General features: G+C 42.0%; 1 pseudogene; it reads right to left on the minus strand.

Annotated features, from left to right (window-relative positions):
- Nucleotides 1-13,994: 13,994 nt before the first annotated feature.
- On the minus strand, nucleotides 13,995-34,516 carry LOC122945406 (annotated as a pseudogene).
- Nucleotides 34,517-72,089: the final 37,573 nt, after the last annotated feature.

The following is a 72,089-nucleotide window of genomic DNA, read 5'->3' on the forward strand; positions in this document are numbered from 1 at the left end:
TTTTTTGTCAGCTTACATATCAAAAATAGCAACACCAAGCAATAGAAAAGACGTCTGCTCCCAAAAATAGTACCAATCAAACAGTCAACTCATCCCACTAAAAAAAATTAATAAAATACTCTATTGAAATATTCCTAAGTAAAGAAATTTATAACTGATTGCGATTTTAATGGCCAGCTACTTTATACACTAATCAATAAAAGTTATTTAATCTGATTGTCAATAATTATTTTTTTTTGGACAGTACTAAAAGAAATGAGAAAAAAAATTATTAGGCTGCAGCGGGAGCACTCCAGGCGGATGAGGGCTGTCAGGCTGAAGTTTGCGCAAGAAATGAAGGCCATGGAGGCGTGGCATCAGAAGGCCATAGCGAAGCTGCTCAACCAGCATGATGTCCTGAAAGCCTTGCCTTAGTTTTATTTATTATTTATTTTCTGTTTGTTAAAACAATTTTTTTTATATTTTATTTATAAAGTGTGGTTTTGTTTTAAATCATTTTTGGTTTTCTGTTTTATTTTTTCCAGCCGAAACTCATCAGTATCATGACATACAGCAGCCACAGGTACATGGAAATTGGGTAGTATTAGGGCTACACGAGCGAGTCCATTGCGGGAATCACGCTCCGTGTGTGAGTGATCCTCTGCTCTGGACTTGCAGGAGCGCACAGCGTTATCATGATTTATAATGCTATGTGTCTCTGCATGGCCTTTTTTCCACAGATTCATAGTGACATAAAGCTGTCAATATGATTCTGTAGAAACAAGGTCAAGCAGAGGCACATAGCATTATAAATCATGATAATGCCGTGCGCTCCTGCAAGTCCAGAGCAGAGGATCACTCACACACGGAGCGTGATTCCCGCAATGGACTCACTCGTGTGAAACAGCCCTAAGGCCTACACAGAACTCATAGTGGTGAGGATAATAGCAGCAGTATTTGTTAACGGTGGAGTATAAGGTCTATGCAGAACTCTCAAAAATCAGGACAACAGCAGCAGCAGGCAGATAGTAAGTTTCCATTGTAGTTCAAGGCCTACGCATAGCTTTGCCTCACTGGACTAAAGGGGCCTTACAATAAAGTTATCAGTAACAATGACACCATAACATAACATAAAAAAAAAAAATTAATCACGCGTTATAACTCAGAAAAAACGATTCATTAACAAAATAAAAAAATGGCCTCTATGGTAACATTGTGAGTTGGAAAAGTAGCTCCTCCATTTTTTGCATCCCTTTACGGTGCTTTTTGTCCATCTCCTAGCTGATGACCCGACGTTGCTCGGGTATTTATTTATGGTAGTTTTATTTTAAAATAACAGTGACTTTCACTATGGCCGCCGCTTTAACGGTGACCGCCGTTTTAAAAGTGACTTTGACCACCCTTGGGTAAAGAAAAATACCATAAAAACATTAAACCTGCGTTTATACTCCAGTCACATCCAGATCTCCATTTTCAGCTCTGTAGGCTGACACTATGCTAGAAAAAAAAAAGAATCAGTAAATCTGCTATTATGCTCCAGTCACTGCCAAAGCTGCTTTTTCAGTTCTGTAGGCTGACACAGGAACATTATAGCTTGGCTATGCCCTAAATATCTGGTGGTGATCAGATCCTCAGAGTATGGAGGGGCCCGCTGAGTGGCTGTTCCTATTTCATTGCCGGAGCGCTGGGTTCCAATCCCTAAAGAGAGCAGCAGCTGTCAGATGGAGCTGGTGTATGAATTCTGTGTGAGGGAGGAGGTTCTATATAGAGGAGGAGAGGTGGAGTGTCCCTTTTCGGTGTATGTAAAGTTGAAATCACAATGCCATTAATTCCAGTTCTATAAATTGCATTGCGATTTCAACTTAGAGCTTCTGCCGACTTCCGTGCTCATGGAGCGTCCCAATCACCATGGGAACGACTCCATGCTAGAATGTACTGTCAGATTTGAGAAAGTTGTAATCGCAATGCGATTAATGCAGGTTATATTAATCGCATTGCGAATTCAACTTAGAGCTGAGTTCCTAATGGTTGTATTGCTAGAATTGACAACGAATATAGCACTATATTCTCAATCTTCGTTATATTCTATCAATATATCCATTAGGAACCCAGCTCTAAGTTGTAATCGCAATGCGATTAATATAACCTGTATTAATCGCATTGCGATTACAACTTTGTGACACTGCAGCTTCAGAATTAATCTAAGATGGCTGCTGTCCTTGCTTTTTGATAGGCGGTGGGAGGGTCTGGGAGGGAGGGTATGCTGATTGGCTGGAATGTGTCTGCTGACTGTGAGGTACAGGGTCAATGTTTGCTCAATGATGACGTATAGGAGGCGGACCGAACATCACATATGTTCGCCCGCCGTGGCGAACGCGAACATGCGATATTCGCCGGGAACTGTTCGCCGGCAAATAGTTCGGGACATCTTTTTTTATACAATGGCAAAAGAAGAAATGTCTCAATCAAAATTCAAACCTCTAATGACATTAATAAAATAATTAGAACATAATGATATCAAGGAAAAGCATATTAATCTGCATCATAATACTCTTACAGAGATGGAGTTGGTCAGGTCAGATGCACTTGCATCTGACATAGATGATTAAGTAAAAAAAAGTCCATGTGTTTCTTTATTAATTGATGAATCTACTGATATTGCAGTGCATCATAAAATGATAGAAAAGAAGAAGGCAGCTCTCACCTGTGACCTCTTGCAACGAGCACGGACGTAGGACCTGGTTTGCACTCTAGATGAACCGCTAAAAAGCTTGTCAAGTCCAGCTCAGGTGTACAAGATGAAAACTTTATTCCAAAGGCAAATAAAAACTTGCGGTACACACAGATATGTTACGCGTTTCAGACCAAGCATGACATGATGGACCTAGATTGTTAATGGTCTGAAACGCGTAACATATCTGTAGGTACCGCAATTTTTTAATTGCCATTGGAATAAAGTTTTCATCTTGTACACCTGAGCTGGACTTGACAAGCTTTTTTGAGGATCATAAAATGATATTTTATGTCAGAATGATAAATAATGGTGCGCCACAAACACATTTTTGGGCCAATTTAGAACTAAATGGAGAGTGTTCATCAGATTCAATTGTTAACATCTTAAAATTGTTTTTTGAGACAAAATGTGTCTCTATTTCTAAAATCATAGGCCTTAGCACTGATGGGGCAGCAGTGATGGTAGGCATGCACAATGGTGTAGGAAAAAAACTACAGACCATGCTTGTTATAATGTTGCATTTTCATTGTATAGCTCATCATTGAGCAACATCTCATTGCTGCGCTTTATGGTTATTTTAATAGTTCTACAATAGGTCATGAAAAACGACACAAAATGCAGGAAATGTTAAAGGAGAATCAAATTTTACTTAAAGAAATTTGCTCAATAAGATGGCTTTCTCTAGGAAGAGCAGTTGATGCTCTACATGACAGCTGTCATTTTAGTTCTGACTGATTTGGTGGCTACCAAAAAACAGTGTATTAGCTGACCGAGCACCTGGATTTCTTAAAGGATGTTCAGAATATGGTTTTATTGCCATTCTTTGTCTACTTAGAGATGTTCTGGAGGTAATCAATTGAGCCAGCAAAATGTTTCAGTTAGAGGACATCAACTATTCTGTTTTACTTACTGAACTTAGGACTGTAACAGTTGTACTAGAAAATATGAAAAGGATGCCAGGAAAGCATCTTGCAGTGTTCATGTCCCAGATGTCTGCAAAGGAAAGCTATTACAGAGAGATTAAAATTAGCATTCACAGTACATCCGTAGTGGAAATTTAAAAATTGTTAAGGAAAATTAATTTGAGTGAGCGATTTAATTTAACAGATTTATCTTTTTGATCTGATCTGGATCAAGTTTTAAACCCGATGTCTACTCCCCATGTCATTTCAAAAGATGACTCATTGAACAATATTGTTCAAAAGTTTTGTGTACCAGAAGCTGAAGCGTTCACCTATCAGTGCAAACTTCCAGATGAGGAAAGTTTACGAAACAAATGGGTAGAAGTGTCAGACCTTCTTAAAAGGTACAAGGGCATGAAAATGGCTGACTTTTAGATAATAAGTAGATAATGTGCTAGTGTATCCAGAATTTTGCGCTCAGGCTTCAATAGCTCTTACTCTACCATTATCCACTGCAAGCTGTAAACATGGATTTTCCACACAAAACAGGATAAAGTCAAGCAAACTAAGTAGATTAACATATAGACATCTTGAAGCTCTCTCAAGAATCTCTGAAGACACACCTTCAATTGCCTTAACACAGGATACTGTTGAGTGCAATTTTGACTTTCAGGCAGCAGTAGCACTCTGGAAGAAAAAAAATATGGAGGGCAAACCTGGAATTTTTGCTGACTGAGACTTTAACAACTTGTTCAAGTTCAAGTTTAACCTTAAGTTATAGTTCCACAATACAAGATTTGTACCGAACTTTAGGATTTTTTGGCCCTGGACCTGAACTCGAACATTTCAGTAAAAGTTTGGGTTCGAGTTTGGTGTTCGGCGATTTAATGGCGCTTTTTGAAAGGCTGCAGGGCCAATCAACAAGTGTTTAATTTGTGTGCCCTTAGAAGCCATCACAGCCATGCCTACTAATGGCATGGCTTTGATTGGCCAGTGCAGCATGTGACCCAGCCTCTATATAAGCACGGAGTCACGTAGCGCCGCACGTCACTCAGCTCTTACTTTCAGACCTTTTCCTATGAACCAGGCACCCTCCCCTCATCCGAGCAGGGGGTGCCTGGTCGCCTCCCATTGACTTCCATTATACTCGGGTGCTTGGCTGAGTGCACGAATATCGCAATGTGTTTGGACCGAACACCCGAACACACAAACACGTTGGTACTCGATCATCACTAATCAACGCCTCTTCCTCCGAACTACACAGGTCATTCGCATGACCTTGATTCCATGTGGCGTTGAGGGCCTCATCGTCCTCCACATCATATACCACCCAGTCTTCACCACTGCCCTCCTTGTCGGTCTGCACACTTTCGAATGCCCCAGCAGCTGGCACCTGTGTTTTGTCATCCTCCAAGACATGCTGCGATGGTCCTCCCATGTAATCATCCTGAAACACAAGTGGTTGGGCATCAGTGCACTCAATCTATTCCACTTCTGGGGCAGGGCTAGGAGGATGACCTGGGAAACCCTGCTAACAGAGTCATCAAAAAGCAGAAGAGACTGCTGCATGACTTGGGGCTCAGACTGCTTGGCAGGTTCTATCGCCTACATGCACCTGAGGAAGGTGTTTCACTTGTGCGTGTAGCTAGCACAGATCGACCACGTCCGATCCCTGTGACAGGAGCTCCACCAGCAGCACCACGATCAGGATCTTGCCCTAAATGGGTGTTTTTTTAATAGCAGAATATAACAACAGTATCTAACTGGTGTATCTCACACATACAGATGTAGACTAGGCACAATTTAAGATTTTTGCCAAAATGGATGTTTTTCTAATAGCAGAATAGAACAACAGTATCTAAAGGGTGTATCTCACAATGACAGATGCAGCAAAGGCTGCAAAAATTTAAATTTTTGCCCTATATGGGTGTTTTTTTAATATCAGAATAAAACAAAACTATCTAAAGGGTGTATCTCACACGTACAGATGCAGACTAGGCCTCAAATTAAGATTTTTGTCCAAAATGAGTGTTTTTTTTAATAGCAGAATAGAACAACAGTATCTAAAGGGTGTATCTCACAATGACAGATGCAGCAAAGGCTGCAAAAATTTAAATTTTTGCCCTATATGGGTGTTTTTTTAATATCAGAATAAAACAAAACTATCTAAAGGGTGTATCTCACACGTACAGATGCAGACTAGGCCTCAAATTAAGATTTTTGTCCAAAATGAGTGTTTTTTTAAAAAGCAGAATAGAACAACAGTATCTAAATGGTGTATCTCACAATGACATATGCTGCAAATTACATTTTGTTGCCCTAAATGGGTATTTTTTTAATAGCAGAATAGAACAACAGTATCTAAATGGTGTATCTCACAGGTACAAATGCAGACTAGGCTGCAATTTAAAATTTTTGCCCAAAATGGGTGTTTTTCTATTAGAATAGAACAACAGTATCTAAATGGTGTATCTCACAATGACATATGTAGCAAAGGCTGGAAAATTATGTTTTTTGCCCTAAATGGGTTTTTTTTAATAGCAGAATAGAACAACACTATCTAAAGCGTGTATTTCACAAGTACAGATGTAGACTAGGCCGCAATTTAAGATTTTTGCCCAAAATGTTTTTTTTTCTAATAGCAGAATAGAACAACAGTATCTAAATTGTGTATTTCACAGGTACAGATGCAGACTAGGCCGCAATTTAGGATTTTTACCCAAAATGGGTGTTTTTCTATTAGCAGAATAGAACAACAGTATCTAAAGCAGGCATGTCCAAACTGCGGCCCTCCAGCTGTTGCAAAACTACAACTCCAGGCATGCTGGGAGTTGTAGTTTTGGAACAGCTGGAGGGCCGCAGTTTGGACATGCCTGATCTAAAGGGATCACTATGACATATGCAGCAAAGGCTGGAAAATTAATTTTTTTGCCCTAAATGTTTTTTTTTTATAGCAGAATAGAACAACACTATCTAAAGGGTGTATCTCACAAGTACAGATGTAGACTAGGTCTCAATTTAAGAATTTTGCCCAAAATTCTCATTTTATGCTTGTCACTGTGTGTTTTTGCTAGGATTATATTGACACTCTTTACATCTTTGATGCCGGCCTTTGTGCATATACCTTTTTGGCATGCTGATGTGTACTTGATTGGAGGGCTTTTTTCCGGCATATATATGTTCCCCTTTCTGGTGCAGCACACACACCGCAGTGACTTTATGCAGCATTATCATTGTTATATCATATGGTTTGGAGGTTTTCGATCCATACTCCTCTGCATCTCTTGATTGTATTTTATTATGTATGTCAGCATATTTGTTTAATAAAGAATTGTATACGTTCATTATAAGCGGGTTTGTTGTATTTTGTATAGGCGTTTTATGGTTGTCTCACCACGCGGGAGATATTTGCTGGTTTCAGCTATTGTTGGTATTTAACTATTTTTCCTGTTTGATTACAGAAGAATCTAATATGGATTATAGATCACGTGATTAAACCTGGATTTCCCAGGTGGAAGCGGTATTTTCGGGAGATGCAGGCTGCGTGGAGGATTCGGGTCAGCGGAGCACGAGGGAACTCAAGACGCGGTTCAAAAATTTGCTTCATAAGCGGATTAGAACATGGTGGACTAAGGCCACATTAGAACAATACATTCCTAAATCCTTAATTCCGAGGGGTCTGAGGGTACAGACATTTCCCTCCTATGGTTGGGACGATAATGATTTCTGTTCATTCAGCCAGATGCAGTGAACAGTCCACCATGTTCTCATGGAGGTGGTTTGCAGCAGCAGAGCTCTCGTGGATCCCCACTACAGATCCAATCGGGTGAGCTTGCAAGTAAAGAGGGCAGGATGGGGCATAAAATGGCGCCTCTAGGTAGCCCTGCGGCGTGACAGTCCCCGAACGCAAGTCTGGCGAAACAAAGACCTAGGCTGCAGGACCCTGGGACAGAAGCCCAGGAAACATGCGGAAGCCATGGCTCGACAGACACCGACACTCTGTCGAAGGTGCTTTGCAATTTCCCTACAAATGACAAACCGGCGTCTAGCATACTATTGAAGGACATGCTCTTGGCTTTTAACCATTCGGTCACCAGCCACTTGTCGCAATTAATTGCCCCGGTTCAAAAATCTGTTACAGATCTGGACAACAGAGTTCAGCATGTGGAGCACAAAATGGGTGATTTTGCTGAATCGCACAATGATCTTATAGACTCCCATGATGCCCAATCGGAAGAAATTGCATATTTAAAAGCAAAAGTGGTGGACCTTGAAGATAGGTCCCGCAGGAATAATCTGAAGCTGTGCGGAGTGCCGGAATCGGTCCTGGCTACAGACCTCCAAGCCTAGATACACCATTTAGATACTGTTTTTCTATTCTAATAGAAAAACACCCATTTTGGGCAAAAATCTTAAATTGCAGCCTAGTCTGCATTTGTACCTGTGAGATACACCATTTAGATACTGTTGTTCTATTCTGCTATTAAAAAAATACCCATTTAGGGCAACAAAATGTAATTTGCAGTAGCGAATATTCGAAAAGCAAATTTTTTGGGCAAATATCGCAACTTCGCGATTTCGCGAATATTTCGAATATAGTGCTAGATATTCGTAAAAACGAATATTCGTTTTTTTTTTGTTTTTTTTTTCACAAAATTACAGTACACATATTATTGATTGTTTCCCAAAGGTCCAAAAGCTCAGATCTTACTCACATTGCCTAGAAAGTGATTGAGGCGCGAATCTTCGTAAGGCGATTATATTAGCGCACAGGCGAATATCGGCACTTGTCCCAGAACAGAGGCAAAGGGCTTTGCATTCATACATTAGTGATTGAATTGAGTTGCGAATCTTCGTAAGGCGATTTTATTAGCGCACATTTGAATATCTACACTTGTCCCCAGAACAGAGAAGGCAAAGGCCTGTGCATTCATATAGTATATCACCATATTCGCGAATACTTTGAACTTCGTAAAATTCGATTTACGAATATTCGTATTTTTATTTTACTTTCCACCTTACAGATTACATTGATCTGTACTCTGTCAACTACTGTCATCACCCCCACTGTGTCTCGATTGATTCCCAAAAGTCTCACATTGCCTAGAAAGTGATTGAGGCGCGAATCTTCGTAAGGAGATTATATTAGCGCACAGGCGAATATCCGCACTTGTCCCAGAACAGAGGCAAAGGGCTTTGCATTCATACATTAGTGATTGAATTGAGTTGCGAATCTTCGTAAGGCGATTTTATTAGCGCACATGCGAATATCTACACTTGTCCCCAGAACAGAGAAGGCAAAGGCCTGTGCATTCATATAGTATAGCACCATATTCGCGAATACTTAGAACTTCGTAAAATTCGATTTACGAATATTCGTATGTTTTATTTTACTTTCCACCTTACAGATTACATTGATCTGTACTCTGTCAACTACTGTCATCACCCCCCACTGTATCTCGATTGATTCCCAAAAGTCCAAAAGCTCAGATCTTACTCACATTGCCTAGAAAGTGATTGAGGCGCGAATCTTCGTAAGGCGATTATATTAGCGCACGTGCGAATATCGGCACTTGTCCCAGAACAGAGGCAAAGGGCTTTGCATTCTTACATTAGTGATTGAATTGAGTTGCGAATCTTCGTAAGGCGATTTTATTAGCGCACATGCGAATATCGGCACTTTGTGAGGACACTAGTCCCTCCCTCATTTTAGATTGTGGGCCAATGAGAAGGAGTCCAACAGGTTAGCAACATCCCTAGCAACCAATCAGAAAGTTGCCCACCCCATTACTATATAAGATTTTGTCACGGCAGCCATTTTGTGCAGTTTCATGTGGTGGTGATTGAGAGAGGATCTTGGAACTGTGCAGTGCTTTGCTTTTTTAAAAGCAACTTGTAAATCGAATTAATCTGATAGTTTTAGATAGGGTAGGTTAGTGTAGCTGATAGGATAAAGATTAGGGTACAGAGTTAGGAGAAAAATAATCATTTATATAGATTAGTGTACCCGATAGTTTCTAGTGCAGGGTGCAGTGTAGGGCCTAGTAAGAGAAAAATAATCATTTATTTAGGTTAGGTAATAGTGTAGCTGATAGGTTAAAGATTAGGGTACAGAGTTAGGAGAAAAATTATCATTTATTTAGGTTAGTGAATAGATTAGCTGATAGTTTCTAGTGCAGGGTGCAGTGTAGGGCATAGTTAGGAGAAATATAATAATTTATTTAGGTTAGTGAATAGATTAGTTAGCTGATAGTTTCTAGTGAAGGGTGTAGGTTAGTTATAGTGTCGGCTTTAGTTGTTTTTTTGTTTTCTAGTTTAGTATAGTGTTTGTAATTAAAAAAAAAAAAGTTTATTAGTTTTCGTTTATTATTGTTTAGTTTGTGTCCTGTCAGTGTCTACGTCCTTTGTTAGTTAAAAAAAAAAAAGACAAAAAAAAGTTCATTAGTTTTAGTGTTTTTCTTTTACTGGTTATTCCGTGTTTTTTGTCCGCGTCAGTGTCTACGTCCTCTGTGAGATAAAAAAAAAGACAAAAAAAAGTTTATTAGTTTTAGTGTTTTTCTTTTTCTGGTTATTCCGTGTTTTTTGTCCGCGTCAGTGTCTACGTCCTTTGTTAAAAAAAAAAAAAAAGACAAAAAAAAGTTTATTAGTTTTAGTTTTTTTCTTTTACTGGTTATTCGGTGTATTGTCAGTGTCTACGTACTTTGTTAGTTTAAAATAAAATATATATTTACGTTGATTTACCATATATAAACTTTTTCCCTAAATCAAATCATATAATTTAATTTTTGTATAAATAAAAAAAAAAAATAATGAGGTCTTCACAATAGAGCAGCAGGGGTAGGAGAGTAGTTGGTCCCAGTGCTGGACAGCTGCCAGCACGGGGCCGCTCCTCTACCCACCGAGGTGCGGACACAGGTGTCAGGGGCGACCGCCTTATTCGTGATTTTTTTGCCACTGGCAGCAGGAGAATTTCCTCTCAGGATGCCGAGGAAGTTGTGTCTCTTGTGGCACAAGCCAGTGCCACAGAGTCCTCTGCCCCGGCTCCGAGCAGCAGCTGCACTTCGTCTCCTGTAGGACCAACCCCCAGCCCCCAAGAATCGTCCCTGCTCCTGTTTGACAGCGACAGTGAGAGGGACACCTTGGGGGAGGTAATGCAGGAGGCAGATTTGCACTTCAGTCCTGAGGGTCAGGACCTTATGGAAGGGATGGAGGAGGAGATGGAGGAGGTACCACCTGTATGTACCCCAGTGACATCCCTTCCAACAGGTGCGGGCGGTTTCAGCCAGCGAAACCCCACACCTAGTCAGACCCAGGCGTCAGCGAGGGGACAGAGGAGCCAGGTCAGGGGCCCCACTTCTGCTGTTCCCCTCAGTCCACCACTGGTTGGCCCTGTGTCTGACATATCGGGGGACGAAGAGGAGGGTGACAGAGAATGGGTGCCACCTCCCTTGTCAGGAATCAGCAGCACTGATGAGGAGGAAGGTAGTTCTACCAGTCTGCGCGACCCAGTAGCAGCAGCAGCAGCAGTCACCACCAGCGGCTGGCCCGCATGGTGGCAGACTACATGGGGTCCGTTGGTGCTTCCGACAGCATGACCACCGACGACCCCATGGAGTACTGGGTTGCCAGGCTGGACACCTGCCGCGAGCTCGCTCAGTATGCGCTGGAGTTACTATCTTGCCCAGCGTACTGTCTGAGCGGACATTTAGCGCGGCAGGTGGGGTGGTCATGGACAAGCGGACCCGTCTGTCCACAGACTCAGTGGACAGACTTACATTCATTAAAATGAACGAGTCCTGGATCGGCAGTGACTTCTTGGCCCCCGCTGTCGGTTCAGGCCGTTGAAGGGTCCCTTGTCCATCCCTCTCCTTGTCTCTCCCTCCAAAACTACGTTGTTTTTTATTATTTTTTTTAATATTTATTTATATATTTACTTATTTATATATTATAAATTTTTATTTATGAAGCAAAATCTTAATATAATCAAAATAATCATTCTAGAATGCCAATTTTTTTTATTATCATGCATGTCATCAAATTTCCTCAACACACTGAATACCTGCTGCTGTCAGAGTTGCATTTTTTTTAAGTTATGGGCCTACCATGGTCTGTTGGTTTCCCATTCAGCAGTACACATTGCTGCTGCCAACTTTGAACGTGCTGCTGACTGACATGTCATATTTCATTTATGGGCTTCCCATGGCCTGTTGGTTTGCCATTCGGCATTACACATTGCTGCTGCCAACTTTGAACGTGCTGCTGACTGACATGTCATATTTCATTTATGGGCTTACCATGGCCTGTTGGTTTCCCATTCAGCAGTACACATTGCTGCTGCCAACTTTGAACGTGCTGCTGACTGTCCTGATATGTTATTCGGAGCTATGTTTAGGCCTTTTAATAGATATTTTTTATCTTCCATCCTGTTGATGCTGCGATTGAATTTGCTGATCAGGCTGATTTTTGTTTAGTCCTTACACTACATCATTATATTTAAATGTTGATTATGCATTTCCTGCTGAGTTGTGCCAAGTTATGTGTAGACCTTATGCTCAACCATTTCAAAATTCCATCTAGTTGATGCTGCATCCATCTGTATTTCCTGAACATGTATTTCTAATTACTCTTTATTCTCCAATTTTAACATTAAATTATGATGCTGCCTATCCTGCAGGGTTAGGCGAACTTGGTGTAGACCTTTTACTATGGTGTTTACATTTACCTGCTTTTGTCTGCCCTGTTCCTGCAGAGTTTAGTTTAGCTATGTGTGGTCTTTAGATAACAGATTTTTCTGTTTTAATGGTAGTTTCAGTAGTTATCCTTAATTGTTTGGCCCTTTGATTTGTATAACTTCTACTGTTGCGTTACTATTTTACTGCTACTGTCTGGCCTAATGCTGCCAAGTAATGTGTCTGAAATATACTAAATTATTAAAATCTAACTGTGGAATTTTTTTTTTCAAGATCATGCAAAGGAGAACCAGCATGGACCACTTATTAGCCCTTGCAATATGACTAGTATTGAGTATTATTATTTTCATAAAATGGTGTTCATGTTTAATATTTGCGAATGTGCACTATTCATCGTATAGTGTCAAGAATTTGATTGGAATATAGATAGAATAAAAATGTTTTCGTTTAATACATTCATGCGGTTTTACGCTTCATTCACCAAAATAATTTATTTTGTTTTATTTTATTTTAAAAAATTTAATTTTGCTTTGATTGGGTTGTTGGCGTCCATGTTGTGGTTCTTACTTTAGCAAGGTGGGGACCGCATGTGGGATTCCATTTTCAAAAGGTTTTGTGCACTTAACATTGTACAAGACTGATTGATAAACCTAATGAAAGTTTTTTGTTTTATTTATTATTTTAATACAGACTTAGGTTCTAACATGGTGTTGTCGGTTGTCCTGGAAAGGATGCCTGGCTTCCGTGTTGACCTCTCTACATGGTTGGGTGTTACTGGCGTTATACTCATCCGTGTGGTAATCCGGTTTTGGTAATGGAGCGTTATTGCCACATGTATATATAGATATATACATTTAAATGTAATCTTACTTCTTGACAATATATAATGATTATTTTCACATGCTAGTGTAATATAATAATAGACTTTAATCTTTCAAAATTACCTGCTGACAGAATAATAATCTTGAAGCCATGTCACCATTTTGGGAGTGATTCTACTCATTGCATCACATGTTGATGTCTTTTTTGAGGAAGCTATGCTCCAACATGTCCAGTTTAACAAACGGACACTATATCAGAATCATGCTAGTTATTTCTTTGCTGACTCATCAATTTTTTTTTTTTTTTTCCAGACACATTTGATGTTTCAAATTTTTTAAAATAATTGAACTAATATAACTGAAGACAATTTTACTATGCAATATTGTATTATTGAGGTTGAAATTTGGATCACAGTATGGATAATTTGATACTTTTTTTAATTTAAAGATACTTTTTCAAAAGTATAAATTTATTTTTTGTTAAAATTTGGTTGATACTCTATATATATTTATTATACATTTTGAATGTAGATTTGTATTTTGTAATCTAAAGTTTTGTTCAATAATACATTTGAAAGGTAATAGTGTGTTCACACAAAGGTTAATTAATGTGCGTTAAACAATAATTTTCTATTATAAATTACGGTCTTTTTTTTTTTTCAAAGTAAAGAAAACTTTAATTTTGTGCTCTAAAGTTTTCAAAGCAGCCATTTACAATGAACCAAAATAAGTAAATTTCCTAACGGCAAATTACTACCTAAAATACTGGAGTGCGATAAACAAAATTCTCATTTTTACAAACATACAACATATTGTTTCATGTAAAACTGAATCTGCAAGAATGTCTCATCTGCTTAACCACGTCCGACTAGCCCAAATCTTTGTCCTCCTCCGCTGCCGCCCGCGCTGCAGGTTGTGAAATGCCAGCATTGCTGTAACCGTTGTCCTCCTGGAAGTCACCTCTCTTCCTGCTATCCACTGAAGCAAATTTGCTTGGCTGTGAACTAAAGGTTGGCATGCCATGGGCACTGAACGCCATCTCTTCAAGCCAAGCAGGTACTGTCACGAACTATGGATCCGATTGCTCCGGATCCCACAGCTGTGACCTAGTGGTCTTTGACGGAGTCTGCGCACACACAGAGACCTCACGTGACCGGGGTATATCTTAAAGGACAGGATGAGCTGGGCCTGGTATAGCCTTTATGACCTTTTATAGCCGGCATCACAGAGTAGTGATAATAAAAGTGTCCATCTATATCATAGGTGACCCAGGCTTCAGGCTTCAGGAAGATGAGAGTTCACTGTTTTTTTACATATGCCAGAAGCATATAAGACGGCTACCCAGAGGAATTATGTATGTATGCCGGCACAAGGTACCTCCTGGTGAGCATCGGTTAAAACTTTCACTAGTCCACGGACAATTTTTTGCTCGTCATCACCAATCTTATTAAAAAAATAAATGGCTTTTCCAGTGTTGCCGCAGCGTCCGGTTCGGCCGATCCTGTGAACATATTCGTCAACATCGCCAGGGATGTCAAAATTTATCACATGATGGACGTTCTCGATATCTAATCCTCTGGCAGCAACAGACGTGGCAACAATCACAGGACACTGTCCAGAGCGGAAGTCGCCCAGAGCTTTCTCCCGCTCTCTTTGCTCTCTGTCCCCGTGAATGCTTGTGCAGGGGATTTTTTCTTGACAAAGAAATGTTGCAATTAAATCCGCCATCTTTTTGGTTTCCACAAAAACCATTGTGCGCTCATGGCCTATGAGTTGTAAAAGTTCCAGCAGTTTAGCCTGTGACGAACTGCGACCGCCGCGGCCACAATACGTCACGAAACCGTAACAGATTCTAGGTCTTTGTTATAAAGGGTCCAAGAATCAAGGCAGGGAATTGAGAGTCCGCCTGCTGGGCAGGCTGTATCCCTGAGAGGAATGCCAGTCCTGAAATATGGTATGTGCCATATCTCGGGATGTCTCCGCTGTACACAAGTAACAAGCACACATTCACATTCCCCACAAAATATGGAGTCCAGGGATACCAAATATGACTATTATAACTGGTTTTCTGATGGGGTAACACCATAACTTTATCTGGGCATCTCCTAGAGTTATATTTGCCATATGTACATGTCCAGTGAATTCTGAGTGACACGATGATGTAATTTTTACGTCCGTAAGATGCATGGTCTCACTTAAAAAGGTAAAAATCATATCTCAGATTCATGTGTCAATCTAGGAACCTTGGTGCCGGCCTGTCTGAATCAAGCTATCTTACCAACCCCTTATGGCAGCAACACCAAATGTTTCCCCCCAGGTGTAGTCTTCACACCTAGCTGTGATATCTCTGCAGAAAGGAAGTTCTTTTGACAACCTAAGAAAACCAGCTGTAATTGCGTTATCTGCTGGGCATCTATTGACTGACTTGAACAAAAGGGCTATGTTGTTCTCTGGGTAAACAGAAGGAGACGCTCTGAGTAGGGATGAGCGAACTCGAACTGTATAGTTCGGGTTCGTACCGAATTTTGGGGTGTCCGTGACACGGACCCGAACCCGGACATTTTCGTAAAAGTCCGGGTTCGGGTTCGGTGTTCGTCGCTTTCTTCGCGCTTTTGTGACGCTTTCTTGGCGCTTTTTGAAAGGCTGCAAAGCAGCCAATCAACAAGCGTCATACTACTTGCCCCAAGAGGCCATCACAGCCATGCCTACTATTGGCATGGCTGTGATTGGCCAGAGCACCATGTGACCCAGCCTCTATTTAAGCTGGAGTCACATAGCGCCGCCCGTCACTCTGCTCTGATTAGCGTAGGGAGAGGTTGCGGCTGCGACAGTAGGGCGAGATTAGGCAGATTAACTCCTCCAAAGGACTTGATTAACTGATCGATCTGCAGCTGTGGATCATTGAGCTGCTGATCCTCAATTGCTCACTGTTTTTAGGCTGCACAGACCGTTTGTCAGTCTCATTTTTCTGGGGTGATCGGCGGCCATTTTGTGTCTTGTGGTGCGCCAGCACAAGCTGCGACCAAGTGCATTTAACCCTCAATGGTGTGGTTGTTTTTTGGCTAAAGCCTACATCAGGGTGAAGCTGTCACACCAAGTGCATTTAACCAGCAATAGTCTGTTCATTTTTTGGCCATATACAAAATCAGGGGCAAGCTGCGCCTGTCACCAAGTGCATTTAACCCTCAATGGTGTGGTTGTTTTTTGGCTAAAGCCTACATCAGGGTGAAGCTGTCACACCAAGTGCATTTAACCAGCAATAGTCTGTTCATTTTTTGGCCATATACAAAATCAGGGGCAAGCTGCGCCTGTCACCAAGTGCATTTAACCCTCAATGGTGTGGTTGTTTTTTGGCTAAAGCCTACATCAGGGTGAAGCTGTCACACCAAGTGCATTTAACCAGCAATAGTCTGTTCATTTTTTGGCCATATACAAAATCAGGGGCAAGCTGCGCCTGTCACCAAGTGCATTTAACCCTCAATGGTGTGGTTGTTTTTTGGCTAAAGCCTACATCAGGGTGAAGCTGTCACACCAAGTGCATTTAACCAGCAATAGTCTGTTCATTTTTTGGCCATATCCCAGTCTAATTCTGTCACTAAATCCATACCGGTCACCCAGCGCCTAAATACTAGGCCTCAAATTTATATCCAGCTAAATCTGTCCCTAGTGCTGTAGCTGGGCGAGTTATTTAGTGTCCGTTCAAGCACATTTCTTGTTCTGGGTTGAAATACAATTCCCAATTTAGCAATTTCATAATTTAGTGGTTCCTGCTATATCAGAGCTATTTGAAATCTATCCCAAAAAGGGTATATAATATTGAAGGTGCACATTGGGTCATTCAGAATAACTTCACACACACCCGCTACTGTGTATTTCCAAGTCTAATTCTGTCACTAAACCCATACCTGTCACCCAGCGCCTAAATACTAGGCCTCAAATTTAAATCCCTCTAAATCTCTCGTTACCCACCGCTGTACTGTTGTTGCTGGGCAAGATATTTAGTGTCCGTCAAAGCACATTTTTTGTTCTGGGTTGAAGTACAATTCCCAATTTAGCAATTTCATAATTTAGTGGTTCCTGCTATATCAGAGCTATTTGAAATCTATCCCAAAAAGGGTATATAATATTGAAGGTGCACATTGGGTCATTCAGAATAACTTCACACACACCCGCTACTGTGTATTTCCAAGTCTAATTCTGTCACTAAACCCATACCTGTCACCCAGCGCCTAAATACTAGGCCTCAAATTTAAATCCCTCTAAATCTCTCGTTACCCACCGCTGTACTGTTGTTGCTGGGCAAGATATTTAGTGTCCGTCAAAGCACATTTTTTGTTCTGGGTTGAAGTACAATTCCCAATTTAGCAATTTCATAATTTAGTGGTTTCTGCTATATCAGAGCTATTTGAAATCTATCCCTAAAAGGGTATATAATATTGAAGGTGCACATAGGGTCATTCAGAATAACTTCACACACACGCTTCTGTGCATTTCCAAGTCTAATTCTGTCACTAAATCCATACCGGTGACCCAGCGCCTAAATACTAGGCCTCAAATTTAAATTCCCTCTAAATCTCTCGTTACCCACCGCTGTACTGTTGTTGCTGGGCAAGATATTTAGTGTCCGTCAAAGCACATTTTTTGTTCTGGGTTGAAGTACAATTCCCAATTTAGCAATTTCATAATTTAGTGGTTCCTGCTATATCAGAGCTATTTGAAATCTATCCCAAAAAGGGTATATAATATTGAAGGTGCACATTGGGTCATTCAGAATAACTTCACACACACCCGCTACTGTGTATTTCCAAGTCTAATTCTGTCACTAAACCCATACCTGTCACCCAGCGCCTAAATACTAGGCCTCAAATTTAAATCCCTCTAAATCTCTCGTTACCGCTGTACTGTTGTAGCTGGGAAAGTTATTTAGTGCCCGTCAAAGCACATTTTTTGTTCTGGGTTGAAGTACAATTCCCAATTTAGCAATTTCATAATTTAGTGGTTCCTGCTATATTAGAGCTATTTGAAATCTATCCCAAAAAGGGTATATAATATTCAAGGTGCACATTGGGTCATTCAGAATAACTTCACACACACGCTTCTGTGCATTTCCAAGTCTAATTCTGTCACTAAATCCATACCGGTCACCCAGCGCCTAAATACTAGGCCTCAAATTTATATCCCGCTGAATTTGAATACAATACATTGGGCCAAATAATATATTTGTTGTTGTGGTGAACCATAACAATGAGAAAAACATCTAGTAAGGGACGCGGACGTGGACATGGTCGTGGTGGTGTTAGTGGACCCTCTGGTGCTGGGAGAGGACGTGGCCGTTCTGCCACATCCACACGTCCTAGTGTACCAACTACCTCAGGTCCCAGTAGCCGCCAGAATTTACAGCGATATATGGTGGGGCCCAATGCCGTTCTAAGGATGGTAAGGCCTGAGCAGGTACAGGCATTAGTCAATTGGGTGGCCGACAGTGGATCCAGCACGTTCACATTATCTCCCACCCAGTCTTCTGCAGAAAGCGCACAGATGGCGCCTGAAAACCAACCCCATCAGTCTGTCACATCACCCCCATGCATACCAGGGAAACTGTCTCAGCCTCAAGTTATGCAGCAGTCTCTTATGCTGTTTGAAGACTCCGCTGGCAGGGTTTCCCAAGGGCATCCACCTAGCCCTTCCCCAGCGGTGAAAGACATAGAATGCACTGACGCACAACCACTTATGTTTCCTGATGATGAGGACATGGGAATACCACCTCAGCATGTCTCTGATGATGACGAAACACAGGTGCCAACTGCTGCGTCTTTCTGCAGTGTGCAGACTGAACAGGAGGTCAGGGATCAAGACTGGGTGGAAGACGATGCAGGGGACGATGAGGTCCTAGACCCCACATGGAATGAAGGTCGTGCCACTGACTTTCACAGTTCGGAGGAAGAGGCAGTGGTGAGACCGAGCCAACAGCGTAGCAAAAGAGGGAGCAGTGGGCAAAAGCAGAACACCCGCCGCCAAGAGACTCCGCCTGCTACTGACCGCCGCCATCTGGGACCGAGCACCCCAAAGGCAGCTTCAAGGAGTTCCCTGGCATGGCACTTCTTCAAACAATGTGCTGACGACAAGACCCGAGTGGTTTGCACGCTGTGCCATCAGAGCCTGAAGCGAGGCATTAACGTTCTGAACCTGAGCACAACCTGCATGACCAGGCACCTGCATGCAAAGCATGAACTGCAGTGGAGTAAACACCTTAAAACCAAGGAAGTCACTCAGGCTCCCCCTGCTACCTCTTCTGCTGCTGCCGCCTCGGCCTATTCTGCTGCTGCCGCCTCGGCCTCTTCCTCCGCCTCTGGAGGAACGTTGGCACCTGCCGCCCAGCAAACAGGGGATGTACCACCAACACCACCACCACCACCTCCGTCACCAAGCGTCTCAACCATGTCACACGCCAGCGTTCAGCTCTCCATCTCACAAACATTTGATAGAAAGCGTAAATTCCCACCTAGCCACCCTCGATCCCTGGCCCTGAATGCCAGCATTTCTAAACTACTGGCCTATGAAATGCTGTCATTTAGGCTGGTGGACACAGACAGCTTCAAACAGCTCATGTCGCTTGCTGTCCCACAGTATGTTGTTCCCAGCCGGCACTACTTCTCCAAGAGAGCCGTGCCTTCCCTGCACAACCAAGTATCCGATAAAATCAAGTGTGCACTGCGCAACGCCATCTGTAGCAAGGTCCACCTAACCACAGATACGTGGACCAGTAAGCACGGCCAGGGACGCTATATCTCCCTAACTGCACACTGGGTAAATGTAGTGGCAGCTGGGCCCCAGGCGGAGAGCTGTTTGGCGCACGTCCTGCCGCCGCCAAGGATCGCAGGGCAACATTCTTTGCCTCCTGTTGCCACCTCCTCCTTCTCGGCTTCCTCCTCCTCTTCTTCCACCTGCTCATCCAGTCAGCCACACACCTTCACCACCAACTTCAGCACAGCCCGGGGTAAACGTCAGCAGGCCATTCTGAAACTCATATGTTTGGGGGACAGGCCCCACACCGCACAGGAGTTGTGGCGGGGTATTGAACAACAGACCGACGAGTGGTTGCTGCCGGTGAGCCTCAAGCCCGGCCTGGTGGTGTGTGATAATGGGCGAAATCTCGTTGCAGCTCTGGGACTAGCCAATTTGACGCACATCCCTTGCTTGGCGCATGTGCTGAATTTGGTGGTGCAGAAGTTCATTCACAACTACCCCGACATGTCAGAGCTGCTGCATAAAGTGCGGGCCGTCTGTTCGCGCTTCCGGCGTTCACATCCTGCCGCTGCTCGCCTGTCTGCGCTACAGCGTAACTTCGGCCTTCCCGCTCACCGCCTCATATGCGACGTGCCCACCAGGTGGAACTCCACCTTGCACATGCTGGACAGACTGTGCGAGCAGCAGCAGGCCATAGTGGAGTTTCAGCTGCAGCACGCACGGGTCAGTCGCACTACAGAACAGCACCACTTCACCACCAATGACTGGGCCTCCATGCGAGACCTGTGTGCCCTGTTGCGCTGTTTCGAGTACTCCACCAACATGGCCAGTGGCGATGACACCGTTATCAGCGTTACAATACCACTTCTATGTCTCCTTGAGAAAACACTTAGGGCGATGATGGAACAGGAGGTGGCCCAGGAGGAGGAGGAGGAGGAGGAGGAAGAGGGGTCATTTTTAGCACTTTCAGGCCAGTCTCTTCGAAGTGACTCAGAGGGAGGTTTTTGGCAACAGCAGAGGCCAGGTACAAATGTGGCCAGCCAGGGCCCACTACTGGAGGACGAGGAGGACGAGGATGAGGAGGAGGTGGAGGAGGATGAGGATGAAGCATGGTCACAGCGGGGTGGCACCCAACGCAGCTCGGGTCCATCACTGGTGCGTGGCTGGGGGGAAAGGCAGGACGATGACGATACGCCTCCCACAGAGGACAGCTTGTCCTTACCCCTGGGCAGCCTGGCACACATGAGCGACTACATGCTGCAGTGCCTGCGCAACGACAGCAGAGTTGCCCACATTTTAACCTGTGCGGACTACTGGGTTGCCACCCTGCTGGATCCACGCTACAAAGACAATGTGCCCACCTTACTTCCTGCACTGGAGCGTGATAGGAAGATGCGCGAGTACAAGCGCACGTTGGTAGACGCGCTACTGAGAGCATTCCCAAATGTCACAGGGGAACAAGTGGAAGCCCAAGGCCAAGGCAGAGGAGGAGCAAGAGGTCGCCAAGGCAGCTGTGTCACGGCCAGCTCCTCTGAGGGCAGGGTTAGCATGGCAGAGATGTGGAAAACTTTTGTCAACACGCCACAGCTAACTGCACCACCACCTGATACGCAACGTGTTAGCAGGAGGCAACATTTCACTAACATGGTGGAACAGTACGTGTGCACACCCCTCCACGTACTGACTGATGGTTCGGCCCCATTCAACTTCTGGGTCTCTAAATTGTCCACGTGGCCAGAGCTAGCCTTTTATGCCTTGGAGGTGCTGGCCTGCCCGGCAGCCAGCGTTTTGTCTGAACGTGTATTCAGCACGGCAGGGGGCGTCATTACAGACAAACGCAGCCGCCTGTCTACAGCCAATGTGGACAAGCTGACGTTCATAAAAATGAACCAGGCATGGATCCCACAGGACCTGTCCGTCCCTTGTCCAGATTAGACATTAACTACCTCCCCATAACCATATATTATTGGACTCCAGGGCACTTCCTCATTCAATCCTATTTTTATTTTCATTTTACCATTATATTGCGATGCTACCCAAAGTTGAATGAACCTCTCCTCTGCCTGTGTGCTAGGCCTAAATATATGCCAATGGACTGTTGCAGTGGTGGCTGACATGAAGCCTGATTCTCTGCTATGACATGCAGACTGATTCTCTGCTGACATGAAGCCAGATCGTCTGTTACGGGACCTCTCTGCTCTGCCTGTGTGCTAGGCCTAAATATATGCCAATGGACTGTTGCAGTGGTGGGTGACGTGAAGCCTCATTCTCTGCTATGACATGCAGACTGATTCTCTGCTGACATGAAGCCAGATTGTCTGTTACGGGACCTCTCTGCTCTGCCTGTGTGCTAGGCCTAAATATATGCCAATGGACTGTTGCAGTGGTGGGTGACGTGAAGCCTCATTCTCTGCTATGACATGCAGACTGATTCTCTGCTGTCATGAAGCCAGATTGTCTGTTACGGGACCTCTCTGCTCTGCCTGTGTGCTAGGCCTAAATATATGCCAATGGACTGTTGCAGTGGTGGGTGACGTGAAGCCTCATTCTCTGCTATGACATGCAGACTGATTCTCTGCTGACATGAAGCCAGATTGTCTGTTACGGGACCTCTCTGCTCTGCCTGTGTGCTAGGCCTAAATATATGCCAATGGACTGTTGCAGTGGTGGGTGACGTGAAGCCTCATTCTCTGCTATGACATGCAGACTGATTCTCTGCTGTCATGAAGCCAGATTGTCTGTTACGGGACCTCTCTGCTCTGCCTGTGTGCTAGGCCTAAATATATGCCAATGGACTGTTGCAGTGGTGGGTGACGTGAAGCCTCATTCTCTGCTATGACATGCAGACTAATTCTCTGCTGACATGAAGACAGATTCTCTGTTACGGGACCTCTCTCCTCTGCCTGTGTGTGTGCTGGGCCTAAATATATGCCAATGGACTGTTGCAGTGGTGGCTGACGTGAAGCCTCATTCTCTGCTATGACATGCAGACTGATTCTCTGCTGACATGAAGCCAGATTCTCTGTTACGGGACCTCTCTCCTCTGCCTGTGTGTGTGCTGGGCCTAAATATATGCCAATGGACTGTTGCAGTGGTGGCTGACGTGAAGCCTCATTCTCTGCTATGACATGCAGACTGATTCTCTGCTGACATGAAGCCAGATTCTCTGTTACGGGACCTCTCTCCTCTGCCTGTGTGTGTGCTGGGCCTAAATATATGCCAATGGACTGTTGCAGTGGTGGCTGACGTGAAGCCTCATTCTCTGCTATGACATGCAGACTGATTCTCTGCTGACATGAAGCCAGATTCTCTGTTACGGGACCTCTCTCCTCTGCCTGTGTGTGTGCTGGGCCTAAATATATGCCAATGGACTGTTGCAGTGGTGGCTGACGTGAAGCCTCATTCTCTGCTATGACATGCAGACTGATTCTCTGCTGACATGAAGCCAGATTCTCTGTTACGGGACCTCTCTCCTCTGCCTGTGTGCTAGGCCTAAATATATGCCAATGGACTGTTGCAGTGGTGGCTGACGTGAAGCCTCATTCTCTGCTATGACATGCAGACTAATTCTCTGCTGACATGAAGACAGATTCTCTGTTACGGGACCTCTCTCCTCTGCCTGGGTGCCGGGGCCTAAATATCTGAGAATGGACTGTTCCAGTGGTGGGTGACGGGAAGCCAGATTCTCTGCTATGGAACCTCTCTCCAATTGATTTTGGTTAATTTTTATTTATTTAATTTTTATTTTAATTAATTTCCCTATCCACATTTGTTTGCAGGGGATTTACCTACATGTTGCTGCCTTTTGCAGCCCTCTAGCCCTTTCCTGGGCTGTTTTACAGCCGTTTTAGTGCCGAAAAGTTCGGGTCCCCATTGACTTCAATGGGGTTCGGGTTCGGGACGAAGTTCGGATCGGGTTCGGATCCCGAACCCGAACATTTCCGGGATGTTCGGCCGAACTTCTCGAACCCGAACATCCAGGTGTTCGCTCAACTCTAGCTCTGAGTAATCAAATTGTAGGTTCTGGGGCCTAGGGAAATAATTCATTTTTAATAGACCTACTGATCAATAAGGGAGAGTAATATTGATAATATTGGGAGGACGGTTCAATATACTCGCGGATCATCCGTGACATAGCCCTCTTTCCATACTCTTCCACTTCAATTATCTGCTGTTCGACATCACTGCACGCGCCACTAACTGGTCCGACAACCACGAACAGATAATCTGGCTTCAAAATCTCTCTAGCAAGATTTTGTTTGGGCGTAGGGAACGTGGCACTGAACATTAAAGTTTACCTTTCTTCTCTTTTTGGCATTCCTTGACTTGACAACAATTTTCTTACATCTTCCATAAAACCCATACCCAGCATACGATCAGCTTCATACAGAACAAGGTATTTCACTTGGCTCAAGCCAATCTTCTCCTTGTTAATAACGTCCAGTAACCTCCCAGGTGTCGCACAAAGGATGTTGCAGCCTTGAAATATCTGGCGCAGTGAATTAGACGTTTGTGTTCCTCCATAGATTACAACTGGACGAACGACAGTTCCGTATGCAAATTTCCAAGCATCTAGGTAAATCTGATTGATCAGCTCTCTGGTAGGAGCAACAATTATGGCTTCTGGTTCCTGAAGATCTTTAAACTGACTCTGTCGGAATAGTTATGCTGTCTCCGATTGACAGTCTATGCCTTCTTATAATAATACCCCTCAATTATATTTAAAATCAATTTAGTACTTGATTTCTCTCAGCCGACAAATGTCCGATTAAACCCAAATCTAGTTTATCTTTTATCTATATAAATATATATATATTATCAACCATACTGGTCTAGAAGTGAATTCAGTTCCTTGGAGATAATACCGTGCTTTCACTAGTATATTTTCAATCTCCCTGTATTGGATTAGTTTTCAGGATGATGCTGCAGGTACAACCCAATCTTATTCCAAAACAGATACTATACACAAAGTATGGTTAATTGAATATATATATATAGATATGTATTATATTAATTAATTATCCTATAAAATATAGGTAAGGTTATACTATACCAAAATGTCAGCTAGCAGAAATCAGTTTCAATGGTTCTAAGATGGCTGCCTCCAATGACTGAAAAGGTGGTCAGGGCTGGATCTGGTCTTTTGATGATGTTCAGAGAGAGAGCTAGATAGCTCTAGAGATCGATCCTTTCTGTCAGCCCATACCATCTTTTTATCCTATCTTAGAAAGGGCTTGGCCAAGTTTTATCATTAACTAGTGACCTCACTTTATAATCAATATAACCTCCCTCTAGTATTTTACCCTAACACTAGATGGCAATAGTATTCCATACAAAAATCAAACCACTCACTTCTTTCTCTTATCTAATATACTAGCAATAAATGTTATCTAAGGTTTCAGACAAAACCTTGAGAAGATCTTGAATAGGCAATGGCTTTTTTACTTCGTCAACCACCTGGTTTATCCTTAAATCTTTTGACCAGACCTAATTAAATCAAGATAAACAGGGCTATCTCAATTCATTGTTCTTGGAAGCGACAGGGTTTGTTCATGATCACATGTGTCCACATTTCTCCATTCAAGAAAACCTCAAGGAAAGAAATAATTAATTTGTGTGTTACACTGAGAGAGATTCTAAAAATGGAATATGTACCTCGTTTCTACTCTTAATACTGAATATAGCTATAAGGACCATACTCTTATATATATATACTATATATTCAGCACACCTATTAAAATTGATAATATAAAATCAATCTACTCATACATTGATTCATATAAAACCACCAAGAAAGATTAGAGTCTTTCTATTCACTAAAAATCATCAGAACTCAAATACATTGTCTTATCTAGGCAATTACATTTCATTAGACCTTGGTACATCTCCTTCTCACAAAAACAGACTTAGGTAAACACTTTGGTACATATCGTAAACCTTAGGTTAGCAATTTCAGAGTTAGAAAAAATTCACTCTGCCTTTTAAAATAAGACAAAAATGGTTGTCCCTTAGGCTCATGTCCATGCTCTTATATAGGCCTTATAATTATGGACTTTATTCATACCCAATAGTTCTGACAACTCGCTGCAACCCCACTTTTCATCATACGAGCCAAGATGGGCAACGGTCTTTTTTTTTGATAAATGATTTATTGTACAATGTTATATTGGCCTTTTCAATAAAATATAATAATAATGAACTGTTATAATTTTTTGATCTAAATAGTTTATTTTATTAGGACAACATTGTATATGTAAGCGATGAATACACATGCTGTACTTGGGGGTTCAATCTGTTTTTTTATACTTTTATAATCGGTCTTCCACATCCCCATCTGTTAAAAAATGTTGTCTGCTGAAATATAATAACTTGACACTCTCTAGTACTGCTTAGTTATGCCAAACTTTGTGCAGTAATTAGAATACTACTTTAACTTACCTACTGCATGCTGATCTTGGCCTGATACTTCAGAATTCTGTGTAGTCATTATACTCCACCGTTAGCATTGACTTCTTCTATTGTCCTGATCATTGAGAGTTATGTATAGGCCGTATAATCCACTGTTAATATCTAGCTACTGTGGATTCTGCTGCTGTCTGTTCTGATCATGGCGATTTAGCATTCAGCCTTTTGAGAATACACATTACCCGCTGCAGCCTGTCCTGCTGAGTTAGGATGAGATTATACTCGACCGTTAATATCATTAATATCAATTTACAAATCAACCTACAATGTTAACTTTACCAACGGCTGCTGTCCAGATGACGCTGACTTGTATGCCTCAGAATATAACGTTAGCTATAACTGCTGCTGCTGTTCTGATCAAGTTGATTTGTTATGTATATACCTCATAATAAAACACTATAAATACCTGCTGCTCCTGCTGCTGTACATTTAAAGGTGACTTGTAGCCCTCAGAATACTATAGCTCTACCTGCTGCTGCTGCTGTCTTGATCAAGTTGATTTGTTATGTATATGCCTCATAATACAACACTACCTGCTGCTGCTGTCATGAAAAAACGTATTTATGTGTAGGCCTTATACTACACTATTAAGATGTACCTACTGCTGTTGTCTGTCCGAACCCTGCTGACTTTCAACGTGGACTAAAGGCTCCTTTACTGATAAGTCTGCAGTTAAAATTATACAAAAACATAACCTTATAGAAAAAAAAAGTATGGAATCAATATAACTTAAGAAAACTTTTTTAATAACAGAAATATTAGAATAAAATTAAGGGAACTTTTGCAGTTCTTCCTGCAGGCTTGCGAGCTCCTTCAGGTCCTCCCCATATTGGCATTCAAATTCCTGCAGCATTCTTTGGGATTTTTGAATGAGGGCTCTTAATTGCCTGATTTTCCCATGCCTCTTTTGCATTAGAGCAATTTTAGCAGAAATTTTCTTGATTACTGTTATGAAAACACAAGAGATAAATATATCAATTAACAATAAGTCATTTATTGAATTTTGTGTAGTATGTAGTTAAGTGCAGATAATTTGAGTGTCATTTTTAAAGTATACCATAATAAATGTAGTTATATATTAGATTATTTAGTGACATTTTAGTAGTTTTAAATTAAATTTGTTGTGTTATATAATATTAGTTTATGTAGATTAAAGAGTTATTGTGCATGTCTGTTGTTAGATATTACTGTGGTTTTTGTTGTCCCATTATTATTGTTACTTTTATGATCTTCATCACCTGCTATATAATTGTAGGGTGCAGTGTTTCATGACTTTCAAAATTGCTCCGTACTATTTTTGTGCCAAATATAAAATATTTGCCCTGGGGACAAAATGGCTCATTAACTGTGGTCTAATAGCTGATCTACTAGTCCAGAGCAGCTAGCCAATTATATAAAATAAGGCCTTTTCAGGTATTTGTCAAACACCTGCTGTCTAGATCTCTCCTATTGGACATATTTCAAAGACATAAGCATTGCTGCTACGTAGCTGAAGGGGGGGGGGGGGTAAGTAGGTGTCATGTGGAGGTGACAAATGCTAAAAAAGACTGTACGACAGCACCTGTTGCCTTAGAGGTGAAGCAGGGGACACCAGTGTTTTGTTCCCCTGCAAGAGCTGATATTGGCTGTTACAACTCTACAGCCAATTAAATAAATTAACATATGTGGTGGTGTTCAGGTGAATTATATGCTAAAAGTGGAACTAAATGTGGGGTGCATTTAGTCCTGTAACCACTTATTTAATAAAAAAAATGTGTGTAAATTCATTTTTTTTTTTTTTTTGTCAATTTGAAAGTTTTTTTCTAGAAGACAATTGTTGGCTCATTATGTAAAATTGCGGATTGATCTAATTGCTTAGCATATTCATTGAGGGGTGTAGTTTGCCTAATTGAATCACTTTGTTTTGTTTTCAACTCTAGGGTCACATAAGGGTATCTTCTCTTAACATGCGACATAGCTCCCAATTACCATTAATTTAAATCCTTTAGCCTAAAGCCATATTGTGCTCCTTGCAGTCTGAAGCCTGTTGTGCGACCAAAGTTAAGGGTTTTGTGCACAACTGTTTGTAAATATACATATTGTTTGTAATACGTTTAAGATTTTTTTATGATTTAAACACTACAATGTTTTCAAATAAAATAGTTCGTTATTTATAATTTGTTCAAATTATTTTAATTTTTTTAACATTTTAATAAATTACCGTTGGACAATTAAATCATTAACAGACTTTATAGGATACATTTGGATTAAATAGAGGGTGTGTGGTTTCTGAAATGGGGTTATTTATTTGTCGCTGACACTATGTAGGCCTCAAAAAGTGACTGCATAACCAAACTGTTATTGAATTATATTTCTGTTAATAAATTATATAAACATAATATATGCATATGGCGATTGTAAACGTATACATTTATTTAATCTCTATTAATCTATATTGTAGCATCAATTGAAATTTTTATTTTGATTATATAATTTTATTTCTAATATTTTTTTAGATTAGTTACTTCTTTAACAAAGATGCCATTAAAATTTTGACTAAATTTTACCACTGTCATTAAGTACAATGTGTAACGATAAGATAGAACTATGCCCGTGAACAGTAAACTCATTTTAAAGTTATTAGCACAAACATAGATACCGTTTAATATTTAAGAAAAATGTTTAATTAATTAGGGTTAATGTTTCTAAATATGTGATGTATACATAATTACAATGATGTGTGCACATATTTACCCTCCTGGTGCGGGGTGGTAACCAACGCCTCATCCTCTTCTTCAGGAGCTGGGGTGGCGATCTCCTCTTCAGCAGGAGCTGGGCCAGATGTTTTTGGCCCTTGAGAGGGTTCGGGCTCGTTAGACACCTCCACAACAATCCCCACATCAGGTGGGTTGGTGGCACCTCGAGGACTGTGGGAGGGGCCCGCCTGCTCATCCTCCTCTGTGGAGACCTCCACTACATCCAAATCCGCCGTGGTTAGACGGCGGCGGACCGTTGGCGCTGGAAGCCCTGAAATCACACAACATTTGGATTTAGGCTCAATTTAAACGTCCGTAATGTCTTTTTCATATCCACCCACACAAAAAAAAAAAGGACACCGGCAATGTGCGTGACGCATTTTGAAGACCGCACGTCAATGTCAATAATATCATATGACTATTCTTGGCCTCAATTGAGGACAATAATACAAGGATTATTAATAAATATCATCAGAAATACAGCAAAAAGTATTTGTTAGAAGGTGTAAATATTATATTTAATGTTCATGTTATAAGATCGGATTGTATTGCGATTGTGTGTGGGGTCTGATCAATCGGACATTGGCCAGCTGAGCTGATATGTACCTGTCTAAGGTACTTATTACAACAATGATGAATATCTAATCAGACATCATAAAAGACGAAGTTATATTTAGTGCAAAAATATATTCGTTCTTTTTTTTTTTTTAAAGCGGGTCCGCTTTTCTGGAGACGGGACGCACATCGTGTGGCCCCCTTAGAGATGAATGGGTCCTCAAGTCAGTTCAGAAAAATAAATTATGAAATTGAGCACTTGTGAATCGGGTCTTGGCTGTCATTCACGTAGCGGATGTCACGCACGGCATCTGCTCGTGTGAAACAGCCCTAATACAGATTGATGATTGCTGTTTATCTAGATATACACACACACACACATATATATTTACACAAGGATTATTAATAAATATCATCCAAAACACAGCAAAAAGTATTTGTTAGAAGGTGGAAATATTATATTTAATGTTCACGTTATAAGATCGGATTGTATTGCGATTGTATGTGGGTGGGGTCTGAGCAATCGGATATTGGCCAGCTGAGCTGATATGTACCTGTCTAGTGAAGCGACGGTACGATATGGGGTGCACCCTGGGTAACGCTAAATGAACCAGCAAATAATGGCAGGAAGAAATTTTTAATTTTTCTCCAGACCAATAAGACATGGAATCAGATTTATCATTAGCTCAAGTCAGAATAATGGAGTGAAAAAGTCGCAAGAAAATGAGCAAACGCTAAAACTGCGGACAAATTTGCGAGTTTCTCCTGCTCTGCACTATGCTCGCCAGTTTTATGAAAGTGGCCGTGTTTTCTTATGTAGATGAATCTCTAGACACATTTACTATTGGGACTATTTAAAAAGTTGCAAAAAAAAATAATGCGCTAGGTCACTCCAGTGAGGACCATGCTTATCTTATGAGAGTTTTTAATAGAACATGCGACTTTTTCGTAAGGACGTGCGACTTTCGTAAAGCTGCTTACTGACGGATAAACTGCTACCGTAAAAAGGGATGATCATAAATCTGAATTGGCTAAAACTGACTTTAGACATTTGTGAAAGTGGAGTGAGCTGTCGGAGTAATGATAAATCTGGCCCTATGTGTTTGTGTGTGGTATGCAGTGTGTGGTATGCAGTGTGTGGCAGGAAAATGTATATGCAATGTGCATGATATTTCTTTGCTGTCCATACATACATACATACATACTTCTTACAAAGTGCTGTGATGTCAAAACAATACTTATTACAACAATGATGATTATCTAATCAGACATGATTAAAAATAAAGTTATATTTAGTGCGTAGATATATGCGCATGACTGCGCATGCGCGAATATGTAAACATACTATTGCTTAATAATAACTATACTATACAGATATGGTGCGAACATGCATTCAAAATGTTATGACATGAAGTGTTGTACTTACGGTTAGCAGGAGTTCATCCTCTTCGTCATGGAATCTTGTGCCCACCATTTTCTCTTGTCAGGAGTTGAAGATTCACTCTTAAAATGGAGTTGACGTACTCGCGATAAACCACGCTTATGATGCGCGCGCACGTGCGCGCGCACAATCTCAACACACTGACTTAGGTGGTGTATGTAGCGAATAAACGAATAGAGAGAATAAGCGAATATATAGAATAGGCAAATTATCTAACAGGCAGCGGTTGGGCGAATATTTGAAAAATGCTATTGATTGACCCTGACGTACTCGCGATAAACCACGCCTATAATGCGCGCGCATGTGCGCGCGAACAATCTCATCACACTTCATATTTTAGGTGGTTATGTAGCGAATAAATGAATATAGCGAATAGGCGAATTATCTAACAGCCAGCTAATAGGCTAATTTTTGAAAAATGCTATTATCCCTAGTTAGTTAAAATATACCATCGGAACTGAGTTCTCACTAACGTACGGAAAACTTAGATCCGATGGTATATTTTGACAACACAGTGAAGTGACGGTTGTCGGGTTAGAGTGTTAAATGTATCGCATAATATGTATTATGCGATGCAAAAATTCGAATTATCGCATATGCGAAATAATAACGAATTTGAATATTCGCAAATATTTTACGAATATTCTTTCGAATATTCGCGAAATTTCGCGAATTCGAATATGGGACATGCTGCTCAACACTATTAAAAAGCTAATTAAGCTTCTTTTGCCTGACTGCACAGATCAAGACCTTATCATTTATCGGGCACACAGGATTGCCAAACCAAAGCACCTATCTGAGGACGTACCACGAGATGTGTTGGCCCGCCTGCATTTCTTTCAAGCAAAGGCGGACACTCTGGCTGCAGCGAGAAAATTGGACACTTTGCCTGACCCTTACCAATCAGTGAAACTTTTTGCAGATCTCTCTACAACTATGACGCACACTAGCTCCAATCACTCTTGTGTTGAGATCCCACTCTATTCCGTACCGGTGGGGTTACCCGGTAAAGTTGCAAGTTCAGAGGAATGGAGCCGTGGTGGTAATCCGCACAGGAGGAGGGTAAAGCCGTATTAGCTGATTGGAATATCACTTTAGCTGATGTCCATAACGAGAAGCATCAGCTACGCCGTGAGGAAGAGGGAGAATGGCACCAGGTAGAAAGAAGACGTCAGAAGAAATATCGGTGAAAGGTCCTGTTAACCACCTTGTAGTTTGTTGGAGCAGGGATGTGTTTCATCTTCTTGGATCCTCCTGGTGGTAGGCATGACTGTATTCCCCCACTGAAAATCACAAGGGGTTTTGCATCATAACCCTTGTGCTACTTCATTACTGCCCTTTTCGTTGGGTGGTCAGTTTTGGTTTACACTGTTACTGTTCTTCTATACTTGCTTTTGTTTTTTCTTCGAGCCGTGTCTGTATGTCACTATGCATTTGATTACAACGCATTGTGCTGTGGTGTGCTTTCCTCCACATCATCTAAGCGATCTCCATCTAGCTGTTTTTTACCTGACAAAATGGTGTTAACAATCAGATCTCTAAATGTAAGAGGCTTGAACAGCCCTTATAAGAGGCGGATGATGTGGAGGGAGGCACTCTTGATTAAATGTGATGTATTTTGTGCACAAGAGACGCATTTAGTGGAAGTTGATGTAGGGAGGTTAAAGCATCCTTCTTTCCCAACCTTGATTCACTCCCATGGTGTAGGTAAAAAGAGGGGGGGTACTCTTAGCAATACGAAACTCAGTGGCGCACACAGCAAAGAATACGGTAATTGACCCAGGGGGCGCTACATCATCTATGTATGTTCTATATATAATGCTGTCTACACTCTGGTAGGGGTGTACGCCCTGAATGTCCGCCCTTTGCGTTTTCTCAACAAACTTTTCAAGAAAATATGTTCCCTGAAAGAAGGCAGAGTAATTATCTGCAGTGATTTCAACATGGCTCCTGATCCAGCCCATGACTCCTCCTCAATCTCCAGGGCTTGCAATCCCTCCCTTATGCCGTCACTGCTTGCTAACTCCCTATTTGATGTATGGCATATTCATCATGCTTCAGAGAGGGATTTCTCTTATTATTCCCCTGCGCACCAGTCGTACTCCCGTATAGATCTGTTTCTAGTTGATAGAGCTTCGTTGATCACCTGGTCTGATCACGCCCTGGTGTCCTTAGAGATAAAGGAAGATTTTTCTGCCCCACCAAACCCGTTATGGAGGGCTAACGACTTCATATTAGCTAACACTAAAAACCAATCTGAAGTTTCTGCGGCATTACAAGAATACTTCAAATTTATTACTGCCTCTGTATCAGATCCTGCTATAGTATGGACAGTGTATAAGGCGTTTATTAGGGGTATCCTACTGAAGCTGAGCCATACGCATAAAAAGGTTAGGGAAAAATGCCAAAATGACCTTATTAAGCAGTTACAAACCGTAGAAGCCCAAAATAAGATCTCTCCATCATTGGAGCTTTCTGACAAACTGAGAGTCCTCAGATCCCAGCTTAGAGAAAGTTTCTTGCATTCATACGAGCTATGGCTCAAGAGAACTAAAGCTACATAGTACTCGCAAACTAATAGAGCAGGGAGGTTGCTAGCAAGCCGGGTTAAAGCAAGAGCCATAAAATCAAAGATTGCTTTTCTCTGGGACCCGTCTAAATCCTACAAATTGTATGATCTGAAAGCTATAGCCAACAGATTTAAGTCCTACTACTCTCAACTGTATAACTTGAAGGACAAAACTGGTTTCAACCCCGCCTCCCCTGGAGACATAGATGATTTTCTAGGATCCTTAACGTTGCCCTCTTAAGATAAAAGGCAAAGCGAATCCCTTTGTGCTCCTGTCACCCAGGCCGAACTACTTAAAGAGGACCTTCCACTTGTATAAACTATATGAACGGAGTATGCTGCCATATAGAGCGGCGCCCGAGGATCTCACTGCACTTACTATTATCCCTGGGCGCGGCTCTGTTCCCCCGTTATAGGCTTCGGTACCTTTGCTTCTTAAGTTATAGTAGGCGGGTCTTGCCTTGTCCTGTGGGCGTCTCCTTCTCCTAGGCTGCAGCGCTGGCCAATCGCAGCGCACTGCTCACAGCCTGGGAGAAAAAAAAGCTCCCAGGCTGTGAGCTGTGCGCTGCGATTTGCCAGTGCTGCAGCCTAGGAGAAGGAGACGCCCACAGGACAAGGGAAGACCCGCCTACTATAACTTAAGGAGCAAAGGTACCGGAGCCTATAACGGGAGAACGGAGTGGCGCCCAGGGATAATAGTAAGTGCAGTGAGATCCCCGGGCGCCGCTCTATATGGCAGCATACTCAGTTCACATAGCTTATACAAGTGAAAGGTCCTCTTTAAGGTGATAAAAGGTTTGCCGCATAATAAAAGTCCCGGCCCAGATGGGCTTCCAAATTCTTATTTTAAGACCTTCTCTGACCATTTGTTACCACATCTCCACGCATCGCTGTCTTGTGCCATGGAAACAGGTAAAATGCCCAAAGAAATGTTGGAAGCGGTTATCGTGACTCTACCCAAATCTGGTAAGGATCCCTCCACCCCTCAAAATTTCCACCCCATCTCCTTATTTAATTCAGATCTTAAAGGATAACTGTCACACTTAGACCCTTATTTTTAATTTTCGTATATGTAGTTACTAATAACATGATATTCCAGAATCAGTTACAATTAGACTGACTTACCCCATATTTAATAAGATTCAGCCCTTAGCAACCAGTCTGCATAAAACTGCAATTTCACTTGTCGGGTTGTAATAATTCAATTAAGAATTATTAATTATGGTCATAAAAATAATTAACCATAAAAATATTTTTTTTTATAAAATGTGTCATAAATTCTTAAAATTATGACCTGGTGAATTGTAGACAACCTAATTGATACAATTCACATCTGAGTCCGACTATTTCCTCAGATAAATAAGTTCTTTTTGACGTGAGATGACGTTAATGATAAAACATGTAGTTCTGCATTATACAATAATACACAGGTTTATAAAAGTATGCAGATTTATTGGTTACAAGATTATAAACATATATAAGTAAATAAACACAATGATACATGCAAATGAATATATATAGCGTTAATATAAAGCATTACAAGCTTAACAATACATGTGAGTGGAAATAACTTGTCACATTATAACCAAGCTATTATTAGGTTAGGATATCAAAGTAGGAACATAAGTTATATACAATACTACTGTTCAGAGGAAACCTCATGATATCAGGACGGGCATGTCTAATCCTAGACGTCAATATGGAATGCTAAATACATTCCACCCCCCTCTAACCAACTACACATCACATGACCTCAAGATGGGCAAATCCATCCAAGGATATAACTTAGAAGAGATAACTGTATCCTTCCGCCCCATCCTGGACTATTTTCACACATATAACTTTGGTAAGAATATTAAGACAAATAACAGGGATCTAGGATCTTTCCTAGACCATATCTTAAAAGGGAAGGACTTGAAATAAGTATTTCCTGTGGGAATCCATCAATTAGCTTGGCGAAGAATGTTCTATCAATATATATATATATAAGCAATCATTTAATGCTTTGCTAGATTATGAGTCTAGATTCTTCTGCAGGTAGAATGAAGCCTCACAATATCCTAAGACTACATCTCAATATGGAGATGATCAATTAATTTAATTATTTATTTATTCGCCAATCTAGATGGTATAATTTCACCCACACTATCAAATTAGTCTTAATAAAATGAAATATCATTTTCTGCGTCTCTTACCAAGTCCTAGTAGAAATCTCACTTCTGCTCCTAGGAAAGCTGGGTGGTCCATCATAGCGCATCTCACCATGGCTTCCATCTTGATAGACCCCTCTAGACAGCTTAACTTCTCTTTCCTCTCTTTCTTGTGTGTGTGTCTTTTCTCCCCCCTGTGTATGGTTTATGATCACCAACTTATCAGTTAGACACACCTTCCTAATTTGGAAGTTTCCAATCATAGTCGGATGGGCGTGACTATTGATAAGAAATGACATCATAACCTCACCCAGAATGCACTTTTGCTACTGTTGTAATGTCACCTACTCATACCTAGGTGGCACTGCTGTGTAAGCTATTTGCATCATAGTATAAAGGGTTAACTTCTGTAAGTCTGAATAAAGGTATAATATAAAGGTATAATATACAAAAGCTTTAATTCAAGGCTATAGGGATTAATTCTGACACTTGTAGCAATTAGAGACAGACCTCTAGGCGTCTCTCTGAATGTTTGTCACACTGTTTATTTGTGGATCGTAAATAACTTCAATGGCTTTGTTTTCTCACAGAGATATCAGTATCTCCTGTTACACCAAAGATGTGAATAATTGTTACAAAACACACATCTTCACAGACACTCTTTTAGAGACAAAGATTCTCCTAATGAGAAATATATATAATATACTGGATACATGTTGTCTTCATAACATATAACAATATAATATTAAGTAATATATATATATATATGTCCTACTAATTGACTTATGCTAAGAACTAAGGCTCATTAAATGAATACATGAATATTATATATTTGCTTCATTGATAAATGCCTAATTGTATAGGTAATTATCACCAGCTGCATAGAGCTTATCTTTATCTTCTGTAATAAATTTAAAAGTAGATAAGAAGGCCTCTTCTCAGACTGGTACATTCATGAGAAGAATAACACTAAAAAGTAGAAACCTTCGTGCGACCTTACTTTGGCCTTCTCAAGACATACAAAATTGTAACTATAGTCGAGCATGGCTCTTAAAGGGAATGAACATTCATCTTGACTAAAATAATTGGATATCAATGCATTTACCTATGAAAAGGCACAACACACTATTCAGTTAAGATGGGCGCCACTGCCCTCACCCTGAGGCTAATCCCGCCTGCCCTCACTAGCCAGTAACAATAGCCCCCAAAAAGTGTCAGTAACCAGAGCCCTCCCCCTAAAGGGTTAATCTCCTGCAGCACAAAGGGTTCCTTTTTACCACATATTGCTTTCATTTATACACTGAGCAGATGGCAGATCTCCCTTCCCTGGTCGGCGCTGCTTCGGCTCTGCATTCTCCAAGTCTGCTGAGTGAGGGAGCATCTACCAAGCGCAGGGACAGGGAAAAGTGCACACAGCCCAGGCACTGTTATCAGCTGCTGGGAAGGACCTGGCTTTAATCATTTATTTACAGTCCCTGGCTTCTGCGTCCGTCCTTCAACACATAGATGGACCATGCTTAGCAACCTGATTTTAAGCACAGGTAAAAATAGGCAGTACAGGGAACTAAACTGTGGAATTAAGGGGTAATTAAGTACACAGTGAAAAGTTGAAATAGGGCCACCAAGGTGATATTAATCACCACAATCCAATACGTCCCCCAAAAAATATGGAAGGAAGAAGGAGAGGGACCATAAATGGATCCCGTTTGTTTCAACGTATGGAACCAACAGTGGTGACATAGCGCATATTATACGCAAAGAATGGCACATTCTACAGAAAGGGCTACCCATGATAGACGAATTTGTGGGCTTCCCTATGATGGCATACAAGAGAGGGGCCAACCTATGTGATAAATTGGTAAGAACCGAGGTTGGTGAGCCACATGGGGATGGGCAAAGGTATCTGGCACCAAGGAAGTTGGGATGTTTCCCCTGCCTTGGTTGTTGCAACTGCGGCAACATGTTAAAGGGAGATACCTTTGCCCATCCCTATAGTGGCAAGCCCTATAAGATTAAGAATTTCTTCAAATGTAGATCACGGGACGTGATATACATGATCATGTGCCCGTGTGGCCTTATTTACATAGGGGAAACCACAATGGAAGCCAGGGAGCGTATTAACTCCCATAAGAGCAATATTCGCAGGGCCCAGATTGACAAGCCGGTGGCGAAGCACTTCCTGGAACGTGGACACTCGGTCAACCAACTCAGGTTTAGAATCATTGATTCTGTTGGCCCACTGAGACGTGGGGGGGGGGGGGACAAGGATCGGATTCTATGTAAAAAAGAGCTTAAATGGATCTTTGAGATTTGAGCACTCCAGCCATTTGGAATGAATGTAGACTTCTCTGTGACAAATGTGTAATTGTTCCAAGTGACCTTTGATCTGTATTGGTTCTCTGTATAGTGTTTTTAATTGTATCTTGTTTTGTTATTAATTCACATATACACAAGTTTCCAACCCACACAGGATCATGGCACACTGAGAGATTATGGGGTTCGCTCCTGTCTGCACCCCTGCTCTGAATGTGGTTGTCTCCCGCTGCACGTCACTGATGTGGGCGGTGTTGAATCCTGGATGCGTCTCTGGCAACACGGAGCTGGCTGGATGACAGATAGGCGGGGCCATGACGTCACCTAGGCCGGGTTTCGGCTGGAGACATGGATGTTGGGAGACTCTGCCCGCACCCCTCCGGACGGTCCCCGATTGTGCCAGATGATGTAGGGTGGTTGGCGGTGAGTTGCGATTACCGCACCACTTGATTGAGAATCCGACCGCTGATGACGTGGGGATGTGAGGTGATCGCTCTCATCACGTGGAGGTGTGCGGACCGGCTCATAGGTGTCCCTGGCAACGGCGCACATGCTATGGGATGTTCGAGATGATGCGATGATCGTAAGGGTGGAGCTGCTCGCGATCAGGTGACCTTGAGTTAGTCATGTAGTGACGTGACTCCTCCTCCCCTGACATGCGTGCTGGCGGCCCAGGGACGCCTAGGAACATGTGTGCCCTGAAGGTATGTGGGGTAATGGATCTTATACCTATGGTGGGTGTATACTTAGACACTATGTAGGAGCACTGGAGGACGCATCTTTGATGACATCAGCACCTTACTCACTGTGTTATTGGCCACTCCTGTGTGAGTGGGCGTGTTTTAATGTATTTTAGCAGGTACTTTTAGATTTCACATTGTGTTTGATAAAGGCTTCGGACCAGCCGAAACGTCACGACCTGTTGCACGCTTGTTCACTTGGCGGTTCCCATTAAAGGTTTTTTTATACCGGATATGCTGCCTCCATCTTCTTTCCTGGGACCCCAAAAAATATATGACAGTTATACTTTAAAATCTACGCAAAGATCTTAGCATCCCACCTAGCCGCTATCATCCCAACCCTAGTGGCCCCAGATCAAGTAGGCTTTGCACAAGGGCGTCAGATTACAGACAATTCAAGAAGAGTATTGAACTTGGTTGATTTTGTGAACCGAACTAGAATACCAACGGTTATGGTCACCCTGGACGCTGAGAAGGCTTTCGACCGAGTCAGTAGTAAGAGGGTATATGTTTCGTCAAACTAAAAGTGACAGGTACCACGCCCACTTTTATACAGCTAACCCCGCCCCTTTTATATTGATTGATAGTGTTTGATATAAAGTTTATATCGCTTGATACTGTTTGATATTAAGTTTATATCGCTTGATATTGTTTGATATAAAGAGTATTAGTCCATTAATGTCTTACCACTTCTGTCAGCTTCTTACTACAGATGGCAACATCCTCCCAGACATTCTTCTCAGATTACTGGTAGGGCTAGAACAGGATGTTGAGTACAGCTTACTACAGATGGTGAAATCTAATGTCCGGCAGTTACAAATAAAAAAATAAATTGGCTCTTAAATTTATATTGATTCTTGCTACATTTGTATTAGTCCATTAATGTCTTACCACTTCTGTCAGCTTCTTACTACAGATGGCAACATCCTCCCAGACATTCTTCTCAGATTACTGGTAGGGCTAGAACAGGATGTTGAGTACAGCTTACTACAGATGGTGAAATCTCATGTCCTAAGCTAATGTCCAAATGAATACAAAAGCACAAGTTTTTTTTTATATAAAAGCCAACCGCTTTGATATGCATTTATAGCAAATTAAACAGGTTATTAAGTTTCATTTTGATAAAAATCTTTTTGGATATGCCCATTTCTAACACTTTGATAAGTTTTTAATATAAAATTAAGCTTTGGACATAAAAAGGCCTATAATAAACATATAAATTCTTATAAAACATAAGCTAACTATTTGAAAAGACAGCAACTACTTAATGTGTAAACATAAGGTTTTGATATAAAAGCCAACCGCTTTGATATGCATTTATATCAAATTATACAGATTGATAAGTTTCATTTTGATAAAAAATCTTTTTGGATATGTCCATTTATAACACTTTGATAAGTTTTTGATATAAAATTAAGATTTGGGCATAAAAAGGCCTATAATAAACATATAAATTCTTATAAACATAATCTAGCTATTTGAGAGACAGCAAATAGTGACTGTGCTAATAGTTGCAACATGTTGTGGTTTACAACAGGCCCACAGCCTATATAAACAGGACACATTCTGGACATGGTTAGCACAGAGATACGTATGCACATACAGGCATAGGTCCCTAAGGCATTAAACACAGCAAAAGGTAAGCACCATTCGGCGGTTGTGCTTTTAAATCTTTTACTATTTTTGAATATGATTTATGTTAGCTCTATCTATGTAACTGTGCTTATTTATAATTCGTAATGCTTCACTGTCTTTCTTTTGCCACATACAAAGGCTGTTATATTTTAACTAACAATGTCTTTCACTATTTATTGAACATGGTTTATGTTATCGGAATCTATGTAACGTCTATCTAGCTATCTATCAAGCTATCTATCTATCTATATATCCATCTATCTATATATCTATCTATCCATTTATCTATCTATGTATACATACCGACAAAGACCACCAACTATCTAAATTCAATCAATTTATCTATCTATCTGTCTATCTATCTATCTATCTCATATCTATCTATCTATCTAACTTTCCAGCTATCTGTTAGCTACCGGCCTAGCTATCTAACGACCCATTTATCTATCTATGTATACATACAGCCAAAGACCCAACTATCTAAATTCAATCAATCAATCTATCTATCTATCTATCTATCTTTCCATCTATCTGATAGCTATCTATCTATATAGCTATCTTTCCTATTTATAGGGGGGGGGTTAAAGCGGCCCCCCCCCACAAATGCTGTTTAACTAACAATATACATTTCGTTAGATGGATTCTTACCAAAATCTATGGGGCGATGACAATATACCCGATGCGCAGATGCTCATGGCGACCGATGATTTCTATGAGTCGTACAATTGCTTTCAGACGCGTCGCCCAGCATAGCGCTATCTCATACTGGCATTTTATGTGAACCCGATTACAATCCGACGTCTCCTTGCCTGTTCGGTAAGTATAACCATCTTAGGGTTTTAGTACGTATATAGTTTTAGGTCCAGTTATATTTCAGGCCCTTTTATTACAGACGAGCAACGCCTAGACATTTTAAGAATTGCGAACAGCGCCATTGATACTAGAAATACAGAACATTCAAGCATTGAAGTTACTAGCAACAGCAATTCTGACGCGCTAAAGGAGAACGATCCGTCGCGAGTTATCGATCTCACAACCCCCGGGCGAAATGAAATAAAACAGATGATCCGGCTAGCCAGAACACGTAAGGCTCTATCGACTTCTTTGATGTTGTCTGTTTTAAACATTATCTATATTTCTAATACACTTTTTTAAAACACAGCGATGGAAAGAAAAGTGTATACAATTGATGATATCGCGACACTCTCCGATGAGACCCTACAAAAGCGTTGCAAGCGGGTCAAAGAGCGTAAGGAGAAAAATGCATTGCGGCTGTGATATATTTTAAACAATGTCTATAAGTCTAATACTTTTTTAAATACAGCGCTGAAAAGAAAAATGGCCACGACCGGTGTCTCCAAAGAGGTATCAAAGAAATCTAACACAACGGGTAAGGCTCCCTATACAGCGGCTCAAAATGTCTATAACTTTTAAGCGAGTATAAACAATGATGTTTAATCAAACCTTGTAATTTAAAGTTTTTCAGCTCCCTGGTAGTAGCGCACATGTCAACAGAACTGTTTCAGTCCCCGAACCTCCAGAGGCGACCACCAACGCCCGCGACAGTTGGCTGTCTGAAAATACCGCAATGTCGGTTATCCGCTGTTCTGATGCACGTAAGTTAATATTACACGGCGCTCTGTTTTAACTAGAGCCGCTTGATGTTCTTAATACATACAGCCGGCTGCTTGTCTTTAAATTTTTAATAAAAGGCATAATGACATATCTATCGATCAATCTAGTTATCTATCTATCTACCCATTTATCTAGCTATGTATCTATACATCCAAATAACCCAACTATATAAATTCTAGTAATTTTTTCTATATGTTTATAATAGCTGTTTAATTATAGCGCTTTAAAATTCTTAATATTTATATCTTTTAAAATTCAGCCAAAAGAAAAGAAAACAACAAAGCACGAATCGCTAAAGAGAGACGACGCGCGACAGCTAAACAGCCCCAGAAGCAGTTTACACCGTTAGCGGGAGTTCTAACAACACAGATGCCGGTTCTGCAGAGTGGTGAGCCAACTAGTGTAATAAATGATATTACAGCTTTATGCGACATAACACCAGTACCCAATACACAGGATGTAATGCCTTGTAAAAAGCGCATCACATTTGATACGCCAGACACATGCAGCAACGTACAACAGATAAGCGAACTCCAACAGCGATACGCGCCTCTTGGCCATTCCTGTTATTGTCGGGGTGGCGAGACGTACGACGCGTTGAGGGATATCGCGAAATGTAATGACAAAATGGCCCCGCGTGGCGTTGCATTTAAAATGTTACGTTAAAGACTATATGTCTCTAGCGTTTAACAGCCCCAACAAAAATACTGAGGGCCAAATACACGCGACGCGGGCCAAATGCATACGACTGATTGTGCATCTTGACGCTCTTGAAAAAGAGCTGCTATGCCGCGACTGACTAGTTATGACTGGTGGAGGTGGACGTCCTTTTAAAAGCGCAAAAACAGCTGCAAGTGCTAGGGTTCGAAAGTTAAAAAAGGCTATAAAAATCAGCTTTTCAGTTAAACGTTCTAAAATAGCTAAAGAAAAAAGGCGTCACCGGCGTAACAATGGGCTGCCGGCGCGTCCGAACAAAATAGTTCGCAAAAAAAGACAGGAATGTCATAACAAGACTGGTGCGTCGGCTCGTCTGAATGCTGGACAAACACATCAGCAACCGCAGACCGCACAAGCGGGGCACAGTCGGCCAAACAGCTCGCACACTAATAGACCTTCAAATATGCAGTCAAAGCGCAGTCATTCAGGCGATCCGCAAAATGGCGACAAGCCCTATAACACGGTTATTACAGACGAACCCCCTGGACCACAAAATGTTAGATCCGTTTATCTAGAACGTGTATATCAGCAACAGCGTGACTTAACGAATTTTAACAGTACCATGTACACGGAGCACTTCAGATTCGCTAACCTCGAAGCCATTTGCTCGTTTGTTGACGCTCTTGATGCAATACATGCTTCTATACAGACATTGTTAGATAGGATTTTACGGGACGTCAATCCGGGTGATTTCATACAATTACGTTTAGACGGCATCACCCATTTTTGGAGCATCAAGAAGGTGGTGTCCGCCCTAGTGATGCTCCAAAAATGGGAGGAGACCAATTGAGTGATGCTCCAGATATGAGCGGACGCTCCGAAAGTGGGCGGTAGACATCGATGGGGTATTCTGGGAGCAGACGGAGATTACCTGCTGAATACGCTAAGACGGGACATAATATATAGGAAGATAGAACTATAAAAGTTAAAGTTGGAATATTTTTAAGATAAGAGAAAACTGTTTGGAGAAATGATCCCCATAATAAGGCTGATTATATATTAAATGCGGACACTAGCGGAAATTAGTTTGACTTGATAATAGGGAGTAAGAAGTTGCTCTCGTGTGTGGCTGTATTTTTTGTTATTTTTGTCTATAGTGTAAAGGTGATTGCACCTAATGAATTGCTGATTGTAATTTTATGATATATGATCTAAAACTTGTAATTTGAAAGTATATTATATTGATCGGAATCACACCCACTTGTATAGTGAGACAGCTGGGCTATTTAAAGGGCTCGATGGTGAGCATGCTCAGTCATTGCCCCTGAGGAAGCGAGGCAGCGAAACCCAGGTTGGGCAGGAATGTGACGATCACTCTGTATTTTATGCCTTTTGTCTACTGATCTGTTGTAAGTAGAATAAAACCTTTTAAGATAAGATTCTCAAGGGTGCTTCACTATTCTTCGTATCACCTTAAATCCTGTAGAGGAGGAGATCTGGGAGGATCGTATTCCTTGGCATTGAGGAGAGGGGTGGACACCCTTGCATCACCCACTTGTAACCGGAACACATAGTGTCCAGCAGCGTAGTTGTCATCATTGTCAGGGGCCGCCGTGGTGGGGCCAGAAGACGTTTGGGTAGTGTCGCGTATAGTCGGATTATTGATCGTAAAAAACAACATTTATACGATTTTAATAATTACGATAATAACGTCTGTCTGGCCGCTAGTGTTTACGCTATTTTGGAGGGTGCTGCTTTGAGCGATGTCGCCTTGTTAGAGAAAGCTCGACAACTGCATAGAGACTTACAAATAACTGAGGGGTATTTGGTGTCTTTTACTGACGTTGCTGAATTTGAAGAAAAATTCAACATCACAATAAAAATTTTGTACCACAATAGGGGACAGTGGCGTTATTATCACACAGCCCGCACCGCTAAAGAAAAGACCGTCTATATATTGCACCATGAAAAGCATTATTATGGCATAAAAAATCTAAAAGCCTTTATCGGCTTCGATTATTTTTGCGACGTTTGTTGCACTGTATACAAACATAAATACCAACACGGTTGTATGCAGTTTTGTAAAGCGTGCCAGAGCCAGAATTGTGCGGAGCAGTCTAATAATACATGTTGCCCGATATGTAGGACAACTGCATAGAGACTTACAAAGAACTCCAGCTTATCACATTGGCATCCGTGTGCATGGCCATGTATCGGTTTAAATTTCTACCCAAAAATACCATAGCAATTGTACCTGCAGATAATTACCACAAGACCCAGAAACGTTTTTCAACAACCGCTATACAGTGGCTCATGTACCTTGAACATGCTGAAGGCATTTCTATACAACACGCGTTAAAGGGCGGTGAAAAAAAGGTCGGTAAATATTTTTTGGACGGGTATGCTTTTGTTAACGGTAAACACAACGCTTTTGAATTTCAGGGATGTTTTTATCACGGGTGTCCTGTGTGCTATAACTTTTGTGCTAATCTTTCCTAGTCAGGAAAAGTTGACTACAGAGACAAGGCTTTACGGTCCGCGTCCTGTGGGAATACGAGTGGCGGGAAATGATTGCAAACGATTCGGGGGTCAAAGACTTTCTGATTAAAATGAAATTCCCGACTCCTTTGGATCCTCGTGACGCGCTTTACAGCGGGCGCACTAACGCCATTAAACTTTAACACAAGGTGCAGGCCGATGAAACATTATTACGATTTCACCAGTCTGTACCCTTTTGTTAATAAAACTAAGACTTACCCTGTAGGACACCCAAAAATCATTTATGATCATTTTGGCTACATCAAAAAATACTTTGGCATTGCACGCGTTAAAGTGTACCCGCCCCGAGATTTATTTTTTCCGGTCCTCCCTGTAAAGCTAAATAAAAAACAAATGTTTCCGCTATGTTACACATGCGCCTTGAGCAGTCAGAAAGACATTTGCAGCCACACAGACGATGAGCGGTCACTAACCGGTACATGGTGCACCATAGAGATAATTTTAGCTGTTGAAAAAGGTTACAGGATTGCCGAGATCTACGAGATCTGGCATTTTCCGAATACAACAGACGATTTGTTTGCACCGTACATCAAATTACACCTCAGAGATAAACAGGAGGCTTCCGGTTATCCCAGTTGGTGTAAAACGGATTCTGAAAAAACGGCTTACATAGCAGCATTTAAAAAAAAAGATGATGTCTGCTTGCGATCTGATAAGATATCTGTAAACCCCGCAAAAAGACAAATTTCAAAACTGTTCCTAAACTCTTTGTGGGGTAAGTTTGACCAGCATTCAAACTTGTCACGTACCAGCATAGTCACGGACCCTGACAAGCTTTTCAAATTAGCTTTTGTGCCGTACTACGACTTCTCGGAGGTTAATTTCATTGATGACGATACGGCCGTAGTCAATTGGCGCTATGTAAAAGAGCGCTACACCCACAACAAAAACACAAACATTTTTATAGCCTGTTTTACAACCGCCTATGCCAGACTCGAATTATACAAGCTCCTAGACAGGCTACAGGAACGTTGCCTTTATCACAACACAGACTCCGTCATATTCGTGAGTAAGGGGTCTGAATGGAGGCCCCCTTGGGTGATTTTCTCGATGAACTAACTAGTGAAATACCCGACGATGCCCACATTACCGAGTTTGTATCCGCTGGCCCAAAGACTTACGGCTACAAACTTAACAACGGAAAAACCGTATTGAAGGTTAAGGGTATAACACTCAATGTCGCTAACACACGGCTTGTTAATTTTGACAGTTTAAAAGACCTTGTGTTGGATTAATCACACAACAACGACCCTGAGACGCAGAAAACAATAGGCATCGAGCAAGACGGCATTTTCAGAAATAGGAAGCGTTTGACCATAGAGACAAGACCATTACGTAAAACGCAAAAGTGCGTCTACACAAAGAGACAGCTGACGGTTGACTTTACAACGCTGCCTTTTGGCTATTAAACATGACTGCGTAATTTCAACACCCTTTTTTCGTGTATTCTAGCAGGACCCTCAAATTCCGGAAAGAGTTTTTTTGTTAAAAATGTATTAATGCACAAGGATACGTTAATGTCGCACAAACCTGATAATGTAACATAGTAACATAGTACATAAGGCTGAAAAAAGACATTTGTCCATCCAGTTCGGCCTGTTATCCCGCAAGTTGATCCAGAGAAAGACCCCTCTCTAGTAGCTATAGCCTGTAATATTATTAAGCTCCAGAAATACGTCCAGGGCCCTCTTGAATTCCTTTATTGTAAAATGTAATTTGGTTTTTACGCTTGTTGGCAGAAATTGTATGATGAACTAACCCGTTTGTTTACAAATATTAGGTTTATCGAGGGGGTCCCACAAAAAGCTGATCTATTTCCAACGGGCAAGGTAAATTTGGCGTTGGTTGATGATCTTATGGAGGCGGCTTGTGAAAATCTTGAAATACAAAACGCATTCACCAAATACGTATACCACAGAAATTTGAGCATTATGTATCTCGCTCAAAACGTTTTTTTGTCAGGGTAAGAAAAGCCGTACCATAAATTTAAACAGGTTCCTTTTTAAGAACCCTTGTGATAAATTACAGGTTATTACGTTGGCTCGGCAGATGTACCCCGGTAAAACACGTTTCTTTTTAGAAGCTTTTGAAGATGCTACACACAAGCCTTACGGCTATTTATTGTAGATTTAAGATCTGACACGCCTGAGGATCTACGACTCAGAACCAGTCTGTTCCCGCCAGATCTGCCGGTAGCTTATGTGTGCAAACAGAAGCTCTAAAAGGAGGTATCTCACATCTTTATTTTTGTTAGCTGCGCTGGTGCTGTAAGGATGTCGAACAGGATCCGGCGTAATTGGGATCTTTTAAAAGCATTAAAGGAAAGAAGCGCATTGTGAACCAGAGCGGCGCTTTTATAGGAGCATTGCTCGGCTTTGCTGTACCTTTAATCACTAGCCTGATAGCTAATACAGCCGGTGGTTCATAATGCAGCATGCAGAGAAAATGTTCCTGGTTTCCAAAAATGAAATGGATAGGCTTAAAAATACGTCCGTAGATGCAACAGATATACGCCAAACAGCCATACGGCGCTTAGATGATGAGTTTAGCGAAATACTACACAGGAATGACCTTTCAGATGATGAAAAAATTAAGAGATACTCAGTCGTGTTACAGAGGTACTTAATGCTCAACAAACAGTCCGGTAAAGAAATGCCTGGTATAACCCTGATTACACAACCGCAAACCGATCAACAACAATTGTCAAATGCAATCTCAAGCAGCACCGATACTAACGAGATACTTGACAATATTAACACACGTTATAGAAAAAATGCCGAACTATTGTTAAGTAAACTGTACCGCGCTGGTAATAAGCCGTACTGGAACGCTATGGGGTGAGTTCATTTACAAAGAACAAACTGTACCCGGATCCAACATTATTGACCTGATTCGAACAGCTACCCAGAGTCACGGCTTGCCTAATATTAAACCTCACGGTTGGGACTATTTTATGGAGACTATCGCACAGCTGAACGCACCTTCAACGGTTATCAGTAATACAAGAACAAGAGAACTTTTTGATAATTTGAAAAAGCGGTCGCTGAGTGAGCCCTTTGACGTGGCTCGAAGCCCTTTTACACCCCCGGGGTTATTAAGATCGCCTACTGTATCGCCGCGTGGCTCATTATTACCTAAAAAGAGGCTACCGCCCTTGTTGCCAGCTGCTTGGTTAACGTTGTAAATTCTCTTACTTTGGCGATTGTATATAAACTTTGTTTGTATTAAACATATTATAATGTTTTTATTTTGTTTTACATAAATTTTTACTTTGCATGTATATAAAATTTCTTTGTGTGTAATGTCTTATAATGTTTTATTTACTATACATAAACTGTTTTAAATAAAAATGTATTCAGTTTTTTCTTTTTACAATAAATATAATAGCTTGATTATTTAAAATTGTATAAACAGTTAGGACGTGTTGTTGAGTAGACGCTGTTTAAAGCACAGCTAAAATGCCTGCAAAAAGCAAAATATTGCGAAAACAGTACTACACGCCAAAAGCTGTCGGCTCTTATGGGGGCATTGACTCTTTATACAGAGAAGTACAGAAATTTGGAATAAGAAAAGACTCTGTCAAAAACTGGTTGAGTAACGAGGATACTTACACATTGTACAAACCAGTTAAAAAATCCTTTACAAGAAACAAGGTTATGGTGTCTGATATAGATGCTCAATGGCAGGCAGATCTTGTGTCGATGATGGATTTTTCTAAAGAAAATAATGGTGTAAAATACCTGCTGACGGTCGTTGATATTCTATCTAAATATGCCTGGGTTTCGGGCCTTTCAAATAAGTCCGGGGCTACCGTGGCTACCGCTTTTGAGCAGATATTTAAGTTAAGCGGCCGAACCCCCCGAAAGCTACAGACTGATCGGGGCCGTGAGTTTCTAAACAAACCTATGAGGCGTCTTTGTGAAACCTATAAAATGCATCATTTTTTAACTACAAACGCTGTTAAGGCAGCGTTGGTCGAGCGTTTTAATAGAACGCTGAAAACTAAAATGTGGCGCTATCTTAGAGAACAAAACACGTACAGATACATCGACAAGTTACAAGACTTGGTGTATAGTTATAACCACACATACCACAGAACTATAAGGCGGCGCCCCGTCGATGTTACAAAAGAGAACTCTTTAACCGTTTGGAAAAATATCTACGGGTGTTCCGGTACTATTAAAAAAGTTAAACAGGTATTAAAAATAGGTGACCACGTCAGAATTGTTCGTTATAAGGGTGTTTTTACGAAGGGGTATGAACAAACCTATACGGACGAGATATTTAAAATTCACGCTGTAAACACTAGGGGCCTCAGACCCCTTTATAAGCTGAAAGACCTGTCCGATGAGTTCATTGAAGGCTCGTTCTACCCGGAAGAAGTCCAAAAATTAACTCTCGACAAGCTACGCGTTTACAGGATAGAAAAAAAAACGAAAAAGAAGAAAGTTCAGGGTAAAACGTTGTGTTTTGTAAAGTGGATAGGTTACCCTGACAAGTTTAACTCTTGGGTGCCTGAAAAACAGTTGATGCGTCTGTAAACTATGGAGGACGGATCGTTTTTTATCACGCTGCCCTGCAACGCCTCCGTCAAACTTTATCCCGAAAACAGCATCGCCGATTACACCACTAAGTTAGCAAAAGCGGTGCATCTTCGCGGCCCTTACGAAGTAGCTTTAGTGGAGATTCAGTATCCACATACGTGGGAAACCTTTGGCCCGGGAGATGGTGTTTTCTACGTTGCACAGCGCGACGAGACGATCAGAGAGCTTTTTGTTAAATCGGGTTATTACTCCAATATGCAAGATCTCATCAAAGCCATTAATAGCAAACTTGAACCTATAAAAATACCTTCAGATCAATTGCGTCTAAGATACAACGATATTGACAGAACCGTTTATGTACTGAATTCACCAGCATACAAGTTCATGCCTTGTGTGAAGTTGGGGAATATTTTGGGGCTGACGGTGTATTCGAAAGCTCCGCCGCTCAAGAATGTCGACACCGAGCACATCACTCTCCGCTACAAAGGACCCGGCTTACCTGTTTTAGAACATCATGTTGGTGGTATAAAGGGGATTGCTCTAGTTTCATCAAAAGAGAAAAGAATTAATTCCGATATTAAAGCCGGTTTTTATACATTGTTTGTATGTACCGATATCGCCCAACATCAACTTGCTGGCGATAGTTACGTACAACTTTTAAGAACTGTCGAGTTAGGCGGCAAAAATGGTGATATAGTCATGCAAAAGTATCACCGTCCAGACTATATACCTGTTTGGAAACATCATTTTGACACGGTTACAATATCGATACTGACGGATCAGGCTAAACCTGTTAAATTCAAATATGGTAAGACTATTGTGCGATTACACTTTAGACCGCGCGCGGTGACGACGCACTAAAATGTTGTCCCAGAGAGTGTATGGTGACCCGGACGCTTATACGCATTATTACATAACGCAAGCCAGTCATGGCTTGGACGGCTTTCACGGTACTGAATTCATGCATGGTTCTGGACTCGCCGGGTTATTTCGGGGTCTGTTCCGCCGTGTTGTTCCCCTATTTAAGAAAGGTGTGGAGCTTGCAAATCCGCACGTGAAAACAGCCGCCCGTAACATCGCTAAAGATGTTGTCACTACGGCTTCGACAGCCTTTATGGATCGTATAAATAGCTCGACTCAGAACCAGGAGGGCTCTGGTGTCGTACAAATACGTAAAAAAACGCGTAAAAGAAAACGTGAACGCGCTGCCATTGTCTTACCAACTTTTATGAATAAAGTAGCACAACCTAAGAGACGTCGCCGCCAGAAAACAAGAAGTCGCTCACCGAGTGACATCTTCTAGGCCACCGCTATGGCTTTCGTGCGTGACGCATCTGCTGAGTACGCCAAATCAGAGTTGGATATCTTTCAAATACCTCCTACCCAAACAAGCATTGAAAAATCGCTTTATGTAGAGGTGCAGCCAATCGCCGCAATCACTGACAATGCCCCTTTGGAATTCTACATCACGGGCAGCGGTGAATATTATTACGACCTTAATAACACATTGTTACACGTCGTTTGCAAAATCGTTAGTCCTGATAACACACCCATACCAGAAGGATCCCGCGTTTCACTTATTAACTACCCTATAGCGTGTCTTTTTAATCAACTGGATATAACTCTCGGCGACACGCTGATTTCAAGAAGCGACAACCTTTATACGTATAGAGCGTATATAGAGTCCCTAATAAATTATAATTCACAAACTTTAGCATCCCAATTTACAGCCGGTTTATTCTATAAAGACACAGCGGGACATCATGATGACCGGGTTCTCGACGGGCGTAATGACGGCTTCAGCAAGCGAGCAAAGTATTCAGCCCGTTCTAGGAGTGTTGAATTAATGGGCCCCATTTACACCGATATATTTAATCAATCAAAGTTAATACTGAACGGTTTAGATCTGAAGATAAAATTGACGAGAAACAAAGACACTTTCTGCCTTATGTCGGCCGAGGCGGCCCATTTTAAAGTACAAATACAGCACGCTTCCCTGTTTGTCAAAAGAGTACAAGTATCGCCCGCTGTAAGAATCGGTCACAGTCGCGCTCTGTTAACCGCTAACGCAAAGTACTCGATCGATCGGGCGTCGCTTAAAGTGTATAGCGTACCCGCCGGCACTCACATATGTAACCACGAGAATCTTTTCCTCGGCAACCTACCAAAAACAGTAATACTAGCGTTTGTGGATAACGAATCATTTTCGGGGAGTTACCAAAGAAACCCTTTGTGCTTCAACCACTATAATGTAAATTATGCAGCCTTGTATTTGGATGGTCAACAGATACCGGCAAAACCTTTTCAACCTAACTTCCAAGACGAATCAGCTGCTGAATATATGTCACTAGTACATATTTCGGGGAAACACAAGGCCGACAACGCTTTATCCGTTGATCGACATGAGTTTTTGAACGGTTACACTTTGTTCGCTTTTGATTTATCGCCGGATCAAGAGCCAGGCGGTCATTTCTTTCTAGTAAAAGCTGGCAATCTGCAAGCTGAAATTAGATTTGCCGAACCGATTGCGAACACAATTAATATGATTGTATATTCAGTTCATGAAAATATTATTGAAATAAATAATCGTTGTGAGGTATTATATGATTTTCAATAGACATGAATAATTATGAAATTGCATGTGTTGTTAAAGCTGATATTAACGCCAGGCGCATATTTAAAGGTGTATTCCCGTGTGATTTATTACCGGGAGGTAAAATCATCGACAGGCCCGCGGCCTACATTGTAAATACGGAAGATTCGTATCAGCGGGGGAAGCAATGTATTTTAATTATATTATACCCGAATGATATATCAATTTTTTTTGATCGTTATGGTTTACCCCCCGCAAATTAAATATTTCCGACTTTATGCAGTTTTTATATAAAAATTCTAAGACTATAAGATATCAAAACAGACAAATATAAGACGCCGTTAGCTCCCTCTGCGGCCATTACTGTATCTATATCTTACAATGTCTCGCTAAAGGAATATCTTTTGAAAATGTTTTAAAAATGTTCACTAACGATTTTAGAAAAAATGACCGTATTGTGCGATCATTTGTAACAAAGCGCATTAAACACTTATGTATACGATGCTGTAATTACAAGCAAACGTGCCTGTCCCTACGTGAATGTTGCAAATAACAAAATGAATAAAGCTTTTTAACCGAATTATATTTGTCATTGTTTGATTTTAATACTATTATATTAAAATATCAGGCACTATACATTTTAATATCAAACACTATAAATTTAATATCAAACACTAAAAATTTTAATAGCTCGAACTATAAATTTTAATAGCTAGACCAAATTTTAATAGCTATACCTATAAATTTTAATAGCTAGACCTATACATTTTAAAAGCAAACACTATAAATTTGAATAGCAAACACTATAAATTTTAATAGCTAGACCTATAAATTTTAATAGCTAGACCTATAAATTTTAAAAGCAAACACTATAAATTTTAATAGCTCGAACTATAAATTTTAATAGCTAGACCTATAAATTTTAATAGCTAGACCTATAAATTTGAATAGTTAGCCCTATAAATTTTAAAAGAGACAAATACTCTTTATATCAAACAATATCAAGCGATATAAACTTTATATCAAACACTATAAATTTTATATCAAACTATAAACTTTATATCAAACAATATCAATATACTCTTTATATCAGCAGTATCAAACAATATAAACTTAATATCAAGCAGTATCAAACTATATAAACTTAATATCAAGCGATATAAACTTTATATCAAACACTATCAATCAATATAAAAGGGGCGCGGTTAGCTGTATAAAAGGGGGCGTGGTACCTGTCACTTTTAGTTTGACGAAACATATACCCTCTTACAACTCGAGTCAATTGGTTGTTTGTCTTCTCTGTACTCCACAGAATGGGTTTCCCAGAGTCTACAATACAAGCTATATGGGTTCTTTATTCTAGCCCTTCAGCCCGTGTCTTAGCGAATGGAGTATTGTCCGACCCGTTTTTATTATCTAATGGCACTAGACAGGGATGCTCCCTATCTCCTTTGATATTTATCTTATCAATAGAGCCGTTGGCACAAGTGATCCGTCAAGCAACTGAAGTGACGGGAGTACAAATTGGAAATAGACAACATTGCATATCGATGTATGCAGATGATATTATTCTGTCCCTAACGAACCCTCGGAAATCGGTGACTGCGGTGATGGGCATCATCCGTTCCTATGGGGCTATATCATACTACAAAATTACCGAAAGCAAATTACAAGCTCTTTCGCTGGGGATCCCTGGAATGACATTGTCCCAGTTGAAGGCAGAATTTTCCCTAGACTGGCAGGAGTCTTCGGTCCAGTACTTGGGCTTTAAAGTTACAGTTACCCCGCAGGAATTGTATAGGGCCAATTCCCCCCCCCCCCCTCCTACATTCACTTCAACCATAGTTTGACAATATGGCAAAAGCGAAGCTATCTTGGTTGGGCCGTATTGCTGCATTTCAGCAACATATGCTTCCCAAACTTTTATACTTATTCCGCGCTATCCCTATTCCAGTACCAATATCCTTTTTTAATTTAGCAGAATGCTAAGCTCATTCATTTGGAATAGAGCCAAACCTAGAATAGCTAAAAGCATTATGGGCAGGCATAAAAGGTACGGGGGTTTAGGTATGCCTAACCTGTATGATTATTATCTAGCCTCTAGGATTAATCAGCTTAAAGAGTGGTGGAGAGGGGAATCAGGAAAGCATTGGGTACATATTGAACAATCACAAATCCCAGGTCGAAACCTATGTGCCCTTCTTATGGCTGCGTTGCACGATGAATATTCAGGCCTTCAACCAGCATTTTATGTCTCTACATCATTAGCTTTATGGAAAGAGTACCACGGAAGGAGTCGAGTGGCCCCAGTATCAGTGGCACACCTAACCCCCATAGAATCTCTCCAATATCTGACCCCAGATTTGAATGTGAGGGTGTGGAAAAATTGCGGAATCTCTACAGTGGCAGACCTGCTGTCGGGTTCGGTTTTAAAATCCTTTAGCGTTATCAGACAATCTTGCAATGTCCCCCAACAGGAGGCGTTTTCGTATCTTAAGATTAGTCACACCCTGTCAACTAACCCCTCTTTCATTCTTAAAAACCATACCCAGTTACTGCTTCAGTGGTCCATACAGGGCTCAGCTCAAAAAGGGCTTAAACCCTTATACATGTACTTAGGAGATAAAGGTCGGTTCTCTAAAACTGACCCATTCCTGGCATGGGAGGCCAAACTAAAAACATTGTTCATCCCAGCTCAATGGACAGCTGCTAATAAGCTTGCTATTTCCACTCTTAAATGTTCCTCACATGTAGAATCCTTTCTTAAAACGACTCTTAAGTGGTACTATACCCCGGTCAGATTGCATGCATTCTTCCTAAATACTAGCATAGAATGTTGGAGGGGGTGTGGACATAGGGGTACATTATTACACATACTCTGGTCATGTCCAGGAATTTACTCTCTTTGGTCTCAAGTATTTATAAAAATTTCCGGAATTGTTGGACATCACATCCCTCAGGATCCAGCCTTAGCTCTGTTGCTGATAGATCTAGACAAAATATCTTTCCAATTCAGGACCATCGTTTTACATGTACTACTGGCCACCAAACTGGCAATCACGAGAAATTGGAAAAGCACTACCATACCCGATCTTCATGATATCATTAATGCAGTCAATACCACCAAATCATATGAATATATTATAGTTCATCGTACCTTTCAGGTTGCCTGTCGTGTTTCTATATGAAAATCCTGGTGTGATGCGGGTCGAGCGGTTCCGGAATAAATGGGGCAAGGCTAATATGGGCTGTGGGGAGGAGTGGGGAAACTGTTATGGATCATTGATGGTTCCTTTATACAGATATTCTTAAACGTCTCTATCACAGGATGCATTTGTACCTTAAATAGATGGTGGACACGGCTCTGTTTATAGTCCGGAATTATGTTTGTTTGTAATGCTTTACATGACATAATTTGTGCTATGTAATTTTATACTTTTTGTATATTCCTATTTGTACTTAAAAGGAAAAATTTAGTATTGTGCTCAATGTTTTGTATTACTGCATGTATTTTGTATGCTGTATTACTTGTGACATGAGCTATTACTCTGACAATAAAAAACTATTGAAAGTCAAGTGGAAGACCCAAAAAAATTTCACCAGCACTGAGCTGGAGGATCCAATTGGCTGTCCGTCAAGACACTGGACGATCCTCGACCCAAATTAAGGCCCTTACTGGTGCTGACTGCAGCCCCATAACCATGAGAAGGCATCTGAGACTGAAGGGCTTCAAAAACAAAAAACGTCTTCAAAGACCTCGTCTCCTTGAACGCCACACAACTGCTTGTTTGGACTTTGCAAGAGAGCACCAAACATGGGACATTCAAAGGTGGAAGAAAGTTTTATTCTCTGATGAGAATTTTTTTTAACCTTGATGGTCCTTATGGTTTCCAACGTTACTGGCCTGACAAGCATATCCCATCTGAGATGTTTTCTACGCGCCACAGTTGAGGGGGCGCCATAATGGTCTGGGGTGTTTTTCCTTCAGTGGAACAATGGAGCTTCAGGAAGTGCAGGGGCGTCAAACGGCCGCTGGCTATGTCCAGATGTTGCAGAGAGCATTCCTCATGACTGAGGACCCTCGTCTGTGTGGTAACGACTGGGTTTTTCAACAGGACAACGCTACAGTACACATTGCCCGCAGGACAAGGGACTTCTTCCAGGAGAATAACATCACTCTTTTGGCCCATCCTGCGTGTTCCCCTGATCAAAATCCAATTGAGAACCTTTGGGGATGGATGGCAAGGGAAGTTTACAAAAATGGACAACAGTTCCAGACAGTAGATTGCCTTTGTGTGGCCGTCTTCCCCACTCACCTCATGGAAACGCTTAAATCAAGCATGCCGAAACTAATTTTGGAAGTGATAAACAATAACGGCGGAGCTACTCATTACTGAGTTCATGTTTGGAAGTTGGATTTCTGTTTTGGGGGGGGGGGGTTATTTTTTTTTGGAGGTGTGGTCCTAAACTTTTGATCAGCTGAAAAACAGCCTGTTTCAGTTTATTCATTGTTTTCATTAAATTGAATGCTCAAAAAATGTTTTGTCTCACTCCCATTTCTTCTTGCTGCATGTTGAAGCTCCTCTTGGAACTTTGTAAAGATCCAGCTATGCTAAATATGATTTTTTAAGTTTGGTCTTGAACTTTTGATCAGGACTGTATGTTTTGGGACTACAATGATGCAGGAATCACTTTGTTATATTTATTGTGTACACTATTATTATTTATTATATACTTCTATGTATATATTGTTTATGTATAGATTATGTTTTCTTTGTATTATTTATGTGATCACTCTGCTAGTACTTGATTGCGGTATGCCAATGATTGTGGTTGGGACATATTTAATAATATTTAATCACTAGCGGCAGGTGATTTTTATATATACTATATATTTGATATCTTAATGTAATTTTATATCTAATATAATCATGATCTGCCCTTTTTAACATTTTTATATAACTTGAGCACTTTGCACTTTAGCAGATTTTGGCACTTCTTTATTTGCCCTTCTTTTGCACGTGTCATCCCCCTATTTTTTCCGTCTCACAATTTTTTCCGTCTCACAATCTTTCCCCACACTGGCCCTTTTTATTACATATTATTATCATAGTTACGAAATTGTGTTCGATGTGTATATGTATTCGGGGTATTAGTAGGTCACGCTACTCTCTTAGTGTGTTGGATGCAATTATATATACATACAACTTTTAGTATTGTTTGTCTAATGATTTTATTACCTGCCGATCATGTGTGACACGTTGCTTGGTTACCGCTATGCAGAGGCTTCCATCCCAATCATGTGACTGTTTATGAGACGTCACTTCCGCTCTTAGTGCATTCAACATTTCCGGTTTGCGGTCACATCATGTGAGCGGTGGCCGGTTCTATGGAGGTGTGGTGTATGATTACTGAGGTACGAAGCATCGTATCTTTTAACATGCGGTCACATGATCCTGGGCGCATTCGAATGACGGCATAATGAACCATGTCTGCTGTGTATTTTCAATGTAGTATGTTTGAGCGCCTTCCAGGTGCAGCGCTGTTTTAATTTGAACTTGATTGGGTGACGCAAGAAGGGGCTGGGTATATAGGGTTGGTCTTCTGGCAGCCTTAATGTGCCCTTTGAAAAAGCTAGTTTAGCGAAACGGACGTAAGGGCTGTTCCTCCAGCCAGGTTCGTTACCATTATTTTCATGTTATGCTTGTCACTGCGGTCTGTGTGTTTTTGCCAGGATTATATTGACACTCTTTACATCTTTGATGCCGGCCTTTGTGCATATACCTTTTTGGCATGCTGATGTGTACTTGATTGGAGGGCTTTTTTCCAGCATATATTTGTTCCCCTTTCTGGTGCAGCACACACACCGCAATGACTTTATGCAACATTATCATTGTTATATCATATGGTTTGGAGGTTTTTGAGCCATACTCCTCTGCATCTCTTGATTGTATTTTATTATGTATGTCAGCATATTTGTTTAATAAAGAATTGTATACGTTCATTATCCGCGGGTTTGTTGTGTTTTGTATAGGAGTCTTATGGTTGTCTCACCACGCGGTAGATATTTGCTGGTTTCAGCTATTGTTGGTATTTAAGTATTTAAAGGGTGTATGTCACAATGACATATGCAGCAAAGGCTGGAAATTTTATATTTTTTGCTCTAAATTTTTTTCTTTTTTTTTTTAGCAGAATAGAACAACACTATCTAAAGGGTGTATCTCAAACATACAGATGCAGACTAGGTCGCAATTTTAGATTTTTGCCCTAAATCGGTGTTTTTCTAATAGAATAGAACAACACTATCTAAAGGGTGTATCTTACATGTACAGATGCAGATTAGGCTGCAACTTAAGATTTTTGCCCAAAATGGGTGTTTATTTAATACCAGAATAGCATATCTTACAATGACAGATTCAGCAAAGGCTGTAAAATTATGTTTTTTACCCTAAATGGGTGTTTTTTTAATAGCAGAATAGAATGACAGTATCTAAAGGGTGCATCTCACACGAACAGATGTAGACTAGGCCACAATTTAAGATTTTGGCCCAAAATAGGTGTTTTTATAATAGCAGAAAAGAAAAACAGTATCTAAAGGGTGTATCTCACACGTACAGATGCAGACTAGGCCGCAATTTAAGATTTTTGCCAAGAATGGGTGTTTTTCTAATAGCAGAATAGAAAAACAGTATTTAAATGGTGTATCTCACATGTACAGATGCAGACTAGGCCACAATTTAAGAATTTTGCCCAAAATGGGTGTTTTTCTAATAGCAAAATAGAACAACGTTATCTAAAGGGTGTATCTCACAATGACAGATGCAGCAAAGGCTGCAAAATTTAGTTTTTTCCCCTAAATGGGTGTTTTTTTTAATAGCAGAATTGAACACTATCTAAAGGGTGTATCTCACACATGTAGATGTAGACTAGGCCACAATTTAAGATTTTTGCCCAAAATTTGTGTTTTTTTAATAGCAGATGGCATACACCCCCGTATCCTAAGGGAATTAAGTAATGTCATAGCCAGACCCTTATTTCTGATATTTGCAGATTCTATATTGACAGGGAATGTCCCACAGGATTGGCGCATGGCAAATGTGGTGCCAATATTCAAAAAGGGTCCAAAAACAGAGCCTGGAAACTATAGGTAAGTTTAACATCTGTTGTGGGTAAACTGTTTGAAGGTTTTCTGAGAGATGCTATGTTAGAGCATCTTAACGGAAATAAGCAAATAACGCCATATCAGCATGGCTTCGTGAGGGATCGGTCATGTCAAACAAATTTCATCAGTTTCTATGAGGAGGTAAGTTCTAGACTTGACAGCGGCGAATCAATGGATGTCGTGTTCCACATAAAAGGTTAGTATATAAAATGAGAATGCTCGGACTGGAAGAAAACGTCTGTAAGTGGGTAAGTAACTGGCTCAATGATAGAAAACAGAGGGTGGTTATTAACGGTAAATACTCAGATTGGGTCACTGTCACTAGTGGAGTACCTCAGGGGTCAGTATTGGGCCCTATTCTCTTCAATATATTTATTAATGATCTTGTAGAAGGTTTGCATAGTAAAATATAAATTTTCGCAGATGACACTAAACTGTGTAAAGTAATTAACACTGATGAGGACAGTATACTACTACACAGCGATCTGGATAGACTGGAGGCTTGGGCAGATAAGTGGCAGATGAGGTTTAACACTGACAAATGTAAAGTTATGCACATGGGAAGGAATAATGCAAGTCATCCGTACTTATTAAATGGTAAAACACTCGGTAACACTGACATGGAAAAAGATCTAGGAATTTTAATAAACAGCAAACTAAGCTGCAAAAAACAGTGTCAGGCAGCTGCTGCCAAGGCCAATAAGATAATGGGTTGCATCAAAAGGGGCATAGATGCCCGTGATGAGAACATAGTCCTACTACTTTACAAATCATTAGTCAGACCACACATGGAGTACTGTGTACAGTTCTGGGCTCCAGTGAACAAAGCAGACATAGCAGAGCTGGAGAGGGTCCAGAGGAGGGCAACTAAAGTAATAACTGGAATGGGGAAACTACAGTACCCTGAAAGATTATCAAAATTAGGGTTATTCACTTTAGAAAAAAGACGACTGAGGGGAGATCTAATTAATATGTATAAATATATCAGGGGTCAGTACAGAGATCTATCCCATCATCTATTCATTCCCAGGACGGTGACTGTGACGAGGGGACATCCTCTGCGTCTGGAGGAAAGAAGGTTTGTACACAAACATAGAAGAGGATTCTTTACGGTAAGAGCAGTGAGACTATGGAACTCTCTGCCTGAGGAGGTGGTTATGGTGAGTACAATAAAGGAATTCAAGAGGGGCCTGGATGTATTTCTGGAGCGTAATAATATTACAGGCTATAGCTACTAGAGAGAGATCGTCGATCCAGGGATTTATTCTGATTGCCTGATTGGAGTCGGGAAGGAATTTTTATTCCCCTAAAGTAAGGAAAATTGGCTTCTACCTCACAGGTTTTTTTTGCCTTCCTCTGGATCAACTTGCAGTATGACAGGCCGAACTGGATGGACAAATGTCTTTTTTCGGCCTTATGTACTATGTTACTATGTTACTATGAATAGAATAACAGTATCTAAAGGGTATATCTCACACGTACAGATGCAGCAAAGGCTGCAATTTTAAGTATTTTGCCCAGAAAGGGTGTTTTTTTTACTAACAGAATATGACAGCTGTATATAACGCTTGAATTTTACACGTGCAGATGCAGCAAGGGCTGTAAAATTGTATATTTTTCCCCAAAATTGTTTTTTTAAAGCCCAGAAAATTATAGCTGTATTACGAGCTTAAATTGAACACTGACTAATGCAGCAGAGGCCGAAAATGGAGGGTATTGCCAAAAATGGGTGTTTTTTCAAAGCCAGAAAATTATTGAAGTATTTCAAGCTTGTTTTTAACAATAACAGATGCAGGAAAGGCTGCAATATTAAGTATTTTTCCCAAAAAGGGTGTATTTTTACTAACAGAATATAACGGCAGCAGTATATAACGTTTAAATTTCACACGTGCAGATGCAGCAAGGGCTGTCAAATTGTATATTTTGCCCAAAAAGGGTGTTTTTTTAAACTCAGAAAATTATAGCTGTTTTTCTAGCTTAAATTGCACACTGACTAATGCTGCAAAGGCACCAAATGTAGGATATTGCCAAAAAAGGGTGTTTTTTTAAAACCAGATTATTATTGCAGTATTTCAAGCTTGGATTTGAATGTCACAAAAGCATATATGCAGTGCTGGTGCGCTGAGCTTGCATAAAATGGTCGCCACCGCCCACCTAACAGATGGATAAAAGTTATTTTTCTCTGTCCATGGGCTCAGAGCAGGGTAAAAAAATCCTATCCCTACACTAAGCACAGCAGAGTGACGTGCAGCGCTGCGTGACTCCAGCTTATATAGAGGCTGGGTCACATGCTGCACTGGCCAATTACAGCCATGCCATTAGTAGGCATGGCTGTGATGGCTTTTAAGGGCACACAGTTAAACGCTTGTTGATTGGCAAAAAGCGCCAATAAATCGCCGAACACCGAACCCGAACTTTTACAGTTCGGATTCGCTCAACCCTACTTAAGACCCTTTAATTTTTTCACGTTTTGTTATTTTGCAGCCTTATGCTAAAATGAATTACGCTTTCCCCCATCAGTCTGCCCTCAATTTCCCTTAAATAAATGAAAACAGAATTTCTGAAAATTTTTGCAAGTTTATTAAAAATAAAAAAAATAAAATGTTATATAGACATAAATGTTCATAGTCCTTTGCTATAATACTTTGAAATTTGGCCCTGGGTGCCATTACCAACAGCGATAAATTCAGCAGAATTTTTTGAAAGACACACCCGCGGCGGATTGGCCATAGACCGTACAGGGAAATTTCCCGGTGGGCTAATGTCCAGGGGGCCACTGAAGCCCTCTTGATGGCCACAGGCCAGGTACATAATGATCTACAGCTCAACAGCTACAGGTGCCCTACTGAATTCAACTGTATTACTGTCCTGATGATGGTGATACAGTTGAATACTGTGATGAGGGCAGCAGTATTTTGTGCTGTCCTGTGGTATTTGGTTCTGCTGGGGTGATATTCTGAACTGTACTACAGTATTGAAGGCCCTGCCTACTTCGGTTGTTCCTGGATACTTGCTTTGGCCTGTCTTCTGTCAGTTCGAACCCACCAACAACATAGGGCCACTTTTATTTTTATTTTTTACAGGGCAACTTTAAGTTCCCAATCCACCGCTGGACACACCCCTGTTTATATAAGGTCTGAAGGCTGACAATGCACATAAGAGCAATAACCAAGCCACGAGGAGGAAAGAACTGCCTGTAGAGCCTAAATGCATGATTTTATAGAGGCACAGATCTGGAGAAGGGTATAACAAATTTCTCCTGTACTGAACGTTCCCAAGAGCATGGTGGCCTCCATAATTCTTAAATAGAAGAAACTTGTAGCAACCAGAACTCTTCCTAGAGCTGTCTCCTCCACCAAACTAAGCAGACCTAGAGGAGACCTGGAACCAAATGATTATTTTGCAGTAGCTCTAAAGATTCTGTGTGCAGATGGGAGAAATGTCACTGAACATCACTGAAGAATTATCCCATTCTGGGCTTTATGGCAGAGTGGCCAAAAATAAGCCTCTCCTGGGTAAAAGCCACATGAAGGTTTGAAAAGAAGCACCTAAAGGACTATCAGACTGTGATAAATAAGATTCTCTGGTCTTATGAAACCAAGATTGAACTTATTGGCCTTAATTCTAAGCAACGTGTTTGTTGGAAATCAGACACTGCCCAATACCATCCCTACATTGAAGTATGGTGGTGGCAGCATTATGCTGTGGGTGTGTTTTTCAGCATCTGGAACAGAAAGACTGGTTTGAGTTGAGGGTATGTTGAATGGATCAAAATACAGAACTATTCTTGGCTGAAAACAATGATAGTAAGCACACAGCCAAGACAACACAGGTATGGCGTAGGGATAACTATGTGAATGTCCTTGAGTGGTGCAGCCAAAGCCCTGACTTGAACTCAATCAATCATCTCTGGGAGACTTGAAAATGGCTATCTACATGTGGTCCCCATCCAGCCTGACAGAGCTTGAGAGGCACTGCAAAGAAGAATGTCAGAAAATCCACAAATATAGGTGTGCAAGCCTTGTAGCGTCAGGCCCATAATGGCCAGAGGCTGTAATCATTGCCAAAGATGATTCAACTCAAGTCCTGAGCAAAGGGTCTAAATACTTATGTTAATGCATCATTGTAGGGTTTTCTTTTCAAAAAATTAGCAAAGAATTAGAACATTCCCTTGATAATTTTACATTATGGAGTATTGAATGCAGAATGAAGGGGAAAAATGTGACCTTATTCTTATTTTAGCACATGGCCGCAACATAACACGATATGAAAACTGGTGAAGAAGACTTTCCAGTGCATTGTATATGAGTATATTTGTGTAGGTATTTCAAAGATATCTCAGATAGAGTTTCCACAACTTCAGAGGCCTCCAGAACTCATTAAAACTCATCAGTTCAGAAAACTTGCTGTAAATTTTTCGGCACTGCATGTTTTTGAGCATAGTTGAGTGGAAACAAGGCCAAGCAACTTAACTATGCATGAAAACATAGGAACTGGAGTGCAGAAAAATTGCAGCATGTACTCTGGATTGAAATATTTGGCTGTAACAAAAGGTAGTTTGTTTGCTGAAGGGCTGGTAAATGGTAACATAATGAGTGTCTGTAGGCAACAGTGAAGCTCGGTGGAGGTTCCTTTCAAGCTTGGGACTGCATTTCAGCAAATGGAGTTGGGGATTTGATCAGGATTTATTGATCAGGATTTATACATACAGTGATCCCTCAAGATACAATATTTTCAACATATAATGGTCTTTTTTGACCAATTGTAAGATGAAACCAGACTCAACATACAATGTCTCAGACTCGGATCCAACCAATCAAGGCCACATTTCTGGTGAAATAGTTGTATTAGCTGCTAGTTATCAGCTATTACTGACTGTTATATGTAAGGACTTGCTTTATCTGTCTTGGTTATTTTTATTTTTATAAAATCTTCATTTTATCTTATCTTGGATGACATTTTAGGGCTTTGTAACCAATTATTCAACTTACAATGGTTTCAACATACAATGGTTGTATCTTGAGGGACTACTGTATAGAGATGGCCTTGCGATTTGCGGCGAACTTTGCTTGTTTGCAATTCGCCGAACATGCGAACATATGACGATATTTGCGCCCACCATATTCTTTTACATTGTGAAGAACTTTGACCCATGACTAGAGTTGAGCGAACACCTGGATGTTCGGGTTCGAGAAGTTCGGCCGAACATCCCGGAAATGTTCGGGTTCGGGATCCGAACCCGATCCGAACTTCGTCCCGAACCCGAACCCCATTGAAGTCAATGGGGACCCGAACTTTTCGGCACTAAAAAGGCTGTAAAACAGCCCAGGAAAGAGCTAGAGGGCTGCAAAAGGCAGCAACATGTAGGTAAATCCCCTGCAAACAAATGTGGATAGGGAAATGAATTAAAATAAAAATTAAATAAATAAAAATTAACCAAAATCAATTGGAGAGAGGTTCCATAGCAGAGAATCTGGCTTCCCGTCACCCACCACTGGAACAGTCCATTCTCAGATATTTAGGCCCCGGCACCCAGGCAGAGGAGAGAGGTCCCGTAACAGAGAATCTGTCTTCATGTCAGCAGAGAATTAGTCTGCATGTCATAGCAGAGAATGAGGCTTCACGTCAGCCACCACTGCAACAGTCCATTGGCATATATTTAGGCCCAGCACCCAGGCAGAGGAGGGAGGTCCCGTAACAGAGAATCTGTCTTCATGACAGCAGAGAATCAGTCTGCATGTCATAGCAGAGAATGAGGCTTCACGTCACCCACCACTGCAACAGTCCATTGGCATATATTTAGGCCTAGCACACAGGCAGAGCAGAGAGGTCCCGTAACAGACGATCTGGCTTCATGTCAGCAGAGAATCAGTCTGCATGTCATAGCAGAGAATGAGGCTTCACGTCAGCCACCACTGCAACAGTCCATTGGCATATATTTAGGCCCAGCACCCAGGCAGAGGAGGGAGGTCCCGTAACAGAGAATCTGTCTTCATGTCAGCAGAGAATTAGTCTGCATGTCATAGCAGAGAATGAGGCTTCACGTCAGCCACCACTGCAACAGTCCATTGGCATATATTTAGGCCCAGCACACACACAGGCAGAGGAGAGAGGTCCCGTAACAGACAATCTGGCTTCATGTCAGCAGAGAATTAGTCTGCATGTCATAGCAGAGAATGAGGCTTCACGTCAGCCACCACTGCAACAGTCCATTGGCATATATTTAGGCCCAGCACACACACAGGCAGAGGAGAGAGGTCCCGTAACAGACAATCTGGCTTCATGTCAGCAGAGAATTAGTCTGCATGTCATAGCAGAGAATGAGGCTTCACGTCAGCCACCACTGCAACAGTCCATTGGCATATATTTAGGCCCAGCACACACACAGGCAGAGGAGAGAGGTCCCGTAACAGAGAATCTGTCTTCATGTCAGCAGAGAATTAGTCTGCATGTCATAGCAGAGAATCAGGCTTCACGTCACCCACCACTGCAACAGTCCATTGGCATATATTCAGGCCCAGCACCCAGGCAGAGGAGGGAGGTCCCGTAACAGAGAATCTGTCTTCATGTCAGCAGAGAATTAGTCTGCATGTCATAGCAGAGAATGAGGCTTCACGTCAGCCACCACTGCAACAGTCCATTGGCATATATTTAGGCCCAGCACACACACAGGCAGAGGAGAGAGGTCCCGTAACAGAGAATCTGTCTTCATGTCAGCAGAGAATTAGTCTGCATGTCATAGCAGAGAATGAGGCTTCACGTTAGCCACCACTGCAACAGTCCATTGGCATATATTTAGGCCCAGCACACACACAGGCAGAGGAGAGAGGTCCCGTAACAGAGAATCTGTCTTCATGTCAGCAGAGAATTAGTCTGCATGTCATAGCAGAGAATCAGGCTTCACGTCACCCACCACTGCAACAGTCCATTGGCATATATTCAGGCCCAGCACCCAGGCAGAGGAGGGAGGTCCCGTAACAGAGAATCTGGCTTCATGTCAGCAGAGAATCAGTCTTCATATCATAGCAGAGAATCAGGCTTCACGTCACCCACCACTGTAAGAGTCAATTTTCATAAATTTAGGCCCAGAACCCAGGCAGAGGAGAAAGGTCCCGTAACAGACAATCTGGCTTCATGTCAGCAGAGAATCAGTCTTCATATCATAGCAGAGAATCAGGCTTCACGTCACCCACCACTGCAACAGTCCATTGGCATATATTTAGGCCTAGCACACAGGCAGAGCAGAGAGGTCCCGTAACAGACAATCTGGCTTCATGACAGCAGAGAATCAGTCTGCATGTCATAGCAGAGAATCAGGCTTCACGTCAGCCACCACTGCAACAGTCCATTGGCATAAATTTAGGCCCAGCACCCAGGCAGAGGAGAGAGGTCCCGTAACAGACAATCTGGCTTCATGTCAGCAGAGAATTAGTCTGCATGTCATAGCAGAGAATCAGGCTTCATGTCAGCCACCACTGCAACAGTCCATTGGCATATATTTAGGCCTAGCACACAGGCAGAGGAGAGGTTCATTCAACTTTGGGTAGCATCGCAATATAATGGTAAAATGAAAATAAAAATAGGATTGAATGAGGAAGTGCCCTGGAGTCCAATAATATATGGTTATGGGGAGGTAGTTAATGTCTAATCTGGACAAGGGACGGACAGGTCCTGTGGGATCCATGCCTGGTTCATTTTTATGAACGTCAGCTTGTCCACATTGGCTGTAGACAGGCGGCTGCGTTTGTCTGTAATGACGCCCCCTGCCGTGCTGAATACACGTTCAGACAAAACGCTGGCTGCCGGGCAGGCCAGCACCTCCAAGGCATAAAAGGCTAGCTCTGGCCACGTGGACAATTTAGAGACCCAGAAGTTGAATGGGGCCGAACCATCAGTCAGTACGTGGAGGGGTGTGCACACGTACTGTTCCACCATGTTAGTGAAATGTTGCCTCCTGCTAACACGTTGCGTATCAGGTGGTGGTGCAGTTAGCTGTGGCGTGTTGACAAAAGTTTTCCACATCTCTGCCATGCTAACCCTGCCCTCAGAGGAGCTGGCCGTGACACAGCTGCCTTGGCGACCTCTTGCTCCTCCTCTGCCTTGGCCTTGGGCTTCCACTTGTTCCCCTGTGACATTTGGGAATGCTCTCAGTAGCGCGTCTACCAACGTGCGCTTGTACTCGCGCATCTTCCTATCACGCTCCAGTGCAGGAAGTAAGGTGGGCACATTGTCTTTGTAGCGTGGATCCAGCAGGGTGGCAACCCAGTAGTCCGCACAGGTTAAAATGTGGGCAACTCTGCTGTCGTTGCGCAGGCACTGCAGCATGTAGTCGCTCATGTGTGCAAGGCTGCCCAGGGGTAAGGACAAGCTGTCCTCTGTGGGAGGCGTATCGTCATCGTCCTGCCTTTCCCCCCAGCCACGCACCAGTGATGGACCCGAGCTGCGTTGGGTGCCACCCCGCTGTGACCATGCTTCATCCTCATCCTCCTCCACCTCCTCCTCATCCTCGTCCTCCTCGTCCTCCAGTAGTGGGCCCTGGCTGGCCACATTTGTACCTGGCCTCTGCTGTTGCCAAAAACCTCCCTCTGAGTCACTTCGAAGAGACTGGCCTGAAAGTGCTAAAAATGACCCCTCTTCCTCCTCCTCCTCCTCCTCCTCCTGGGCCACCTCCTCTTCCATCATCGCCCTAAGTGTTTTCTCAAGGAGACATAGAAGTGGTATTGTAACGCTGATAACGGTGTCATCGCCACTGGCCATGTTGGTGGAGTACTCGAAACAGCGCAACAGGGCACACAGGTCTCGCATGGAGGCCCAGTCATTGGTGGTGAAGTGGTGCTGTTCTGTAGTGCGACTGACCCGTGCGTGCTGCAGCTGAAACTCCACTATGGCCTGCTGCTGCTCGCACAGTCTGTCCAGCATGTGCAAGGTGGAGTTCCACCTGGTGGGCACGTCGCATATGAGGCGGTGAGCGGGAAGGCCGAAGTTACGCTGTAGCGCAGACAGGCGAGCAGCAGCAGGATGTGAACGCCGGAAGCGCGAACAGACGGCCCGCACTTTATGCAGCAGCTCTGACATGTCGGGGTAGTTGTGAATGAACTTCTGCACCACCAAATTCAGCACATGCGCCAAGCAAGGGATGTGCGTCAAATTGGCTAGTCCCAGAGCTGCAACGAGATTTCGCCCATTATCACACACCACCAGGCCGGGCTTGAGGCTCACCGGCAGCAACCACTCGTCGGTCTGTTGTTCTATACCCCGCCACAACTCCTGTGCGGTGTGGGGCCTGTCCCCCAAACATATGAGTTTCAGAATGGCCTGCTGACGTTTACCCCGGGCTGTGCTGAAGTTGGTGGTGAAGGTGTGTGGCTGACTGGATGAGCAGGTGGAAGAAGAGGAGGAGGAAGCCGAGAAGGAGGAGGTGGCAACAGGAGGCAAAGAATGTTGCCCTGCGATCCTTGGCGGCGGAAGGACATGCGCCAAACAGCTCTCCGCCTGGGGCCCAGCTGCCACTACATTTACCCAGTGTGCAGTTAGGGAGATATAGCGTCCCTGGCCGTGCTTACTGGTCCACGTATCTGTGGTTAGGTGGACCTTGCTACAGATGGCGTTGCGCAGTGCACACTTGATTTTATCGGATACTTGGTTGTGCAGGGAAGGCACGGCTCTCTGGGAACAACATACTGTGGGACAGCAAGCGACATGAGCTGTTTGAAGCTGTCTGTGTCCACCAGCCTAAATGACAGCATTTCATAGGCCAGTAGTTTAGAAATGCTGGCATTCAGGGCCAGGGATCGAGGGTGGCTAGGTGGGAATTTACGCTTTCTATCAAATGTTTGTGAGATGGAGAGCTGAACGCTGGCGTGTGACATGGTTGAGACGCTTGGTGACGGAGGTGGTGGTGGTGGTGGTGGTGGTACATCCCCTGTTTGCTGGGCGGCAGGTGCCAACGTTCCTCCAGAGGCGGAGGAAGAGGCTGAGGCGGCAGCAGCAGAATAGGCCGAGGCGGCAGCAGCAGAAGAGGTAGCAGGGGGAGCCTGAGTGACTTCCTTGGTTTTAAGGTGTTTACTCCACTGCAGTTCATGCTTTGCATGCAGGTGCCTGGTCATGCAGGTTGTGCTCAGGTTCAGAACGTTAATGCCTCGCTTCAGGCTCTGATGGCACAGCGTGCAAACCACTCGGGTCTTGTCGTCAGCACATTGTTTGAAGAAGTGCCATGCCAGGGAACTCCTTGAAGCTGCCTTTGGGGTGCTCGGTCCCAGATGGCGGCGGTCAGTAGCAGGCGGAGTCTCTTGGCGGCGGGTGTTCTGCTTTTGCCCACTGCTCCCTCTTTTGCTACGCTGTTGGCTCGGTCTCACCACTGCCTCTTCCTCCGAACTGTGAAAGTCAGTGGCACGACCTTCATTCCATGTGGGGTCTAGGACCTCATCGTCCCCTGCATCGTCTTCCACCCAGTCTTGATCCCTGACCTCCTGTTCAGTCTGCACACTGCAGAAAGACGCAGCAGTTGGCACCTGTGTTTCGTCATCATCAGAGACATGCTGAGGTGGTATTCCCATGTCCTCATCATCAGGAAACATAAGTGGTTGTGCGTCAGTGCATTCTATGTCTTTCACCGCTGGGGAAGGGCTAGGTGGATGCCCTTGGGAAACCCTGCCAGCGGAGTCTTCAAACAGCATAAGAGACTGCTGCATAACTTGAGGCTGAGACAGTTTCCCTGGTATGCATGGGGGTGATGTGACAGACTGATGGGGTTGGTTTTTAGGCGCCATCTGTGCGCTTTCTGCAGAAGACTGGGTGGGAGATAATGTGAACGTGCTGGATCCACTGTCGGCCACCCAATTGACTAATGCCTGTACCTGCTCAGGCCTTACCATCCTTAGAACGGCATTGGGCCCCACCATATATCGCTGTAAATTCTGGCGGCTACTGGGACCTGAGGTAGTTGGTACACTAGGACGTGTGGATGTGGCAGAACGGCCACGTCCTCTCCCAGCACCAGAGGGTCCACTAACACCACCACGACCATGTCCACGTCCGCGTCCCTTACTAGATGTTTTTCTCATTGTTATGGTTCACCACAACAACAAATATATTATTTGGCCCAATGTATTGTATTCAAATTCAGCGGGATATAAATTTGAGGCCTAGTATTTAGGCGCTGGGTGACCGGTATGGATTTAGTGACAGAATTAGACTTGGAAATGCACAGAAGCGTGTGTGTGAAGTTATTCTGAATGACCCTATGTGCACCTTGAATATTATATACCCTTTTAGGGATAGATTTCAAATAGCTCTGATATAGCAGAAACCACTAAATTATGAAATTGCTAAATTGGGAATTGTACTTCAACCCAGAACAAAAAATGTGCTTTGACGGACACTAAATAACTTTCCCAGCTACAACAGGACAGCGGTAACGAGAGATTTAGCGGGATATAAATTTGAGGCCTAGTATTTAGGCGCTGGGTGACCGGTATGGATTTAGTGACAGAATTAGACTTGGAAATGCACAGAAGCGTGTGTGTGAAGTTATTCTGAATGACCCTATGTGCACCTTGAATATTATATACCCTTTTAGGGATAGATTTCAAATAGCTCTGATATAGCAGAAACCACTAAATTATGAAATTGCTAAATTGGGAATTGTATTTCAACCCAGAACAAGAAATGTGCTTGAACGGACACTAAATAACTCGCCCAGCTACAGCACTAGGGACAGATTTAGCTGGATATAAATTTGAGGCCTAGTATTTAGGCGCTGCGTGACAGGTATGGGTTTAGTGACAGAATTAGACTTGGAAATACACAGTAGCGGGTGTGTGTGAAGTTATTCTGAATGACCCAATGTGCACCTTGAATATTATATACCCTTTTAGGGATAGATTTCAAATAGCTCTGATATAGCAGAAACCACTAAATTATGAAATTGCTAAATTGGGAATTGTATTTCAACCCAGAACAAGAAATGTGCTTGAACGGACACTAAATAACTCGCCCAGCTACAGCACTAGGGACAGATTTAGCTGGATATAAATTTGAGGCCTAGTATTTAGGCGCTGGGTGACCGGTATGGATTTAGTGACAGAATTAGACTGGGATATGGCCAAAAAATAAACAGACTATTGCTGGTTAAATGCACTTGGTGTGACAGCTTCACCCTGATGTAGGCTTTAGCCAAAAAACAACCACACCATTGAGGGTTAAATGCACTTGGTGACAGGCGCAGCTTGCCCCTGATTTAGTATATGGCCAAAAAATGAACAGACTATTGCTGGTTAAATGCACTTGGTGTGACAGCTTCACCCTGATGTAGGCTTTAGCCAAAAAACAACCACACCATTGAGGGTTAAATGCACTTGGTGACAGGCGCAGCTTGCCCCTGATTTAGTATATGGCCAAAAAATGAACAGACTATTGCTGGTTAAATGCACTTGGTGTGACAGCTTCACCCGGATGTAGGCTT

The sequence above is a fragment of the Bufo gargarizans genome, chromosome 8, assembly GCF_014858855.1.
Source record: "Bufo gargarizans isolate SCDJY-AF-19 chromosome 8, ASM1485885v1, whole genome shotgun sequence".
NCBI lineage: Eukaryota > Metazoa > Chordata > Amphibia > Anura > Bufonidae > Bufo > Bufo gargarizans.